Source organism: Halictus rubicundus, unplaced genomic scaffold (assembly GCF_050948215.1).
Source record: "Halictus rubicundus isolate RS-2024b unplaced genomic scaffold, iyHalRubi1_principal scaffold0045, whole genome shotgun sequence".
In the NCBI taxonomy this organism is placed as follows: Eukaryota; Metazoa; Arthropoda; class Insecta; order Hymenoptera; family Halictidae; genus Halictus; species Halictus rubicundus.
Window position 1 is genome coordinate 1,066,271 of NW_027488586.1, and position 72,089 is coordinate 1,138,359.

General features: G+C 49.2%; 2 protein-coding genes across 2 annotated transcripts; one reads left to right on the top strand and one right to left on the bottom strand.

Annotated features, from left to right (window-relative positions):
- Positions 1-9,471: 9,471 nt before the first annotated feature.
- Positions 9,472-16,486, bottom strand: LOC143363391 (uncharacterized). Its single transcript, XM_076803989.1, has 3 exons — positions 11,443-16,486; positions 9,658-9,717; positions 9,472-9,602 (listed from the first exon to the last, which is right to left on the bottom strand). The coding sequence occupies exons 1-3, from the start codon at positions 16,484-16,486 to the stop codon at positions 9,472-9,474; spliced, it is 5,235 nt and encodes a 1,744-aa protein (XP_076660104.1).
- Positions 16,487-22,072: 5,586 nt separating this feature from the next.
- On the top strand, positions 22,073-27,273 carry LOC143363392 (uncharacterized). Its single transcript, XM_076803990.1, has 2 exons — positions 22,073-24,854; positions 24,890-27,273. Exons 1-2 carry the CDS (start codon positions 22,073-22,075, stop codon positions 27,271-27,273), a joined length of 5,166 nt encoding a protein of 1,721 aa, XP_076660105.1.
- Positions 27,274-72,089: the final 44,816 nt, after the last annotated feature.

Here is a 72,089-nt window from a genome sequence, read left to right on the forward strand (position 1 = left end):
TGATAATTAAACATTTCTCGATCAATCTTTAAGCGAGTGAAATTTGTATAATTTCGTTTGACTACTACGCGGTCACGTCCGAGAGTCACGGAGCTTTATATAAAATGTTACGACTGTGCCACGGCGCGGTTTGTGCTCGTGACTCCTCGGTTTGAGGCGCGTACGCGTTGAGAGCAGGAAGGACGGTTTGCCTTACTCTGCCGAGTCGGTTTGACTCCTCGAACGGGTACCGTTTTTCGTCGAACAGACACTATTCTTAAACGCGTGTTTCTCGGACCGCTTCCAGACGTAGAGTGCTGGATCGCTGGCTCGCATCGACCTCCTTCGATCATTATCGAGTGGGGATCGATGCGTGCGCAACTCGACAAGGATCGCGATATCTCGCGATCCCTCACTATCTCCGGACTCGCGAACAACGTAGTATGGTACGGTGGTGGGGTCGTATCGCCGACCGATACGTGCGGTATATGTGTATGTAACCGACACGGTTACAGTCAATTAGGAATTTACGTGGCAAACTGGGGGGGGGGGTCTCGGAGGTCGTTAACAATTTTTGCAATTAACGTTGAAAATTCTGGAGCATCGTCCCAGCGGGTTTATTAAGAAAGATTTCCACAGTTATCGGAAACAGCAATTCGAACGGCTTCCCGATGGTTTGATTTTTTCGCCAGAACTAGTGGTAATCAGATGTGAATAGTCTCTGATCTTTAAATTGAATACGATATCAACAATCACTAGACTCTTGTTGCATGATAAATCAAAATCACTAATTTTTAGGTTTTCAACACAAGCAGTAAAAATATTTTTATTCCGATTTTGTATAATTTTCATGGCAGCAATGAACCAATTTATTTAATAATTACTACCAAAGCATCTTCGTAATTGTAATAATGACGATACAAGAAACAGTTCTCTTCGGTCTGATAATTCTAATGTTAGTCATTCGATATTCTACAACGTAAATCTATCTACTGACTTGAAATAGTCTTAATCAATTCATAGCTAAACAGTTTATATATTGTTTAAAGGATTAGATAACGCCATTGAAGCTATCATATGCTCTTGTTACATCAATGTGCGGGTTCTGTAAACGTATTATGCTTGTTCAATATGACTAAGATAAGCAGGACTACATTTTACTTCCAAATCACTCGATCGAATGCTTTTCACATTTGCGATAAATCTCTTACATACACATAATTCAGCTTAACATCACCGGCACAATTTTCTTTACTTTTCATTTGCGGTTTAAGTGTACATTCATTGGACAGGTCACCCTATAAGCGCATCATAAATTCCACAGCTAATTCCTCCAAAGGTTCCGGAGGAGGATTGAGATGTTGAAGAATCCGAGGATCCTAATCTTCCAATACCACGAGTCAATGATTCTCCAAGAACAGTCCAGATACCCGGGGCTCCGGGGCCGAAGAGCAAGTCAAAAGTGTCCAAGACAGTGCGGTAGACGAGGACGGGTGCGGAGTCTGGGGATCGGCGAGGTGAATGGCGTGGGTGGTAGTGGGAGGGGGGCACTAGGGGTCCAAACTTAAAATTCGGAGAAATAATATTTCTATGATATGCCGAACCGCGTCACAGCTGCGGCGCACGAGCAAAGGTCCATCGGCCCGCGTCATACAAGATTGTTAAAGCTGAGATCGGAGGGTGAGATTGTGGGTGGTGGTTGGCTGTGGAAGGGCGGATTCGACGGGAGGCTAGTAGTGAAACAGCTGGCACACACTGGCGACAGCCCGCCCGTCACTAACTCAACCTGGACACACGCGCCATATGCGCTAGATACAAACTTCATTGATGTTGGGTGAAAAGAACGACTGAGACTTCCGCCCCAACACAACCCCCCCCCCCCCCGCGTTATCCGTACCCAGGATTCACGTTCCTGTCAATCCGACGTACGCCGCGCCCGATGATCACGTGACTACCAAGGACTACCGTTAATCGCTCGCATTACCTCGTCCATTTAGATTCGTTCTACCAACCGACCGATTAACACGGTTTGTATCGCGCCCAATCCTTGTAACTTTCTTTTGTATAGCCATTCGGGATCGCTCTCATTCTCGACTCGATTGCGCGCCCGCTTTAGTTAACGCGATTCAAAATTAATAAATCACGGTTGTCCATCCACGTGCGACGTCTCTCTAACATTTCTTTCGGTTCCCTCCTCCCGCTCGCGCTTCCCGCAACCATTCCCAATCCGGACTCCCTTCTGTGTTTGCACCCGATTCTCTCGTTTTCCCATACAGTCCACTCCTCACATTTTCGTTCCGGGTTCCCAAACATATACCATCCGCAATACGTCGAAAGCCGCCCCGAGCCATTGTCTTGTATCGAATAAAAACTGTATAGACTAGTTCTTTATCTTATCATAGGTAGGGTAGTTGTTGATGTGCCCCCCTCGAAGACGGAGGCGATTATTATAAAAACCACAACGACTAAGACGTTCGCGGACCATTTCAAGCAATTGAAAACCTGCGCGGGCGTCAAAATGGACAAGATCCAAACGGTCAGGAAGTCAAGAGGGGAAGATCTGGTCATTGAGATGGAAAAGGGAACAACCGGAGGGGAATTAGAGAAGCTTGCAAACGAAACGCTAGGAGAAGAATTCAGAATAACGAGAAAGGCAAAATAGCTTACGAAATCAGGGATCTGGATCCTACTATGGACAAAGAAGAACTCCTGGAAGAATTATCGAATAAACTGCAGCTAGATAAATCGATAAGCGAAATCAAAACAGTAAGGTTAAGGTGTGGGGGAACAAAGACGGCAATAATAGCACTCCCAGCATAGGTATTAGAAAGATTAGGTCAGGAGACCTAAATAAAAATAGGCTTTACTAACTGCAGGGTCAGGAGAACGCAGAATCTCTTGAGGTGTTTTAAATGCCATGCATTTGGACACATTTCGTATAATTGCACCATGGACCTGAAGGGTCAGGAACTATGTAGAAGGTGCGGAGGATTAGGGCACCAGATAAACGGTTGTAAAGCCATAAGGTGCTGCGTTCTGTGCTTGAGAGCACGAGTTCAAGCTATTAATGCGGAGCATGTGGCGGGGCGGTTAACTGTCCCCAATACAGAAAATATCTGCAGCTTACGGGTGATGCCCAGTTGGACTCCGACCGATTGGACACGTCCCGATTGGACGGGTTCCTTTTGGACTCCGTGCCGATTCGACTCGTCCGTTTGGACGCCGTGCCGATTGAACTCGTACCTTTTGGACGCCGTGGCGGTTGGATTCGTGACTTTCCCTAACCCTAACCCTAACCTTAACCCTAACCCTATTTTTTTTATCGTGAGGAAATGTTTTACACATACCCCGACTCCCTGGGGGAAGCCGGGGTTATGTGGGATTCTCCCCGGAGGATGAACCCCCGGAGACTACCCACAAAAAACCTCACGCCCACCTAAGCTACACGGGAGGTGCCTGGATCACACGAGTACTCAACAGGACACCTCCCAGCTATCATCATGCCCCGGGGGAGGGGTTAACCTCCCCCACTGCCTACGCTATCAGACTCCGGGCGGAGGGACCCGCCCGGTGTCCCCATCCCTGGAGCCTTCGGATTTGGCTTCCCGAGCCCCAGCTCGGTCCACCCACAGCTCCCGGAGTCTTCGTGCCCCGCTCGGGGCCGATATCCCGAAGGAACCAGCCCCGGCCGAGGCAAGAAGACGCCGCCACCGGAAGGAAGGGCCGTCGGAGGCGTGATCCGGCATGCCCCGACCCTTCTTTTCCCCAAACCCCCCACGGATCCCCCTCCCCAACCGGGGAGGGACGGACCGACACCCCCCTACACCGGGAAAATAACCCGGGGGTGTCGGCCTATCACGGGGAGAGCTAAGCTCCCCCCCGGGGGCCCGGGTCAGCTCACACCCCGGGCCCCCAAGTTCACCGCCCCCAGTTGTGGGGGCATAACAGGGCGCGGGGAAACTACCCGCGCCAGCCCCACTCCGCCCCCCACCACCGGGGGCACACGTTGGCGCGGGGGAGACCCCGGCGCCCTCCCTACCCTCTCCGCCCCCCCCTGGGGGGCACACGTCGGCGCGGGGGTCGTCCCCGCGCCCACACCCTCCTCGCGGAGCCCGGGCCCCGCTCCCGGGCCCGCTCGGCGGCCTCCTTCCGGGACATCACGTCCTCACAGAAGGAGGCCACCGCATTCCACGACCCCACGCTGCCGACCATGTGGTCGACCACGGTCGACAGCGCGAGGTCCCACCCGCCCACTGCGGCTCTCAGGACACGGCGCGGCCCGGCCCAAGCAGGGCACTCCTCCAGAGTGTGCCGCGCCGTGTCGACATCTTCGCCGCAGTGGTGGCACTGCGTAGTCGGCTCCCGCCCCATTCTATGCAGGTACTCTCCGAAGCAACCGTGGCCGGAGAGCACCTGCGTGAGGCGGAAGGTCAACCTTCCCCGCCTCCTGCACCATATATGAAATATGGGCAGGAGGGCCCGGACAATCGGACGTGTGGAGGGCGTTAGCAGCGCCCTCCACTCCGATAAACTTTCCGTCCGGGCCTGGCGATTCTGGCCCTCGAGCTCCAACTCCTCCTCGCGCGTAAGTTCCACCCCCGGCGTGCGCCGGAAGGAGCGGGCGATCTGGTATAGCTTCGCCCGCTCCGCCGCCACCACAGTGAAGGGTGGAATCACGGCGAGGAGTCCCGCCGCCTCGGTGGAGATGGTGCGGTACCCCCGTATGACCCGCAAGGCCAGCTGCCGCCGCACTCTTTCAAAGAGCTTGCGGCTGGGCGTGCTGGCCTCGAGCGAGCGGTGCCATACGGGGGCCCCATACAGGGCTATAGACCGCACCACCTCCACATAGAGGTGGCGTACTTTCACATCCGGCCCCCCGACATTCGGCAGCAGCCGCGCCAATGCGGCTGCCGTCCTCTCTAGTCGGGGGGCGAGGAGCTCGAAGTGCCATCGAATCGCCAGCGGCCGTCTATGACCAGGCCCAGGTACCTCATCCTGGGCCCGATCGCGACGGAGGTCTCAGCGACGCGAATCCGGAGATCCTGACCACGGGGTAGCCGCCACACCCGAGGCGAATACAACCAAATCGCCTCGGTTTTTGTGGCGGCCACGGTCAACCCCATTCTCCGGATTCGCCCGATCACGCAGTCCAGGGCGGCCTTTCCGAGGTGCCTGATCCTCCTCCAATCCTCCCCCTCGGAATAAACCAGGGTGTCATCTGCATAGCAGATGACACCCGTATCCGGGGGGGGGGGGGACAACCCGCAGCACCGCGTCGTACGCCAAGTTCCACAGGAGCGGTCCGAGGACCGACCCCTGTGGAACGCCGCGGTGCGTCTCCCTCTTGTAAACGGTGTTATACCGGCCGGTGTAAACCACCTCTCTGTCGCGGAGGTAATCGCCGACCACCTCCCGGGGCACATTCCACCTCGTGCGGACCACGCACCAGTGTGGGTGGTCCGGGACTCTGTACGGCTCCGTGGCGACGGCCAGGCCAACCCCCCACTCCTCCAGGCACTGGACCATTAGGTCCTGCGCCTGGCGGCAGTGGTTGAGGTTGGCCTGGAGTACCGGGAGAGGGGACCAGCGCGGTATATGGGCCATTAATTGGCCTTCACGCTGGTCCCCTCCTTAGCCGCCGGTGCGGGTGGCGGGGGGTCGTTACCCCCCGTCCCGCTGGGGGCCACCTCCACCTCCATACTCTCCCCCTTGGAGGTTGGGGGAGCAGCCGTTTATGCCACCGGGGTATCCGGGGGCGCAACTTGGGTGGGCGCCACACCGCCCACACCACTCCTTCCTTTCTTGGCCTTTGGGGGCGGGGAGCACGCTTTACTCCCCGCCTTATGGCCCGCCGGTCTCCCCAAGGCCGCGCACACAACGCAGTGGGGTGGCGCCTTACAATCCACCGCCCGGTGGGTGGCGTCACCGCAGCGGTAGCAGTGACCGCTGCGGTCGACCTCCGCAGTGCACCGCTGCCGAACATGCCCCAGGGCAAGGCAGCGGAAGCACTGCAGCGGCCGAGCCGCCAGCACAACCACCTGGGCGGTGGACCACCCCACTCGTATCTTACCGGCCTTCTCAATGGCCAGGGCCGCCACGGCCGGGCACTGCACCCATATGGTGCCGAGCCCGTTGGGCGGAGCCTTCAGCTCCCCCACCCGGACGGACCTTTCGACCACCTTCAGCGCAACCGACTCTCAATAATTCGTTTGTAATTAGTCTTTGAACTGCTCTTTTCTAACACGCATCGCTTCGCTTGAGCCTTGCCGTTTTCTCTTAACAAAAGGAAACTCATTGCGCTTCTTCGGGTTTCCGCGCTTCGCTTAGTTATAGTTTTCTTACGTTATTGTACTAATAGTCTTAAGTTGGTGTCGGGATTAGTTGTTAAGTGACTCACGCAAGTTTGAATAAAATAGACGCTAGATAGATTTAGAACACCACAGTGCTCGCATCGAAGATTCTTAACTCCCTCCGCGATTCCTACTGCATCCTTTAACATTAGGCTAGAAAATAAAAGAGTAAATTTAGTCAAGGGTGCATATCACCCTGACGCTTCGGGAAATTAACATAGGTACAAAAATAGAGTATAAGTTAGGATAGAATAGATATAAATAATTAAAGTTAAAAATATATAATAGGATAGTTTAATAAGCGGAATAAAAGTACGGTAAACAAGAACAGAGCACAAATAATTAGGGAAAAGCGAGTTGTAAAGCGAGTTCCAAAGGCTTAGTGGGTCCCCCACTAAGGCCCAGACAAAATTCCACTCTAATTTAACAACTTGTAACGGTACGGGTCTCGTACGGGATGCGTAGCGAGACGGGTAAGCCCTCCCCGGATTGGCTCAGCGGCCAGGGTTCTTTGGGGAGGGAGGAGAACCAGTGAATAAGTGGAATACCTGGTTGCGGTGAAAACAAAAGAATATTTATTCAACTTGAGTAACTAGGTTCCTCCCGGATTGCCGGTGGGTCCGGTCCGAGTCGGTCCGACACTCGGGTCCGCCTCTCGGTCGGCCTGGTACACGAAAGAAAAGAAAAGAAACTATAGGTGGACGCTCGGTGCGTAATGCAAAACAACTTACTGGTCTAAGCTTAATCACTAACGAATTCTTAATCTACTCATTACCCCTGATAACGAAGGAACCCTTAACCTATTCGTTAACCCCCAAGAACGGATGTTTCTTAAATCTAGGCGCTAGTATTAACGCGGGAGCGACGGAGCTCCGTATCGGTGTCCGGCGGCAGGAAACGGAGCGGTATTCGGTGCGGTGTGCGGTGTTCGGTGGCGCGCGGAGCGCGAGGCGAGCCGGGCTCGCCTGGTGTCGGCGCGAGAGAGAACCTCGGCGCGGCAGTCGGGTGTTTCCGTCGCGGGCCCGAATCTCCACGATTCCTTCTGGCGCGGTCGCCTCTGCGAGGTGATCGGGAATCGCCGCGGCCCAGCACGTGGTTGTGGATTGGCGACGTTCCTTACGTCGGCTGGGCTCGCGGGGCGCGGAGAGGATTCGCGGGATTCGCGGAACGCTCCGTTCGTCGTCCCCGGATGGCCGCGGCCCGAGTTCGTATGCACAGACGTATACCTAGAGCCAACGGGTCCGACTGTGACCGCGGCGAGTGCCGCTCCCGTCGAGCATAGCCCGCTCCCCGTCAACCCCTCCTTTTTCGGAGAGCGAGAACGGCGACCATGCTGCTCTGTCCGGTGCGCGGAGTGTTAACAGGAGCACCGGACACGATAGAGCCTCTAGGCACGAACACCTCAGTGTTGGCCGATGAGGCCCCGGGGTGTCGAGACGCCGTCTTCCTCCACTCCGATCCCCGGGCAAATGCCTTCCCGATCCACCGGCTCCTCCTCGCCGGAGCAACCGACCGACCGGGCGCGTCCGTCGTGCCACCGTGCGCACCGTAGCCAGTAAGCTGTAGTATAGCCGTAGCCGTAGTCTTTAAGCCGTAGCCAGTAAGTTGTACGTATTATAGCCGTAGCCGTAGTCTCTAAGACGTCGCCATTCCGCCGCACCCTACCCGTTAAGTCGTAGCTTTGTAAGCCGTACCGTGGCCGCCGAGACGCATCCGCTGTCACCGTGCCGACGCATTGTACCAAGTAGCAAGTAAGAAATAAACGAATACTTCGCCGAATCTCGTCCACTCATTCGCGGCTCAGGAACCCCGGACGGCCGACTGAGCCGGCACACTCTCCCACACCGCTGATCGTTACAAAACGGTTCATTTTCTACTAAAGGAAAAGGTAGTGGTTTTTAAAATCTATTTTGCCAAAGCAAGGGTATTTAAAAACGAACTCGAACATTTAAAAGGAATTTTTATCCGATAATTATAATTCCATGTCGAAGGAGCGACCAAGTTGTTGCGATGATGATTGCGAGAATGCTTCGGTCCTACCGCTCTCTTTCTTTCCCATACGCTGTCCTTCTTTGCGTCCGAAACTTTAATCGTTACACAAGTAATTATTATCGGTATCATATTATATTTGGTATCATTTTCATTTTGCAGAAAAATACCACGAATATTTTGGTGATAGTCCCATAAAAAATACAATGAAAAATAAAGAAATTTTCTTACTAGATTAGTAGTGGTCTCCTGGTCCAACACCGATACACCCAACCCGTGTCACGTTAACACTTCTCGGCGGCGGCGGCGGCGGTTCTCGAGCTTCGTGGCCTCTCACGGGTCATACCCCACGGTAGCAGGGATAATTCCGCGACGGCTAACTCGCGAATATTTTACCGCAATCCCTCTAGAAGCAGAATTTATTAGAAGCGATTTCCTTAGAGCCTCGTCACACGGAGGCAATAGAATCGCGTTTCACGTGTCGCAAACGTATCGTGATACGTTCGATATGTACAGTGGAGAATCAAATGTTCTTTCATTGATTATATTTTCGTGTATCTCATACGCGTGAACGTAACTCGCGATCCGTGTGTCTTCGTGTAAAAGACTACTTGCTTCGAGCAACTACTTACTACACGATTGCGTCGACATCCTTTTAATATGATGATACTGCTACCGTTACTGCTACACGATAATAATAAACTGCACAGCGTGCAGCGTACACCACTTCATACAATTTAAATGCGATCACAATTCGACTGAAATTCTGCAAGATTTACTTTAACTTGATTGATGATACCACGACGTGTCATTAACGGGCACTCAAAGAGGAATGGTCGAAAATCGCTCGAGCTGTTGCGAACCAGCCTATAAGAGACTGCAGACTGGGTATAGTGGCAGAACATCACTTAGCCACTGGGCACAAGATTATGTTGGAGGAAACGAAGTTGGTATCCCGATGAAAGGAATAGTTTCCACGCAAATATAGGGAATCCATTGAGATCCTTAAACACCCTGACAACATCAACAGGGACGCAGGATACCAACTCAACCCCATCTGGCACTCCCTCCTCCCATTTTTCAATTGTCCAGCTGAACAATTAAAAACTATTGGTGAGCACCGTTCCGGAACATTGACCAGCCCTACATAAACTCAGTTTTCCTTGACACTCGCCAGTATCAGAGTGTCTTCACCACTGATGAAGCCAGCTGCAATGATGGCGAAACTTGGGAACAAATTCCTTTTGGACACGGCTCTCTCCCGAAAGCCACTAATCATGTGTACTGTTAGGGATTCTCGAATGTTGATTATCGGGAGGTAAGCGTCGAGGATTCTCACTCCTCTTCCCTGACCTTGCCTTACTAATGCAACCCTTTCCCTTGTCTATAGCTTTCGATTCTGTGGGACCGATTATGCTGTCTTTACCCTATAGAATCTTGTGTGGTTAGTCCGTAAAATTGTTTCTTTAAGACAAAACAAAGGTTAGATTATAAAAAGAGATATACCGAGTCGGCGGAGCCGACGCGGCGCAAAGTCGCCGCGAAGCAGCCCTTCCTTTCCAATATCTTATGCCTACTTAGTAAACTATTTCTCTCTCTTTTTATGTCCACTTTGGTACTCTGGTACACACTATTTTAACGGATAAAATAAATAAAATATGAAGCTAAGAAATATTAAAATAAAAATAAAAAACTGTACACCACTCCTTGGCTATTCCACTATTATTAAGTTTTAACTAATTTTTCGGTTGTTCTTTCCACTATGACTTCACTTTATTTCATTCTCTACTACCTATCAACTTCTATTCACTCACTTAGAAAAACCTTCCTATACCGTCTTAACACAAGCTTGTTTCGAAACGATCTCACCCTAACCCTAACCTTTTTTTTTAGTTCGTTCATTTGTCCGCATCAATTGTCCGCATCAATTGTCCGCAGTAAATATTCCTATTTGTTATTAGTAATACTAATAATGTTGAAAATCTGTCAATAACGGGCGAACTTCATATCTAAATTCAAATCGGTCCGCTGTTTCCGAAATCGTCGCCACCGCTATTACGCGTCGTTTTTCAGGACAACCAAAGAGGTTGCTCGTTCACTTGTCGCCGATTTCTTTTGTACCTTGTTCATTATGTATAATTGAAGAGATCGCACACGTACTATGTAAAACTTTTTCCTTATATATTATTGTTATATTCATAAGCCGTTCTTAGAACAATAAAGTATTAAGTTAAGTGTGTTCAAATACATTCGTGAGTGGCTTCAATTAAATTACCAAAAAATAATAATAATTATAATAATATTATTAATTATAATAATCAATACAATCGCTCTTCTCTTAATAACCGCACGCTTGTTCCCTATGTACTACCCTCGCATTACTATAACCTATTTCACACTCTCTCTTTAATAATTCTCTAAAACCCTTGTTAAAGGATGCAGTAGGAATCGTGGAGGGAGTTAAGAAACTTCGTTGTGAGCACTGTGGTGTTCTAAATATATCGTCTATTTTCTTCCAAACTTGCGTGAGTCACTTATAAACTAATACCGTCACCAACTTAAGACTATGAATAAAACAAAGTAAGAAAACTATAACTAAGCTAAGCGCGGAAACCCGAAGAAGCGCAATGAGTTTCCTTTTGCGAAGAGAAAAACAGCAAGGCTCAAGCGAAGCGATGCGTATTAGACAGAGCAGTTCAAAAGACTAATTATAACGACTTATCGGGAGTCGGTTGCGCTGAAGATGGTGGGGAGAGGTGACGAGAGGCTCGGTGGTCTAGCGCCTTGTTGTGTTTGGGCATTCCCGTCACCTCTCTTGCCCCTGGCCCGGACTTGGGTCTCGTGCCGCCGCGGAGCTCGCGTGATCCGAAACATCCCGCCCGCCTTTGTTGATCGAGGCGACGCATCAACAAAATTATGTGCCGAGCTGATGGCTCAGCTGTCATCGGTCGAGATACGGGGGGAAAGGGACAAATTTTAGCGACCGGCCGTGTGAGTGTTGCCGTCGCTGTGCGCACCGTTACAACTCGGACAAGTCCGTCCGATCCGGCGTGTACTTGTTCGACCCTCCCTAACGGCCATCGTGTGGGTGGAGTAGCCTCGTTGAGGATAAGGCACAAGTCACCAGGCTTGAGATTGGGTTTCTCCTTCGTCCACTTGGTCCTGTGCTGTAAGGTCTGCAGGTACTCGAAAGACCAGCGATTCCAAAAATGGTCCCGCTGCTGTTGGAGAAGTTGCCAGCGAGTAAGCCGGGACGATCGGACATCCGACAGCGATGGTTCCGGGATGGCCGTTAAGGGGGAACCTATGAGGAAGTGGGCTGGGGTCAAGGCGGAGAGATCGGTAGGCTCGTCGCTGAGGGGGGTGAGGGATCGAGAATTTAGGCAAGCCTCGATTTGAGCGAGCAGCGTTGACATCTCCTCAAAAGTGAGGAGAGTCTCCCCGATTACGCGGCGTAGGTGGTACTTCACCGCCTTGACCGCAGCCTCCCAGATGCCTCCGAAGTGAGGTGCAGAAGGAGGGTTAAACACCCAGCGAGTGCCTGCTTCCGCTAGAGCTCGCAGAGTTTTTCGCGTCTCTGCGTTGGCAGCGTGGAACATTCGCCTTAATTCCTTGTCGGCCCCAACGAAGGTCGTGCCGCAATCGCTACGTAGGGAAGAACAGAGTCCGCGGCGCGAAACAAAGCGACGATAAGCGGCGAGGAAGGCTTCTGACGAGTAGTCGGAAACTAGCTCTAGATGTACCGCACGCGTTGCAAGGCAGACAAACACGGCGATATAGGACTTGCGTGTCCTAGTCCCACGTCCAGGGGAAATTTTCGTGTGAAAGGGCCCCGCATAGTCGACGCCAGAATTGTAGAAGGGACGCGCGGGTGTGACGCGCGAAGCGGGGAGATCGCTCATTTTTTGTTCAGCCGCTTTCGTGCGCCATCTCCAGCATTTTAGGCATCCGTGGATGTGTTTCCGCACTGCTTGGCGACCGCGCGGGATCCAGTACCTGCGACGCAAATTGTGCAGCGTAAGCTGTGTTCCGCCATGCAACAATTTCTCATGGAAGTAGACGATGAGTAGCGCGGTCACCTTGCTTTTTTCGGGCAGGATAATCGGGTGCTTCTCATCGTAATCCAGGAGAGAGTGTTTTAAACGCCCGCCGACACGCAAAATTCCGCGCTCATCCAGGAACAGGTTGAGGCGGACGAGGGGTCCCCGGAGAGGGGAGCGCGACTTCTCTAAACCCGAAATCTCTGCTGCGAAGAAACGCCGCTGCTCGCATTGAACGATAACAAGTCGAGCGTTGTCCAATTCAGCGGTCCGTAGAAAGCTGTCCTTGACGGTAGAAGTTCCTCGCGCGCAGTTGAGGAAACGCAAGCACCACGCAACCGACCGCAGGAGGCGCGTGAAGGACGAGTACCGAAAGAGTAAGTCGGTAGTTGGCGCGGAGGACTGCGACGCGACGGTAGTATTAAGGACGGTTTTTTCAGCGCGTCTTTCTTCCTCCGTGTCCAGAACGGTCGCATCGTGTCCTTTAAATTCAGTGATCGAGGTGGAGAGGAAGGACGGCCCCTGCCACCAGAGCGAATTGTTAGCCAGAGTGTCCCCGTTTAAGCCCCGAGAAGCGGGATCGGCAGGGTTTTCCTTTGAGCGGATGTGATACCATACGTCACCGGGGAAGAGGTTTTGAATCTCCGCGACCCTGTTAGCAACAAATGTCTTCCATTTGGAGGGTCGACCCTGAAGCCAGCCGAGAACTATTTTCGAGTCTGACCAGAGGTATATTTTAGCGTCATGCAACGATAAGGCGTTTAGTGTACGTTTGACTAGCCGCGGAAGAAGCACGGCGGCGCACAATTCAAGCCGAGGAAGAGATACCTGTTGGAGGGGGGCGACTTTTGTTTTGGCGATGACTAGCCTCACGAGTGGCTTCGCGGTGTTCGGAAATGAGCGAAGGTAAACAACGCCGGCATACGCCTTTTCCGAAGCGTCGGCAAACCCATGTATTTCTATCGCGTGATTACTACCCATCCCCACCCAGCGAGGCATCTTGACAGCCGAAATCCCCGCGAGACTGTGCGAATAGGTCGCCCAATATTTAGCATGCGCGGGGGGCAGGGGGTCGTCCCAATCGAGTCTCAAGAGCCAGAGCGTCTGGAGAAATATTTTTGCTGTAACCGTGACCGGCGCCAAAAAACCGAGAGGATCGTAGACCGAAGCCATCTCCTTCAAAACCTGTCGCTTAGTGATCATTGCCTGAGTGTCACGCGGTTTCAGATTGAAGAGAAAGAAGTCTCCCGCGGGCTGCCACTTTAGTCCCAGTAAAGAAAGGATGCTCTCGAATGGGCGTTCCCCCGAGGAAGCGACGTGTTCCGCTGAGAGGTGGTCAAGCAACCTTGAGTCATTGGAGGTCCATTTCCTCAGGGTGAAGCCGCCCGCCTTGAGTGTTGCAATTAATTGTCCCTGGATTGCCAGAGCCTCATCGATAGTCGAGGCTCCGGAGAGCACATCGTCCATGTAAACGTCGGACTGTAAACAGGCGGCAGCCAGCGGAAAACGACCCCCCTCGTCGAGACTGAGTTGTCGTAGTGTACGCATAGCCAGGTAGGGAGCGCAAGCTAGACCGTACGTGACCGTCCGGAGTCGATACTCGCCCACCTGGTCGCCTGAATCGCGGCGCCACAGGATGCGTTGGGCGTCGCGATCCTCCTCAGCAAGCCAGATTTGCCGATACATCTTCTCCATATCGGCGGCGAAAACTATAGCGTGGCAACGCCAACGGAGCAGAAGGTCAGGAATCTCCGGCAACAAGTTGGGGCCAGAATGTAGAATGTCATTCAGCGAGACACCGGTTGTCGTCTTACTAGAGCCATTGAACACGACGCGTAGCTTGGTCGTGGTGCTTGACTCTCGCCAGACGCCGTGATGCGGAAGATAGAAAATTTTGGAGTTTTCTCTAATCCCGGTAGCGATTTCCATATGATTTAGCTGGAGATACTCATCTAGAAAGGAGCGGTATTTCTCGGCAAGGTCCTCGGCATTTAAGAAACGTCTCTCAAGTTTGGAAAGCATCGCGGCGGCTGTACGTCGAGAGTCACCTAGCACCGAGAGAGCACGCTTAAACGGAAGCCGGACGATGTATCGACCCGTACGGTCACGCGTGTGAGTACGGGCGAAGTGATTTTCGCACTCGTCTTCGTCAGCGGTCAACTCACTAGAGGAGGGGGGAGCGACTACTTCCTCCAAGGACCAGAATTTTTGCAGCAGGGTGCTGATATCATCGTCGACTGCACAATGCAGGACGATCCGACGAGGGTTTGAAGGAGAAGATTCCGACTCTCCCGGCGGTCCGGTCACAATCCAGCCCAGGGTGGTAGCTTGGGCGATAGGAGCGCCCGCCGCGCCCGTCCGCAGACCTTCGCGAAGAATTAACGCGTAGACATCGGCTCCAAGCAAAAGCTCGATGGGTTGTCGCGAAGTGATTTCCGGGTCCGCCATTTCCAGGTTCGCGAGGTGAGGCCATGCATTAGGACAGGCAGTGGTAGGTGGCTCGTAAGACGATAGCCGCGGGAGAATGACAGCGTCTACCGAGTATGAGACCGTGTGGTCTAATCGCGATGACACGGTCAAATTCACTCTCCCTCGAGGTCGACTTCGCATCGAATCGACTCCCTCCAGCGGTATATTAAAAGGTTTGCGAGATAATTTGTATCGTTGCACGATGCTTTCCCCGATCAAGCAGACTTCGGAACAAGGGTCGATTAAAGCGCGGACAAAGATTCTTTCGCCCGGATAGACCTCTATCCCCACGATCGCGGTAGCTAGAATGAGGGTTTGGTTCATCCGCGTACAATTTACTATTTTAGCGATAGGATTGGACACGGAGGATGACGCTTCGGCATTGTACTCAGAGGGAGTACTCCCGTGAGGAATATGAAGGGCAGTATGATGTTTGCCCACGCAGGTTTGGCAACGCTTATTCGATTTACAATCGCGTACGTGGTGATTAGATAGACAGTTGAAGCAGAGATCGTGTTCTGTTACCAATTTCCTCCTCTCCGGGGGTGTGCAGCTTTTAAACGAGGGACAGAAAAGGACAAAGTGATCCTTGCGGCAGAGACGGCATCGCGAGTTTCCGGGTGTTCCCGTCACGGCGTGCACCTTCGGCCGGCGAGATGTCCCGCGAGGAGCTGCAGGTGGAGTGGGGGCCCGTCTTCCAGCAGTTGGAGTGGGGGGCCTTCCGTCGTCAGATGGAACAGTAAGGTGCGATGAAGCGGCGGTGGTGAGCAAGTTGCAAGAGGGTAGCGAGGATACGGTCAAAGACCGCAAGCGTGCCCTCAGGAAGTCCAGTAATCGGGAAAAGGTCGGCATCTCATCTTCTCCCTCCAGCGTTGTCTCCCAGCTAAGCCTTGTCTCACTGTCCAGGCGTTGGACGGTAATGTAATTGAGCCAATCGCTCCAGTGTTCGACGGGGCGTTTTAACGCAGCTAGAGCTTCCACGGCGTTCTGAGTTCCATGCAACAGGGTTTTGAGCTCAGAAGCCGATGCAGTCCTCATGCCTGGAAGGGACAACAGTACGCCAAGTTGAGCGTTGACTAGCATGGCGACGTTGTCATATTCCCTTTCGAGCAGCTTCCATGCGCGAGGAAAGTCGTCGTCGGTGATGGGAATGTGACGCAGGCTATCGGCAGGTTCCCCGATAATGCTCGTCTTTAGGTAGTGAAGGCGCTCGACGTCGGTCAGTTGTTGGTTGTTAATAACCAACGACCGAAAGAGGTCCCGGAAGCTGGTCCACCTTGTGTAGTCGCCGTCGAAAGGTTCGATGACGATTTTCGGCATCGATGCTCGTTTCGGTTGTGGAGGGGCGGCAGCAGCTCCCGGTTGAACCGTGGTTCTTCCCAGCATCTTCTTTAGTCCGGCCTTTTGCGATATATAGGCCTCTTCAGCTACGTCGAATTGGTTATCGACGAGATAGCGGGATTTCAGAAGCTCGTCGTCCGCTTTGGCGCGGATCTTGTCGTCGTTGTTGGTGAACTCCAGCCAGTAGGACTCCAGCAATTCGAGTCTTGCCTCGACTGTATCCCGATTAATATTGTCGGCTCCCTTCTTTTTTAGGTTCTCGATCATGCGAGAGATCCTTGCCGCCAACGTCTCCTGCTTTTTAAGAACGGCATCCATGGTGGGTTTAAAATGGCAGTTGGCTGAAGCACAGCGCGTTCCGGACAAAGTCAAACCGTCAAAGTCAAAGTCTTACGGGGTCGAACAACACACACAGCACTAGCGACCGTTAAATTCAAACGGCGCACCTCCACGACACGTTTTCCACGTTTCACACGAGGATCCGGCTCGAAGGACCACTAATTTATGTTAAAGGATGCAGTAGGAATCGTGGAGGGAGTTAAGAAACTTCGTTGTGAGCACTGTGGTGTTCTAAATATATCGTCTATTTTCTTCCAAACTTGCGTGAGTCACTTATAAACTAATACCGTCACCAACTTAAGACTATGAATAAAACAAAGTAAGAAAACTATAACTAAGCTAAGCGCGGAAACCCGAAGAAGCGCAATGAGTTTCCTTTTGCGAAGAGAAAAACAGCAAGGCTCAAGCGAAGCGATGCGTATTAGACAGAGCAGTTCAAAAGACTAATTATAACGACTTATCGGGAGTCGGTTGCGCTGAAGATGGTGGGGAGAGGTGACGAGAGGCTCGGTGGTCTAGCGCCTTGTTGTGTTTGGGCATTCCCGTCACCTCTCTTGCCCCTGGCCCGGACTTGGGTCTCGTGCCGCCGCGGAGCTCGCGTGATCCGAAACAACCCTGTTTAATCTTTTACGAAACCTTAGTTATTATATTACCCTATATTAAATTTACTTTGACTTACTATTTCTTATTACTAATTGTTTGAGATTGGCGCGCGGACGCCATAATGCCTCACCGTGCTCAACCGCGCGACTGCCAATCACAGAATGTTCCGCAACACACGCGAGAACACCGACAAACAGCGTCTGTTATCGAGGCTCGCGCGGGCAAAAACCCTCAAGCGTGATTCGCGGAAAACAGGCTCGATCCTTCTGGAATGTTCTCGAAGAAAAACCGGAAACATCTGCGCGTGACGAACTTCCCGAAGGATCGAGGTAATAAAACCGAGAGAGAACCGTTACTCGCTCTCTTTCTGAAAAGCCGAGTCAGCTGTGCGTTACGCAATAAGAAACAAAATTCGAAATCAGTGCTTATCAGTCGTTTATTATATTTCTTCAACCGTTGAGACAAACTGAAACTTTACAGTGAGAAAATACAGTTAATTTATTGCAAATCTGCCTTCCATTCAATTCATTCATACAGTCCGCTTTCTCCACTTTCACTCACCATACTTTCATATCATTCCAAATACACACTCCTTCACAATCCTTTAATTTTCCTCGCGAGTTTAGTTGCATTCTTCTTAGTTTCCCGCAAACCTTTCCAAGCAGGGAAAGATACGAAACACTAATCCTTAATTTCTTTATATTAAATTTAAATCTAACTGAAAATTATCTAGGATATCGATGTAACTCTATAAATGTTCCTATCTCTTATGCTCTCGAAGACTTTTAATATTTTCGTCTTTGTCCGGTACTTTGTTAGCTATTCCTTGTGTATTACCGGCCCACTTACTTTGAGCGGCCATGTTTACTACTTTCTAGGCGCCCGAATTCCTTTCTATCGACGCGTGTTGTATACCCGTCCTTGTCGCTCCCGTTGGAACGGCGCACAGTGCGGACAAATCGCCTGTTTTCGGCAGTTCTCATAGTTCGGTTATTAATGCATATATAGAGGAAATTTTTTAACAAAAAAAAATTTTAGAAAAAAAATTTATTTTTAAAAACTAACAAGGTTAGAACAAAATTAATAATAAACGAACCATATGTAAAATTAACAATAATAAACTTAAACAAATTATAATACTAGTTGTGACGGGTGTCCGTCGTGGTGGAGGGAGTGCCGACTCAGCCGGCTGCCAGGGGTCGGTAGCGCCTCGAGGAGGAATAAATGGTAGTCGTTTTCTGGTAGAATACTCGTGTTTATTGTCCGTATTCTCTCTATGTACACCTCGCGGCCGCGACGGGAGGCTGTGCTCGGCCGTGGTCTCGGCGCGCTCGCTGGGAGTGGGGCGGTGGAAGGCGCGGTGTTAGGCGGGGAAGTCGCGGGCCTTAGCTATACCCGTTACATAGTGAATAAAATGAATAAACTCAACAAAATGCTATCCGAGCATGCTGCAGCTGCTTCGCTATCCGAGTACTCAGTACTTTTATTGCGACTCAAAGTCATTGACTCTCGTGATCGTGCACATTTCGATCTATCCTTACATTCTTATTACTTTTTCAATAGTTACAAAACATGTAGTAAAAACAAATTAAAAATACGTAAAAATGATTGATATATAATTATTGCAAAATTGTATTATGCATAAAAATGGTTATTATATGATTATTATTAACAATTTCCATCCTAATACGCATGTTTTGCAAAAGAAATTTATTTCATATCGTGATATACACGAATATTGGACTTTCCCAGTAAATTCCCCACTGTAACTGTGGCGAACAAATGGCAAAATTTTTTACAACCAAATTTGTTTACAAATGTATACTTATTGTTAATTATTCACAGAAAATGAAATTTAACAATATAAGTAATACATTTAAAAAGAAAATAACAAATTTTCCACGATAGATCCTAAAGGAAAGGTATGGACACTTCTTAAAAAGTTTATAAAATTGAGAGTCGCAAAAAGTCGCAGACAAAACTATGAAATTCTTAAACTATAATAAGTAATGTATCCGAATATGCATGAATCTCAGGATATATTTTGCCGTTTTTGTTTTATGTTAATTTGAAGTTTTATATGCAATTAAAAAATTAAACCACCGTTGAAAATTTGTACAAAAAATAAAGCTAGTTTATTAAATGTATAAAGAATGCATATTCCTTGGTAAGAACTTTCCATTACACAGAATTATTATTGCACACTCATTTACAGTTAATATAACATTTTTCGATTTTTGGCACTTTAGAGAGTGCCTCCATGGCCAAATTTTTTTACAAAAATCTAAATTTGGTTACTAATGCATATGCAATGGTAATTAGTCACAAAAAATTAAATTTAACAATAAAATTAATAAGTTGAAAAAAAAATTATTTTTATGCATAAAAAAAATTGTCGCTGGATAGCGACAGCCCGGGCCAGGATTCTACGCGGAGGGAATGCGGGACGTTTCCCGCGGCGGAAAGGTTTCTCACGAGAAAGCGTACACGGGTATGGGCTTCGAATTAACATTTATTTCACCCGGCTGTTACAGAAGGCTGCCGGGCACGCCCGGCAGCAATGGAAACGAAGCCCGCGCGGTTTTACAAAAATATGCGACAGGTAGACGGTCGCTCGCGCTTAGTACAGCCGGATCTACTTTTCTACGCGTCGAACTCGGTCGCGGGCGCGATGTACGGCACCTATTATCGACAATTAACCGGTCGAGAAGCGACTGGGTTCCGATGGGATACGCGGCAGCAAATTCTAAACGACTGTGGCCGTCGGAAGCAGTCGGAAACGGCGATACGGCATCCGTCGCGTCGCCCCACCGTAGGACATCTCTAGGTTGGCCACATTCACGAAAAAATCGGCAACGAGACGAGTCCCCCGTGAATCCGCGACTCCGCGTTACAATCCCGGCGACGTACAACCGTCTCGCGACGGTCACGCGGCCCCCAGCTGTCCGGCCGGATTCACGTTCAATCAACACGCCCGTTAACCGACCGACGGCCTCTACCCTACGCGATCCTATTCTATTCGCGATTGACGGCGAACGAGGTATCGTCTTTACGCGACTCGAAGTCCGACCGATTCACGAAAACGCTAACCGAGCCAACGCAAACATAATATTATTACGAAAGCCTGATCGGCACTTACCACTCGGCAACGCGGTATTTCAGCTGCTTCGTTCTCTCGCTGATCGACAGCTTCCCTTAGGCGCGTGTCCCGGCAGCAGCAGATACTCAAAAATACTAGATCTCTTAAGCAATCGTAAACGGACTATCCCGGACTAGATTCGGCGACACAGTGCCCTAGTTTACGAAGGCTCGCTAACGCGGAAGCGAGACGTCCCCCACTTTCCTAATTTTTCCTGCTCCCGTGCGATGCTCGGACCTATCGCTAGCTTTCGCGCGGCAGGGCCGCGCCCGGCTAATTCGCTTGAGATGGCCCGCGATGATTGGCCAATTCCCGCGGAGGAAGACATGGAGCCGTTCCGTCGACGGACCCTTGCAGCTTTCCGGGGCGAGGCGGCGACGAGGCTGAGATGATGTTTTTCTCAGGTCCGTACTTCCTCGGCGGCGCCTCCAGGTTGACAAACCAGAACTCGGTGTTTTCCTCGTTATTTTCCTGCGGGGTGTCCCTCGTAGCCGTCCCCTGAGCGCACCTCCTGGAATTTTTCGCGCTCCTGGGAGAAGGAAAAAGGTCCGGGTCCCCCTGGGACCCGGCTTCGGACCTACAACTTCTCGTCGCGCCAAGTGGCGCGGCGTTTAAAAACGCGTTACTCTCCAATCTGGGTTTTCGGACGGTCCCAGGGAGAGCGATCGCGACAGCCGTTATCGCGGCGGTGCTGCCAAAGGGCGTCCCGGTCTCTTGGTTTTTATTCGGAGGGACGTAGGCAAATCTGCCACGTCACAATGTTTAAACATTCGGCCTCAGTTTTACCCTATACGTTTATGTACCGCTTCGCCCGCGGTTGGAAATAACCCGGATATACCTATAAACACAATGTACTCCTAATACCGCGTGAGTGTTGTAGAATAATGATATCTTTAACTAATAATACTACTACTGCTAATTATGATAATATAAAGTACAAACCTAAGAAATTTGTAAACCACTATGAAATATAAAATATATGTAGTATGACACATACAAATATAAGATAAATACCAAAATGAATACAACACAATATAATATACTTGTAAAATAAACCAGAAGTGCCACAGTGCTATATACATGGTGTCCCACGTAACGGTTTTCACGATTTTTTAAGTACTTGCGATAATCTGACAAAAAATATTTTCAACAAAAGTTGATAAGTTTTTGTTTGGGATTGGCTGCGCGTGGCGTCAGATCTCGAACGCGAGATCCACCGCGCCGCCCCGCTATTGGCAGGTGCTATTGTCGCCGCGAGATCGACGGTCGATCGACGAGGAGTCGTGCCATAGGCTGTCACCGCCGGATCGATTATCGACGTCGCTATTAGAATTCTAATTGGCCCGGGTTCAAATTCCGCCAAATCATCATTCCGGCGGTGATAGAAAACCGCTCGCGACTCGTCGACGATCAGATCGTTAGTTCATCTCTCAACGTCAACATCGCTAAATAGTTCTCTCAAATCGTTAAATAGTAGCTCAGACGTCGCGCGTCGTGGGACCGGTCTAGCTACCTCAATTCGGTTTCGGGATTCTCCTCAGCACAGCTGAGAATAATCATAATTCTCTCGGTTTCATACATTTATTGTAACCTGAAGTCCAACCGGTGGGCTTCACATTGTACATATTCATTGTAAATTTGCTCAGTGTAAGTGACGGCCGTTCGACGGTAGAATAAAGTGCTCGTCCCGTACAGCATAATTAATTTTCCGTCCCAATCCGTAACATTGGTCCTTCGAGCCGGATTCAGTGCTGCAGTCCACTGAAAAGTTAACAGTTAATACTTCGTGACCTTAGTGTACGTTTGAATTAGTGAACCAAACAATGGCTGACCTTGTGGGAAATCAACGGATCCTCGGCCAACGGATCTCCCGAATCGTTGTAAACCTGAAGAAGCGAGGAAAAGCCAACATCTCCATGGGAATGCTGCAAGCTGGCCTTAGCACGCTGCAAGAGCTGTGGGCTGATTTTCGGAAGGGAGATTCTCTCGTTAGAGCCGCAGCTGAGACGGACACGAAGGTTCGGGAAAGCTCATACCTCAAGGCCGATGAGTACGAGGACGTCCAGCAGGATTTTATCGAACAGTCTGGATTGTTGCGAGACATGATATCAGAGCTGAAGGCCGCGGCGACCGTTAAGGAAGCTACAAATTCAAACGCAACGGCAGGCGAGACGACCTCCGCAAGGTCACGCGCAGTGTTGCCCAAGATGTCTCTTCCAACGTTCGACGGACAGTACAAGGACTGGCCTCCGTTTCGCGATCTATTTACGTCGCTTATCATTGCGGACGCTTCTCTCTCTCCGGTCGAGAGTCTCCATTATTTAAAGGGATGCATGAAGGGCAGCGCAGCGTCCCTACTGAAGAACGTCAAGGCGACCGCTGAGAATTTCCAAGTCGCCTGGGAGAAGCTGGAGGATCGCTTCGAGAATCGACGGTTGCTGGTACAGGCTCAAATCCGACTGCTGACGAAGCTCCCTCCGGTCCATAAGGAGTCCTCCGCCGAGATGCAGCGGCTTTTCGACGAGACCTTCGACGCCGTCGATGCTCTGGCCAATCTGGATCGTCCGGTCACCAACGCCACAGACTGGATCGTCGCACTAACCGTCGAGCGGCTTGACCGGCAGTCGCGGCGTGAGTGGGAGGAGTCGGTGAAGTTCTGTAAAGAATTTCCCACGCTGGAGCAACTGAAGACCTTCATGATCGGTCGCATACAAACCTGCGAAGCATTAGAGGCTCCCCAGTCGGAAGGTACAGCACCCCAGAAAACCTCGCAGGCCCGGGGCTTCAAGGTGCACCAGGTGTCCAAGGTTGGCGTTGCTGGGAGGTCCTGCTGTCTTTGCCAGGACCAGCATTACATCCAGAACTGCCGACAATTCCGCGATCAGACTCCCGCCGAGCGCAAGGACACGGTCCGAAGACTGAGCCTCTGCTTCAACTGTCTCGGCAACCATCAAGCGCACGATTGCAAGTCTGCTAAACGCTGCCAGCGGTGCGAGGGGAAACACCACACGATGATTCACGATGCAGCTCCACCCGCTCAGGAGAATAGCTCAGCTGGAATTCACGTGCAGCAGGTGTCCACGCCCGTAAGTAGTTCCGCGGTTATTCTCGGTACCGCTCGGGTGTCAGTTCTAGGTCCGCTTGGTCACCGCAGTCTTGTCCGAGTACTCATAGACCCCGGAAGCGAAGTCTCACTAGTCTCCGAAGCACTGGCGCAGCGGCTTGGCCTCCGGAGAAATCAGGCCCGTATTCCTCTTCGCGGAGTCGGCCGCTCAAGGGCTCAGTTTACCCGGGGGAAGACGGAGCTGACCATCTCGACTCATCACGGGCAGGAGACACCGTTAAGGATTCAGGCCTACGTGATCTCCGAACTTTCGACGTATCAGCCTAGGCATCTACCATCGCCCGGCGGCTGGCCTCACATTCAGGGGCTGAAATTGGCTGACCCGGGCTTCCATCATTCCGATCCGGTCGACATTCTCCTGGGAGCCGAGTCCTACGACCTCATACTCCTCGAAGGTGTCAAGAAAGGGCCCCCACACACGCCAGTTGCTCAGGAAACCCTCTTCGGCTGGATCTTGACAGGAGGATCCCGGTCGGCGAGCTGCAGGGGTTCTGCGGATCGGGTCGAGGCCCCCGTTCACCACTGCCGAGTAGATCGAGAGCTGATGGCCTCCTTGTCTAGGTTCTGGGAGCAAGAAGAGATCGAGGTGTCGATTCCTGTCACGGAGGAGGACCGCAGAGCCGAGGACCACTTCGCCGCGTCCTACAATCGGAAGCCAGATGGACGGTTCATGGTGCGTTTGCCGTTCAAGACCCGACCGGAGTTGGGAGAATCCAGGCGCACCGCCGTGCGGACACTCGACGGCCTGAGCTCCAAGTTTCGCCGTTCCACGGAGTTCAGGGTAGCCTATCAGGACTTCCTAGCCACCTACGAGGCGCTTGGGCACATGTCCTCGACATCTCCCTCTCATGTGAACACCTACTACCTTCCTCACCACGGGGTGCTGCGGGAGAGCAGCACTACGACCAAACTGAGGGTAGTTTTTAACGGCTCCATGCCCTCGTCGAACGGGAAGTCTATCAACGACTTCCTCCTCCGGGGCCTGAACCTGCTACCGAATCTGGCGGACGTGCTGCTGAAGTGGCGTCGGCACCGATTCGTCTTCTCTGCTGACATAGAGAAGATGTACCGGCAGATTCTCGTTCATCCCGAGGACCGACGGTGGCAGAGGATCGTGTGGAGACCTGCACAACGAGAAGGCATCGTAGATTACGAGCTGAGTACCGTAACCTACGGGCTCGCCTGTGCTCCTTACCTGGCTATTCGCTGCCTGCACCAACTCGCCCAACTGGAAGAGCATCAGTACCCTCGAGGTTCGCAGGCCGTCCAGAGGGACATCTACATGGACGACGTCCTCACCGGAGCTGACTCCCTTCCCGAGGCTCGGAGCAAGCAGCAGGAAATTCGAGAGCTCCTCATGGCGGGCGGATTTCCTCTTCGGAAGTGGGCAGCCAACTCAAGGGAACTCCTGGAAGGACTCTCCCCCGAGGAACGGAAGGGGATAGTCGAATGGGACTCTCCTACGTCTCACAGCGTCCTAGGTATCCGCTGGCTCCCTTCATTGGATTGCTTTCAGGTCTCCGCTGCGGCGCGATCCGGAACTCAGGATACACAAAGCGATCTGTGCTCAGCGGTACTGCTCAGCTATTCGACCCGCTCGGCTGGTTAGCCCCGGTCACGATCGTCGCCAAGGTCCTGATGCAGTCCTTATGGCTCCTGAAGGTTGACTGGGACGCACCACTGCGCGACAAGGAGGAACTTCTCTGGCAGAAGTTCCAACAGCAGCTGCCGACACTCCAAACCGTCAGCGTCCCTCGATGGCTCGGAATCTGCGGGCCCAACCAGGCGCTCGAGATCCACGGGTTCGCCGACGCATCGGAGCGTGCCTACGCTGCCGTCGTATACTCCCGCAACGTCAACGAGGAGGGAGCAGCTACCGTCTCGTTGATCGTCGCCAAATCGAGGGTCGCGCCGCTCAAACGAGTCTCGCTGACCCGACTAGAGCTCTGCGTCGCCTTCCTGCTAGCTCGACTCGTCCAGCACGTTAGCAAGGTGCTCGACCTGCAGGATGCCGACCTACACCTCTGGAGCGACTCTTCGGTGGCCCTCAGCTGGATTCAGGGTCATCCTTCTCGCTGGCCTACATACGTTGCGAACCGAGTCGCAGAAATTCAGCGGATGACGCCCTTCGCCAAGTGGCATCACGTCTGCAGCGCGGAGAACCCGGCTGACTGCGCTTCCCGAGGCCTGTATCCTTCGGAGCTCCCGAGCTTCGATCTGTGGTGGCGAGGACCCGGATGGCTCACATCACCCGGCCACCCTCGGGCCTCATCGGACCCGGAGGCTAGCGACGAGGGAGCTGAACTCGCAGTGCACCACGTGGTTCGCAGGTTGGAGAGCCCATCCGGTTCCATGATCAAGCGGTTCTCTAACCTGACTCGCCTGCTCCGAGTCCTGGCCTGGTGTCGTCGTTGGATTCTTGGAAGGAGAAACGGAGAGTCAACCCTCTCATACTCGGAAGTACACGCGTGCCAACTCACCCTTTTGCGGCAGGAGCAGGCTTCACATTTCGAGGAGGAGATTCGGGCGCTCAGGAAGGGCCAACCAGTCCCAGCCAAGAGCCGGTTAGCTAAACTCAGCCCGTTTATGGATGCAGACGGAGTGCTGCGTGTTGGAGGCCGCCTTCAGGTCGCCAACCTCGCCTATGACAGGACGCATCCCGCCATACTCCCCGATGACTCACCCTTGGCCAGGTTGTGGGTCGACGCTGCTCACAGGCGATGCCGCCATGGGGGGACTCAACTGACGCTCGCCACTCTGCGGCAGGAGTGCTGGATACTCAAGGGTCGGCCAATGGTCAAGTCCTGTATCAGGCGATGTATCACCTGCATACGCTGGAGAGGACAAACGGCGTTAACAAAAATGGGAAACTTGCCGGTAACTCGAGTGACTCCATGTCGTCCCTTTTTCAGGTCTGGGATTGATTACGCGGGACCAATCCAGCTCCGAGCCGGTCGTGGACGTGGTCATCGTACCTCGAAGGGATACATCGCTGTCTTCATCTGCCTCTCCACGAAGACTGTGCATCTGGAAGCTGCGTCCGACGGGTCCACCGATGCATTCCTGGGCGCTCTACGGCGGTTCACGGCACGGCGAGGACGCTGCGCCGAATTGTACAGCGACTGCGGACGGAATTTCGTCGGTGCCAACCACGAGCTCCGGGCACTTCTTCGAGAAGCAGAGAACCAGGGGGAAGGCCATTTCGCCGCAGCCTCTCGTGAGGGCATCCGCTGGAAATTCAATCCCCCATCGGCTCCACACTTCGGCGGAATCTGGGAGGCTGCCGTGAAGTCCGTGAAGCACCACCTCCGCAGGATCATCGGCGAACAGCGACTGACCTTCGAGGAGCTGACCACGCTCCTGACCGGTATCGAGGCTTGTCTCAATTCCAGGCCCTTAATGCCCTTGTCCGACGACCCGGAGGACCCAGTGGCGCTTACACCTGGGCACTTCCTGATCGGAGAACCGCTTACGGCGATCCCGGAGCCCAGCCTCGCGGACCTTCCCGCATCTCGCTTAAACCGGTGGCAACTCGTGCAGCAGATGCAGCAGCATTTCTGGAAGCGCTGGTCTCGGGAATATCTAAACTCGCTGCAACCTCGAGTCAAATGGCTCCAGGATAAGGCCCGGATCAAGGCCGGAGCTCTTGTTTTAATTAAAAGCGAAACTCTTCCGCCTACGCAGTGGCCGCTTGCTCGCGTCGTAACCGTGCACCCGGGACCAGACGCTTCCATTCGAGTCGCGACAGTTCGCACCGGCACGTCGCAATTCCTCCGGCCGGTGCACAAACTCATTCCCTTGCTGCCACCGGACGATGGGGAAGGGGGTACGAGCGAGGCCTCCGAGACTGACCGGATGAGCGGTTCTCCCGATCCTCGCCTACAACCAAATTCACAGTAGGCACATTGTAGGTTAAGTTCACTCTAGGCTAATGGTTCACCTCATCCGCCCATTGTAATTAGAATTCACTCACCTCATTAATGCACTTCATCCTCACTGTACATTCACCTCATCTTCACTTGGTTCACTGTAAATTTCCATTTATTCACGCACGACACATTGTTCACTCTACTACGCCACTCGTTGCCGATCCATTCATGCTGCGCAGTTTCGTCAATGAATGACGAGGCGGGCGGAATGTTTGGGATTGGCTGCGCGTGGCGTCAGATCTCGAACGCGAGATCCACCGCGCCGCCCCGCTACTGGCAGGTGCTATTGTCGCCGCGAGATCGACGGTCGATCGACGACGAGTCGTGCCATAGGCTGTCACCGCCGGATCGATTATCGACGCCGCTATTAGAATTCTAATTGGCCCGGGTTCAAATTCCGCCAAATCATCATTCCGGCGGTGATAGAAAACCGCTCGCGACTCGTCGACGATCAGATCGTTAGTTCATCTCTCAACGTCAACATCGCTAAATAGTTCTCTCAAATCGTTAAATAGTAGCTCAGACGTCGCGCGTCGTGGGACCGGTCTAGCTACCTCAATTCGGTTTCGGGATTCTCCTCAGCTCAGCTGAGAATAATCATAATTCTCTCGGTTTCATACATTTATTGTAACCTGAAGTCCAACCGGTGGGCTTCACATTGTACATATTCATTGTAAATTTGCTCAGTGTAAGTGACGGCCGTTCGACGGTAGAATAAAGTGCTCGTCCCGTACAGCATAATTAATTTTCCGTCCCAATCCGTAACAGGATACTTTAATGAAATGTACATTATTGTTAGGTACGGACTTTTTGAATAAAAAGAACATAGTAATGGGTCACGGGAACATTTCTATTCGGCCGGTTTGCTCGGTACGCGACGACGTTTCCGAAATATGTATTGTAGACGTAGACACCGACGATAAAAAAGTAAAAAGGGCCATTATTAAAGACGAGGAACCCATGTACAAAAAACCGCGAAGATTATCGGTTATTGAGCGAGGAGTCGTAAATGAGCATATTCAGGGTACAATAAAACACGGGCCAGGTAGTAGCAGACCCCATGTCGATGCGCTAAGTAGGCGACCCTTACCGCAGGTCATGCTAGTTGACAAGTGCCGTGGCGGTTTTACCGAAAGAATAGGAAGAGCCCAACAGTCGGACCCAGATATGCAGAGACTGTTAGACTCAGTCCCGAGCGGTAATGCGAACGGGTTCGTAAGAAGAGAAGGACATTTGTGTAAAGAACGGACGATGGTTTGCGTCTGATGGTTCCGAAGGCCATGGCGACGCAAATCATCCGTAGAGCGCATGAAACCGATCATTTTTCCGTACCAAAAACTAAGACTGTGCTGAATCGCGACTATGGGATCCCAGGCGTGAAATTGAAAATAAAAACAGTCATAAAGAATTGTATTCCCTGTATACTTGGCGAGAGAAGGCACGGGAAGTCGGAAGGATATCGTCAGAGTACTGATGGAGACGGAAACGGTCACTGTGTTTCCAGAGAATCGCGACGAAATGAGGGAACACGCGTTAGAAAGTCTCGACAAGTTTCAGAGAAACAAAATAAAAGAAATTACGACAGACGCCGAGTGAATCCAATTGTCTATTCAACGGATGATTTGTTTGCGATAAAGCGTGTACAACAGGCGCCGGGTATGAAATTTGCGAACGAATTCTTGGGGCCCTTCCAACGAAATAGATTTTTAAGCTATAAGAGATAAGTGGTGTGAAAGTAGACGAATGCGAGGGCCCGCAAGAAACATCGACGGCGGCGAATTATGCAAAGTCATGGGTGTGTGTGTGTGTGAAGAAGTGTGATTGAAGACATTGGAGGGCGAATGCCCGGGTAGGATGGCCGAGTGTAGGGTTATGAATGCGACTATGTGTAATACGAGATGCACGTGTGCGTGAGCGGCTTGGCTTCTCTACGCGAGACGCTGAGCCGCGTCGATGTCGCTCGATTGGCGATAGCGATTTGCTTTTCGGCGGAACGTTTTTGTTCTTCGTAACGGAGCAGCGTCAGTAGAGCGAGAGTCACGAGCGAGTGAGTTGATATATTGAAGATTGTCGTTTGAGAGTCGAGTTGTCGAAGTAAAATAAAGTATTTTAGTGAGATCGGTGTCCAAACATTTCACCCGATACCTCACACCCGAGACGTAGGAGTTTAACATATTCCTAAATTATTAGAAAACATGAACTATCAGATTTCACTAAAAATTACATTGATGATATCTTAATATTCTCCAAAACATTTGAAGAGCACATGACTCATCTAGAAAAATTACTAAAGGCAATAAAAGCAGAAGGCTTCAGATTAAAACTTACAAAATGTCAATTTGCTATGAATTCAGTCACATATTTAGAGCACGTAATTAGTTACAACTCAGTCACTCCAATGAAAGATAATTTGATTGCTATAAAAAATTTTCCAACACCAAAAAACCAAAAAAACATTCGACAACTTCTAGGTAAAATAAACTTCTATAACGAGTATATACCGAAAAGGGCTATTATCCTAGAACCATTACACAAACTGCTGAGAAAAAACCAAAAGTTTGAATGGACAGAAGAATGGCAAAAAAAGTTTGATTATTTGAAAATTTTCTTATGCACAGAACCAGTGTTATCAATATACGACCCAGAACTACCAGTACACATCTATACAGAAGGAAGTCTGCTAGGACTGGGAGCTGTAATAAAACAACCACAACCAGGTGAAAATGGAAAAGAAAAGCGAATTGCTTACTTTTCGAGAAAGCTAAATGAGGCACAAAAGAAAAAAAAGCTATTTACCTAGAAACACTAGCAATCAAAGAAGCAGTGGTCTACTGGCAACGCTGGCTAATGGGAAGACCATTTATGGTACTCACAGACCATAAGCCATTAGAAAATCTCAACATAAAAACAAGACCAGATGAAGAGTTAGGTGATCTAACAACCTTTTACTTGTCACAATTTGACATGGAAATAAAATATAATCCTGGAAAATTCAATCTGGAAGCAGACTATCTTAGCAGGAACGCAGTTTTGGAACCAGAAAACGATCAAGAGGATATGTTGGAAACGGTGAAGAACCTTATAAGTCTCCAGGAAATTATAACAGATCAAAACAAAAATAATAATATCAGAAACACAGATAAAAACCTCATACAAAAAAGGTATATTTGTATGTACGTGCGTAGATGGAAAAGATCGGTTAAGTCGACTTTCCTCACATCTATCACTCCTGCGTGGTTAATTAAAACCGTGCTAGGTAGTTCTTTTTTGATGGTGAGGTGTTTTGAGTGGTATAGAAATTGTACAAATTGTTGGTAACGATAACTCTTACTTTAATTATATCGGCTGTACAAAAAGATATAGCTTAAATGAGGACTATCTGAAGACTGATTGAATACAAACTGAAGACTGAAGACTCGCACGCCGAGATGGGTATTTAAGAGATGTGAAATTGGTGGTGGAGGTGGTAAATGGTAGAGGGAGAAAATTGGGGGTGAGTGGTTAGATGTTATCCAGACGCTGTCTTAAATTGTTACGTGCCGGAAACTCGCGGAGAAAATGGGAGGAGTCCCGTCGTTTGGGTCTTAAGAGTCTTCGACTCTTAGGTTAATTTATTGCCTCTAGCAAGGGTGATCGAAGTGATCGGGACTCGGAGACAAATGAGAGACACTTGCGTGGGTCTTGCATCGCGTTGCGTTTTTACATGTGGCGCTGGAAAGTCGCAGAAAATCTGGGATAAGTCCCGTCGCTTTGGGGCTCAAGAGCTTTCGACTCTTAGGCTAATTTATTGCCTCTAGTCGGGTGGTCGAGGTGGTTGGGACTCGGCGTCAGGTTCGAGAGACCCTTTCGTGGGTCCCGCATTGCGTTGCGTCTCAACAATATTCTTTAAGAAGATAAAACAGAAGGAAAAAATAATGCTGACAGAAGAATTTAGTAAAAACCTGATAAAAGAAATACATATAAGAATGGGTCATATCGGCATAAATCAAATGACGTCCATGCTATCACCACATTACACATCAGAAAATTTCCTGGAAAATATTAGAAACTTACTTAACACCTGCGAAATATGTATAAAAAATAAGACAAGAATAAGATGTAAATACGGTCTACTTTCACAACTGGGCCCAGCACAAAAGCCATTCGAAATAGTGTCAATAGATACAATAGGTGGATTTGGTGGAACAAGATCGACGAAAAGATACTTACACTTATTAGTGGATCATTTCTCAAGATATGCATTCATATTATCCTCAAAAACACAGATGGCCACAGACTTCACGAAACTAACAAACATAGAAAAAATTTTAACAGATCAGTATCCAGGTATAAATTCAAAAGAATACAAAAGTTTTTTGGCCGAAAAAAATATCCCACTTATATTCACCGCTATAAATGCACCGTTCTCAAACGGATTAAACGAACGGTTAAACCAAACCCTAATAAATAAAATAAGATGTAAACTGAACGAACAGAAGAAAAAGGTAGCATGGACAACAATTGCACACAAATGTATAGATGAATATAATAAAACAACACACACTGTAACCAAATTCAGCCCAGAATACCTGTTGAAAGGCACAAATAATTCACTAATACCTGAAGAATTAAAATCAGAGAAAAAGCATAATAACTTAGAAAGAGACAGAAAAACCGCACTACAAAACAGCATAAAATACCACAATTACAACAAAAAATTGTTTGATGAACATAGAAAAGAGTACAACTTTGAAGTAGGTGACCTAGTATACATCGAAAATGGAAACCGTCTAAATAGGAAAATGCTGGATGAAATAAGAATTGGTCCATTAAAGATTGAGGAGAAGATGTCAAACTCAATATACAGGGTGAGTCACCTAACGTTTGCACCTCAAATATCTTTGTTGTTTCTAAAGATACGTAAAATATGGTAAGGACAAAGTTGAATGGTACTGTAACAGACCTGCCTGCGCCAGGCCTGTTACTAGCCGTGATCGCCGCCAAACCCGAACCTACCCGAACACGACCGACGGATACCGAGATCCGCCGGTGCCCGCGAACGCCCTCCGCGATCCCCGCGTCACCGAACCGATCTTGGCGGGAATCGGAAACCGCCATGATGCGAAACCGTCCCGCCGGATGCGTGACGCCGCCGGAAGATCCTCCGCGAACCACCCCGCACCGCACCCCCTCGCCTAGCGAGGAGAGAGAAACGAGCAGGAAGTCGGTCTCTTCGGTCTTCCGACTTCACCGTGCGCGGATCGTTTTTCCCGCATCTAGCCGCCGATACCGACCACGCCGATTCCGTAGCCGGAAAGTATTACGCGAGTATCGCCTGCCGAACGCACCGCGACCGAGACGCGTGAGTGTTTCACGGGTAACTGCCGAGCAGTTTTTCCGCGTCTTCGCGATCCGCGAAAACCCGCGCACGCCGCCGCGTGCAAGACTTCTTGGAGGTGCCGACCCGAACGCCGAGCGATCTTCTCTAGCCGACTAGCCGAGCTAGTTCTCGATCTTCCACTAAGTTCTTTTGTATGTTCTTTGGGTTTATTTCCTTTGGTAACAGTGTAATGCTTTTTCCTTCTAGTAAGTATGCAGGTGCAAATTTAGTTACTGTATGGATAGTTTGATTATATTTCTTTATGCATTCTTGTGCTATAGTTGTCCAGGCTACTTTTGTTTCTTTTTCATTTATTTTGCACCTTATTTTATTGACCAAAGTTTGGGTCAGTCTTTCGTTTAGACCATTTGACCATGGTGTGTTTATCGCTGTAAAAATAATGCATATGTTCTCCTCGTTTAAGAATTTCTTGAACTCCTTGGAGTTGATTCCCGGATACTGGTCTGCTAGGATCATTCCGATTTGATTGTTCTCAGTTACGTTTTTCAGAAGTTTGATGAAATCTTTCGAATTTTGTGTACTTGAAGTTAGGATGTATGCGTACCTTGTAAAGTGGTCCACCAAAAGGTGTAGGTATGTTTTCGTAGATCTGGATCCTCCGAATCCCCCAATTGTATCAAGAGACATTATTTCAAAAGGATTTTTGGCTGGTCCTAAGTGGGACATTAATCTGTATATCTTCTGTCCTCTTGATTTGTTTTTTATACAGATTTCACAGTCTCTACAGACTTTCTTTATGTTTCGTGTTAGATTTTTGGCCGTATAAAATGGTCCGATTATGTTTTGCATTTGTTGTATTCCTATATGACAATAGTTTCCGTGTACTCTCTTTATGAATGTGATACTAAAATCTTCTGATAACACAATTTTCTCCATCCTGTTTGTTCTTTTATAGTATATATTATTTCTTGATATCAATTTATCCTTTTTTTGTTGTAGATCATCATTTTTTCCTTGGTCCAGTAAAATTTCTTCTATGTTTATTAAATTTACAATTTTCAATTGTTCGTCATTATTTTCGTGCGATTCTAAGACCGGATTCCTGCTTAAACAATCAGCTTCTAGATTGTATTTCCCTGGGGAATATTTTATCTGAAAGTTGTATTGTGATAAATACTACATTAAATCGCCGAATTCTTCATCTGTTCTTGCTTTGATATTCATGTTTTCTAGTGGCTTATGGTCGGAGAAAACTGTAAATGGTTTTCCTATAAGCCAGTATTGCCAGTATTGTACGGCTTCTTTGATTGCTAAGCACTCTAAGTATATAGCTTTTCTTCTTTTCTGCGCTTCATTTAACTTCTTTGAAAAATATGCTACCGGTTTTTCTTCAGTGCTGAGTTGCTTTTGTTTTAGTACGGCTCCTATGCCGCGTAGACTTGCATCTGTGTAAATGTGTATTTGTAGTTTCGGATCAAATATTTCCAAGACAGGTTGGGAGCAGAGTAATTCTTTCATCTTCTCAAATGCTTCATTGCATTCTTTTGTCCAATCAAATCTCTGCCCTTTTCTTAACAGATTGTGCAATGGATCTAGCGTTATAGTTATGTTAGGAACATATTTATTGTAATAATTTATTTTTCCTAAAAATTGTCTAACATGTTTTTGTGTTTTGGGGACTGGGAAATTCCTTATTGATATAAGGTTGTCTTTCAATGGCCGTATTGAATTATTCTCTATCACGTGTCCTAAATATTTTACTCTATTCGAAGCAAATGTGCATTTTGAAAATTTTAATCTAAAACCTTCCTTTATTATTGCATCTAATAATTGTGTTAAATGATCTATGTGTTCTGAGAAAGATTTGGAAAAGATTAGAATGTCATCTATGTAGTTTACTGCAAAATCTGTTAGTTTATACTCTCTTATTATATTACTGAGTATTCTCTGAAATATAGCAGGTGAAGTCTTCAGTCCAAATGGCAGACAGGTCCACTGAAAATGTCCTTCTTGTGTTACAAATGCTGTTTTTGTTCTGTCTTCGACTCGTAGGGGGATCGACCAGAATGCTGAATTTATGTCCAATGTTGTGAAAAATAGGCAATTTCTTGTTTTAACCATTAGGTCCTCGATTAGCGGGAAAGGCTGTGGTTGAGGAACTACGATTTTATTTAATTCTCTGAAGTCTATACATAGTCTTGATTTCTTGTTCTCGTCTCTCTTATACGCTAGGGTCACTGGTGTCGCAAATGGGCTGTATGACTTTTCAATGAGCTTTTTTTTCAGCAGATTTGAGACTTGTTTTTCTATTTCTTGTTTATCTTCTATACTGCATCTATAAGGTCTTTTGCAACAGTATTTGTCTATCAATAGGTCTATTCTGGCTTCATAATCTCTTACCGTACCTATATCATATTTGTCCTTTGCGAAAACTGCCTTGTATTTTTCTATTAATTTATCTATCATCTCTTTCTGTGCACCGTCTAAATGATTTATCGTTATATTAAAGTTTTTTTCATTTATGTTTTCATTGAAGTTTACTTCATATTTTCCTACTGTGTTATTTGCATCAGGGGAATCTGGCATCCTTTGTGTTATTTTTAAGTCCTCGTTTTGGATTAGTTTAAAGTCTTTTATCATATCTAATCCAATTAGGAAATCATACTTGAAATTCTATTTATCTACTACCAATATATTGGCTTCCTTTTCTATGTTAAATATTTTGGCTTTTAATGTTACCATTCCATTTGTTTCACTCACACCATTAATCGTTCTTAGATTTGCACTCTTTTCATCTTTTATTTTCCCATTTTTTAATTTCAGTAGTTTTGAGTTAATCAGGGAAACATTTGAGCCTGAATCATATATACCGAGAGTTTCTAAAGTGTCATTTAGTAATAATTTTATTCTGATTAATGGTGGCACTGCAAGTTTTTTTGACACTCTTCGTTTAGTTCGGCCTCTAGCTCGTTATTATTTGTACACCTAATGTCTCCTTTTTCTTTGTCCTTCGTCCTGAACCAGCAAGAGGATTCAGGGTGATAGCGTGCACCTTTATTTAATTTCTCGCATGTTCTGCATGGTTTTTTCTTTTCAATCTTTTCCTTAGCTTCAAAGCTTGTGGAATTTTTATTTTCAAACATTCTTTTGGTAATTAAATGTTCCATTTTGTTAATCTCCTTATAGAGGTCTTCTGTCTCATTAAGTCCTTCTTTGTCAATTCTGTTTAACACGAATTTGGGTAGGCCGGTTGCAATAAGATTAATCAATGTTTGTTTGCTCATAGACCTATCTATCTCTAGTAAAAGTTTTTCTTTTCTTACAGCGTATTCCAGTAGTGTTCCACCTCTATATTTGAACGACAATGCATATATAACTGGATCCCATCCCTTATTCGCGTATGTTTCACAAAATTTTTGTTTCCATACTTTCCATTCCGAATCCAATGTTAGTTTCATCATCATCGAGCTGTACCAGTCTAAGCACGGCTTATCCAGATTTAATTTAAAAATTTCAATTTTACTTTGATCCTCTGTTATCTCGAAACGTTCACATTCTTTTTCAAATTCTTCAACCCACTGTTTTGGGTTAGGATTTTTTATGGTGAACTTTTCTAGGGCAAATTTTTCTGCTATTTTACTTATATTTGGTTCTCCAGAGGATTTTTTATTTTCTAGTAGTTTTTCCATCATTATTGTTAACTGCTCTGTGTTTGAAGCAGGCTGTTCTCTTTCCTCTAAGAAGATATCTCTAAATTGGATATTTTCTTCTTCGTCTACGTAGACGTCTTTCATCTCTTTAGTTAGAACAATCCAAACTCTTCTTGTTTGGTGTCTTTTTTGTAATGTCTTTCTTACCTTTTTGAAGGTCTCTGTATTTGCGATTTCAGTATGTAATCTTGCCGGTTGGTATTCCTCCGGTATCTCGAAGGTTTGGTTAGTTTTCGTGGTAATTGAGGTTATGCACGTGATATTTGATTTTCCATCTGCTGATGGTTTTACTTTGAATTCAAATAATAGTTTCTCCATTTTTCCTGAAATGTCGTTTTATAATGTCTATCGTTTTGCCGTCGGGACTGACAGGGTCAAATAAACAATATTGAGTTTCTGTAACAAAGAGGTTAGTTTATTCGTAACTTATTTACAATGCTTCTTTACTATTTACATTACTAATCCTACCTGTAACAAAGAGAAACGACATTAAAGTTTATTCTCTACCCTTGATATCAATTCCCTTCTCTAATTTTATCTAAATACTAACTAATTAATTAATCAAATAATTCTGATAGAATATCTGGCTTCCCCGTTTTATCGTATCTTCTAGATGTCGTTGTGTCCTTGTCATCTGCCGCGTTCGTAAGTGCGTGGCAGATTTGAATTAAGGAAATGCACTTATGTACTTTCCTTACATATATATAAGTATGAACAGGCATAAAGTATGCGCGAAAACCGCAGGCAGGTGAATACGTATATAGATAGATATTTTATGTATATGTAGTTGAATATATATATGTGTGTATATGCATACGGATATATGAGATATATGTATATATATATAAAGTAGTACGGATACTACTTTACAAACCCTCTTGAAGTTTGTCGCGGGACGGGTAGGTAGGTTAGATTACAGAGGAGACGAGAAACACGTGCACGAGGATAAGAGAGAGATTGAGACTGAAAAGTATTAAATACTATTAGTAAGAAATATAGGGAAGAATAGGCCGTAAATGCCGTTTCTCTATTTATAGTGTTAGAAAAATCGAAGTAAGCAAACGGTCGAGGCAGGCCATGTGGTTTTTGTCAGCGCGTTGCCCTTCCACAAGGGAAAGTCCTTTAGCTTGGGGGTGTCATAAACAAGGGGGCATACTGTCGAAGGCGTTCTCACGGCTGAGGATTTTTGGGACAGCAGGACATTCTGATTCTGACTGTCGTCGTGTACAGTTGTCGTGAATAAAGATTCATAGTATTTTGTAATACGCCCACATTTATTTAAGTTAACGATATCGCGTTATCTATCTTTCTAGTACTTTCTTACATATCAGAAGCGGGATTAACCGTGTGTGAAGTGCGCATTTTTGGAGTACACTTACGTGCAATTTGTGTACAAACTGTTAAGTGCTCCAGACTATAAAGTGTGCAATTAGTGTAAGGGTTAGTGAGTAACTAGTATTAAGTGTAGACGTTTTAAACTTTGAACTCTGAACTTTTGTGAACTTTGTTGTACGTGACAAGACAATTCGAATATGGAGCGTGCATCGTGTAGCCGTGACGGTGACGAAAGGGCACCCGTCGCCTTGGAGTCGCGTCTTAATAAATTAGAAAATCTGATGGAGGAGTTTTTAAAACGCTCTCGTTCGCGTACACGGTCGCGTGTGTCCCGACGGCGGGATTCGAGCTCGCGTTCGCGTAGCCCCGAAGTACGGTCTTCACGAATACGGTCGCGAAGCCCGCGAAGACAATGCTCTGAGTCGCGTAATGTTCGGCTTGATCGTGCGGAAGAAGACAGCCTGAACACGCGTAGCTCCGCGTCGCGCGCAAAGTCACCGCAGTATGTGCGTCCCGGGGATGAACAATTAATCCCGATATACGATCCATCGAAAGAGGATCTTTCGATTGAGAATTGGGTTCGCCACGTGAATGAGTTGGCGTCGCGTTTCGGTTGGGACGATCTCAGCGTGATGCGGTTAATCGCGACACGTTTACGGGGGCACGCACGCCAGTGGTACGATACGCGTGTGCGAGTCGCGACTACCTGGTCGGAAACGAAAGTGCTACTTGTTGCGCAATTTCGGCGGACAATGCCATTTTCGAAATTGCTCCGGGAAGCAGATTTATACGAAGCAAGGCCAGGACAATCCTTGGGAGATTATTGCTTCCAAAAATTGAACCTTATAAGGCGCCTGGACATCAATTTGCCGGACGACAAGATTGTGGACACGGTGATTTTCGGCGTACCGGATGAAACGATCGCCAGGACATTGAGATCGGCGAAACACACCGACCCCAACGACTTATATGCGTCGACGTGTGCGATGGGGAATATGCCTGGTAAGGACGAGAAGAAGACGAAGCAGGAACGCCAGGTAGCGGTTCGCCCAGCAGCACCAAAGTCCGGCGTAAACGAAAAGCCACGGACTGTGGCATGTTACAATTGCGGCAAAACTGGTCACATGGCAAGGGATTGCAGAAAGCCAAGAGTGGAATGCGGCCTGTGTAAGAAGTTAGGTCACAGACGGGAGGATTGCCGGCAACAAGAGGTAAATGTGGTACAGATCATTAAAAACAGTACTAATATTTATCAAATATTCGTTCGCGTTAACGGTCACAAGGTAGAAAGCTTAGTAGATACCGGAAGCGCATGTACGATTATGCATTCGTCAATAGCGGAAAAGTTCTGTATTGATACGAAGATCGTGACCGATACAGTATTCAGGGGATTTGCTAATCGATCAGTAATAATAAATAGAGTCGCGCCGATTACAATAAGAGTCCAGAATGTAACGGCGGACGTAGACTCATTTATTATACCGGATGAGTATACGGCCCATGATGTAATTCTGGGAAGGGATTTCTTACAGCAAGAACACGTGATAATGTTGAAACGGGGGAACCAACTCACGTTTAACGATATCAGAAATTCAAGAAAGCCTCAAATTATTTCTGCAATGGATATTTACGTCGTCGAAATAGATCCCAAATTAAATTTAGGGAACATTGGGAAAACGGAGCGAAAACTTTGCGTCACATTGATCGAAGAATTTCGCGATTGCATATCGTCGTCAATGCGAGATTTAGGGAAAACGAATACGGCTGCAATGGAAATTAAATGTCTTACGGACGAACTGGTAGTATATCACCCGTATCGTCTCGCGGAACCGGAGAAGAAGATCGTTCGCGAAATAATTAAGGATTTATTAGACAATGGAATTATTAGAGAATCTGATTCGCCGTATGCGAGCCCGATCACGCTGGTGAAGAAGAAGAGAGGGGATACAAGGATGTGCGTGGATTATCGCAAATTGAATGCGATAACCATAAAGGACAAATATCCCTTACCCCTCATTGACGACCAGATCGACAAGCTAGGAGGCAATAAGTATTTCACAGGTCTTGATTTAGCATCAGGGTATTACCAGGTACCAGTTGCAGAAGATTCCATTGCGAAGACGGCGTTTGTCACACCGGAAGGACACTACGAGTTTTTACGAATGCCTTTTGGCTTAACAAACGCGCCAGCCGTTTTTCAAAGGCTAATGAATAAGGTTCTGGGAAATTTGAAGGACACAGCGGCATTCCCTTACCTGGACGATGTCATCATACCCTCGAAAACGGTAGAAGAAGGCATCGAAAAATTACGGAAAGTTTTGGAGGCCTTTCGAACACATGGCCTGACCCTTAAGTTGGAGAAATGTTCTTTCTTCAAAGAGACGATTGAGTACCTGGGTCGTGAAATAAGCGAACAGGGGGTGAGGCCGGGTCAACGAAAAATAGACGCCGTAAAAAATATGCCACCGCCTGAAACGGTAAAACAGGTACGTCAATTCCTGGGATTAGCAAGTTATTTCAGGAAATTTATCAAGAACTTTGCAACGCTTGTGGAACCTTTAACGCGTCTCACACGCAAGAGTGTACCATGGCAATGGAAGGAGCCGCAGGAAAACGCCTTTCGACGGGTGCAAAAGAAATTAACAGCACGACCGGTGTTATGTATCTTCGATCCAGCTCGACCTACCGAACTTCATACTGATGCGAGTTCTCTGGGTGTCGGAGCAATATTGTTGCAAAAACAAGAAGACGGAAAGTTGGCAGCGGTTGCTTATTTCAGTAAGCAAACAACAGCGGACCAAAGGTGCTATCATTCCTATGAATTGGAAACAATGGCAGTAGTTTTTGCTCTGCGGTATTTCCGGGTATATTTACTGGGAATAGAATTTAAAGTCGTAACGGACTGCAACGCGTTAAGGACAACCTTTTCGAAGAAGGACTTATTGCCACGCATAGGACGATGGTGGTTGGAAGCGCAAGAATACACTTTTGATATCCTGTACAGACCGGGGACGAAGATGGCACATGTGGATGCACTCAGCCGAAATCCTCAACCAATCGCTCTTGAGGTCGCCTACGTGGACATTACGGAGGCGGAATGGATAACGTCGGCACAGATGCAGGACGAGCAATTGTCACGGATCCGAACAATTCTCGCCAACAACGAAAAGTCACCCGAAACAAAACATTATTTTCAAGAGTATGCGTTAAGAAAGGATAAGCTATACCGACGGTTAACAGGTAATAAAACCGTGTGGGTTGTTCCGAAAAACGCTAGGCTCCAAATATGCAGATTATGCCATGACGACGCTGGACATTTAAGCACAGAGAAGACATTGGAACGGATACAGCGGAACTATTGGTTTACGAATATGCGACGTTTCGTAATGAAGTACGTAAACGCATGTCTAAGCTGCGCATACTACAAGCATACGTCAGGGAAGAAACAGTGTAAATTAAACACTATAGAAAAGATCCCAATTCCGTTTCACACGTTGCATGTAGATCATGTAGGACCATTCGAGACGAGTAAGAAGGGTAATAAGTATTTACTCGTAATGGTGGATGCGTTCACGAAATTCATGATCGCGGAGCCGGTAAAAAGCCAAAAGACTCGTCACACTGAAAAGGTGTTGTTAAATTTTATGTATTTATTCGGTGTTCCGACGAGGATGATAAGTGATCGTGGAACGAGTTTCACGTCACAAAGGTTTGCTACTCTGTGCAAAACCTATGGCATTAAACACGTACTTAATGCGGTAGCCACACCAAGGGCAAACGGACAGTGTGAACGGTATAATAAAACTATCGTTGACGCTTTAGCGACAAGCTCAGCAGGTCAAGATCCACGAGACTGGGACATCCAGGTAAAGAAGGTGCAGAGTGCAATGAACACCACGCACAACAAAAGTATTAATACGACGCCGATGAAAGCATTGATCGGGTGCGATACGAGAACAGTAGCTGAAGGAACACTACTGAGTCTCGTACAAGAAGGAATAGATCGATTCGATTTGGCCGCGTTACGAGGAAATATGAGCAAACATATTTCCGAAGATCAACGTAAGCAGAAGGAGCGGTATGACCGTACGCGAAAGGAAGCGCGCAGGTATACTGTCGACGAACTGGTATTGGTACGAATAACCAGTGAACCGGCAACGGGGAGCAGCCGAAAGTTGCTACCGAAATATAAAGGACCGTTCAAGGTTCGAGCGGTGCTGCCAAATGACCGCTACGACGTAGAAGATTTACGAGAAGGGGTGAAACGATTACGAACAGTCGTTGCAGCCGATAAGATGAAGCCGTGGATTACCATCCAAGGGGATGACCACGATGCTGAATGAAAGCGATTTTTATATATCCTTTTATCAATGTATACAGGGACTAAAGATAGTCGCCAAGTAAGTAGTTAAACATTATCTCACATTTTGACTATGTTCACAGAAAGGAAAAGACAAGCCGAAGGTGTAAGCTAGACACGGACGGTAGAGAGGGGGGAGAAGGGACCTTTGCCCGACGACCAGGCAAGATCCAAGGAGCGAGGGCAACGGCCTAAGCACCTGACCGAGGAGGACGACCAAAGGGTGTTACCCACCACGATTCCGACGGGACCTACACAAGGAAAAGAAGGATGCAACGGCATTAAGGCACGAGGTGTGTCCCAATGCCAAGGATAGATACAACGGTATCTTAGACAAACGAGGAAAAATCACGCGGGGCTACAACGGTACCCCAGTAAGACTCGACACCGAACCAGACGGACACAAGGTGTGTCTCAGGCAGGGTGGTGATGAGCAAAGGATGCAACGTGCATCATAAAGCAAGACTCTACACCGAACCGGACGGACACAAAGAGTGTCTCAGGCAGGGTGGTGATGAGCAAAGGATGCAACGTGCATCAAAAACGAAAGAAGGGATACGACGGTATCCATAGTTGATCGTAAGGGATACGACGGTATCGTGTTACGACAACAACCTTTATTTTCAGCCAAGTCTACACAACGAAAAGTTTTGTAAACAAAAAAAAAAAAGAGAGAATTGTATTGTAAGTCTGAGGACAGATCTATCGTCAGTATGGCCGAATGTTAGAAAAATCGAAGTAAGCAAACGGTCGAGGCAGGCCATGTGGTTTTTGTCAGCGCGTTGCCCTTCCACAAGGGAAAGTCCTTTAGCTTGGGGGTGTCATAAACAAGGGGGCATACTGTCGAAGGCGTTCTCACGGCTGAGGATTTTTGGGACAGCAGGACATTCTGATTCTGACTGTCGTCGTGTACAGTTGTCGTGAATAAAGATTCATAGTATTTTGTAATACGCCCACATTTATTTAAGTTAACGATATCGCGTTATCTATCTTTCTAGTACTTTCTTACAATAGGTAATGGATCTGTAAATATTATAAATATTGTTTAATTATTGTTTAATAAATATCATCTCTATTTATAGTGAAACCCAATTTGGTTTATTCACCCACAAAACGCCACATAAAAGAAAGAGACATTATAAAACGGCATTTTGCTTACTAGAACAATGGATAAACTACGTTTTGAAATTGAGATAAAAGCAGGTCAAGATCCAAAATCAAACATCTATGCCATAACCTCAATTGAAACGCCACGTGGAGAGGTTTATGGCATCCCAGAGGAGCACCAATATGCGGCATATCATAGAGAACTGATAAAAACAGAAGCGTTTCAGAGAGCAAGAGCCACTATCAAATTGAGACACCAATCGAGGAAAATTTGGATAAAATTAAATAAAGAATTAAAGGAATTCTACACGGATGAAGAGGAAAACATAATATTAGGAGATTATTATTTAGAAGAAATTACAAATAAGTCACAACCTATAAGTAATTTAACGGAGGATACATTAGCGAGGATCTTGAAAGCTGTCTCCATAAAAAACGACGAACATAAATCACAAAGTGGGCAAAGTAACTTAAAGAAGGTAACAGAAAAATTTACCATTGAAAAGTTTACAGGCAAAAATGCTAATGGGATTCAATGGCTAGATACATTTGAAAAAGAATGCAATCGTTTAGGCATACAAAAAGATGAAGAAAAGATTGAAATTTTTAGGCTAGTTTTAGAAGGCTCTTGTCTAGATTGGTATAGTTCTATGCTTATAAAACATTCACTAGCATCGGAATGGGAAACCTGGAAAAATAATTTCTGCGAAACCTATGCAGACAAAGGTTGGTCTCCAGTTAAGTATGCAATTCTATATAAATATATAAACGGCTCATTATTAGATTATGCTCTAAAGAAAGAAAAGATTCTATTAGAGATGAATAAATCAATTGATAAAAGTACCCTGATCGACCTTATAGCAGTAGGATTACCAGACTTTATAATAGACAAAATTGACAGAAAGAAATTAAAAGAGACTGAAGATCTTTTTTCAATGCATTGCGAAGCCTAGAACATATGACAAAAAAGAAAAATACAGAATATAAAACTGCCAATAAATACGCCAAAGAAGATCCAGAGAAAAGACAACAAAAAAGAGCATGTAGAATTTGTGAAAAAAAAGGGAAAATGAATCGCTTTCACCCGGAATCCTCATGTTGGTTCAAAGGAAATGAAAATAACGGTAAAGAGAAAAACCAAATTAAGTTTGTAAATAACACAGAAATAGAAGCTGAACTATCTGACACGGAACAAAAAAACTTGTAGTTCCGCCATTAATCAAGGTCAAAGTGCGATTACAAGATAACGTAGAAATTCTGGGAATATATGACTCAGGTTCAAACGTTTCTTTAATAAGTTCAAAATTATTAAAACTGAAAAAAGGAAAAATAGATAGCGTGCAAGGAGCGAATCTAATGACGATTAATGGTGTGAAAAGAACTAATGGGATGGTGTCAATAAAAATAAAAATCTTTGATATAGAAAAAAATGTAGATATATTTGTAATTGATGAAGATAAATTTCAATATGACTTTTTAGTTGGACTAGATATAATAAAGAAATTCCAATTAATACAGGATGAAAATTTGGAAATCAAACAAAAAATATATAAGGATATCACAAAAGAGAACTTAGGAAGAAATAAAGATAACAAAACTACAGATAAGTATTTCATAAATTTTAACGAACATATAAATACATCAAATTTTAGAATTGCTATAGATCATCTAGACTATAAAAGAAAAACAGAAATAAACAAATTAATAGAAAAGTATAGTGCAATATTTGCCAAAGATAAATACGATGTAGGGAGGGTGAAAAATTATGAGGCTAGAATTGATCTATTAATGGACAAATTCTGTAGCAAAAGACCATACAAATGCAGCATTGAAGACAAAAAGGAGATAGAAGCACAGGTTGCAAAATTATTAGAAAATAATCTGATAGAAGAATCATACAGCCCCTTCGCGGCTCCAGTAACTCTAGCGTACAAGAGAGAAGAAAATAGAAAAACAAGATTGTGTTGCGATTTTAGAGACTTAAATAAGATAGTTGTACCACAATCACAACCCTTTCCGCTAATAGAAGATTTAATGGTAAAAGCTAGAAATTGCAAATTTTTCTCAACATTTGATATTAATTCAGCGTTCTGGTCGATTCCTTTACGAATAAAAGATAGAAAAAAAACAGCGTTTGTCACGCAGGAAGGACACTTTCAATGGACGTGTCTACCATTTGGGCTAAAAACATCGCCAGCAATATTCCAAAGAATATTAAGCAACATAATCAGGAAACACAAACTTACAAATTTCACAGTAAATTACATAGATGACATACTAGTATTTTCTAAGAATTTTACAGACCACATACACCACTTAACAAAATTACTAGAAGCAATAAGAGAAGAAGGATTTAGACTAAAATTCACTAAATGCAAATTTGCAGAGAATTCAGTAAAATATCTGGGACATATAATTGGTAATAATTCAATAAGACCAATGAACGATAACTTGATTGCAATAAAAGACTTTCCGACTCCAAGAACACAAAAAAACGTCAGACAATTCTTAGGAAAAGTGAATTTCTATAATAAATATATACCAAACATAGCCAGAATATTGGATCCACTACACAACCTATTGAGAAAAGGACAGAAATTTATTTGGACCGAAGAATGTGAAAAAGCATTTGAAAATATGAAAAAATTATTATGCTCTCAACCTGTATTAGAAATATACGACCCAGATCTACCGATTTACATTTACACGGATGCGAGTTTACTAGGCATAGGAGCAGTAATGAAACAAAGACAACCAAATAATGAAGAGAAACCAGTAGCATACTTTTCAAGAAAATTGAATAATAGTCAAAAAAAGAAGAAAGCAATATACCTAGAATGTCTTGCAATAAAAGAGGCGATACATTATTGGCAATACTTGCTAATGGGAAAATCGTTCATAGTTTATTCAGATCATAAACCCCTAGAAAACCTAAATATAAAGTCGAGAACAGATGAAGAGTTAGGAGATCTAACATATTATTTATCGCAATATGATTTCATAGTTAAATATGCCCCAGGAAAATGCAATTTAGAAGCCGATTGTCTTAGTAGAAACCCAGTATTAGAAGCTAAAGAAAACAAAACATTAAAAACTATAAACTTAATCAAGCTAAAAGATATAATTATAGACCAGGAAAAAAACAAAGAACTGCAAAATAAAACAAATAAGATGATAAAAAAAAATAACGTATACTATAAAAAAGTAAACAGAAAAGAAAAAATAGTCTTATCAGAAAATTTTAGTAAAGAATTTATTAAAAAAGTACACGAAGAATACTGCCACATAGGAATAAAACAAATGGAAAATAAAATTACACCATATTATACAGCAAAAAAATTAACAGAAAATATAAAACACATTTGTAAAAATTGTGTAATATGTATAAAAAACAAATCGAGAGGACAAAGGAAAAATGGATTAATGTCACATTTAGGACCTGCAAAAGAGCCATTCGAGATTATGTCAATTGACACAATCGGAGGATTCGGCGGATCCAGATCAACCAAAAAATATCTACACCTTTTGGTGGACCATTTTACGAGATATGGATATATTCTAACATCCAAGACACAGAACGCAAACGATTTTATAAAACTAATCAAGATGGTCACAGATAATAACGAAATTGGTATAATCTTGTCGGATCAATATCCAGGAATAAATTCAAAAGAATTTAAAACATTCTTAAAAGAGAAAAATATTCCAATAATATTCACGGCAGTTAACTCACCATTTTCTAATGGCCTCAATGAAAGACTAAACCAAACTTTAGTCAACAAAATAAGATGCAAAATTAACGAACAAACAAGAAACCGGGCATGGACAACAATAGCACAAGAATGCACAAGGAAATACAATGAAACGGAACATACAATAACAGGTTTTGCACCGATATATTTAATGCAAGGAAAAAACACAACAATTGTACCCGAAGAACTCCATCAAGAAATAAAAAACAACTTATACCAAGACAGAAAGCTTGCTTTAGACAGAACCATTAAATCGCATAATTACAACAAAACATTATTCGATAAAAATAGAAAAAAATGGAATTCAACGTTGGAGATCGAGTATACGTAGAAAATGGACATAGATTAAACAGAAAGAAATTAGATGAACTAAAAATCGGACCTTTTGAAATAAAAGAAAAATTATCCAACTCCATTTACAGAATTAATACAGGGCACAAGAAAGAAGAATCAAACATTTTTCACATTACGAAGCTCATTCCAATACCAGAAAGCATCAACGACGATGATGAAGAAAATCATGAGGAATACTAGCAGACTTGTTGAAGGATTTTGTAGCCAAAGAAAAACTCTTTCCGCTGTGGGGAGATATAAAGTAGTACGGATACTACTTTACAAACCCTCTTGAAGTTTGTCGCGGGACGGGTAGGTAGGTTAGATTACAGAGGAGACGAGAAACACGTGCACGAGGATAAGAGAGAGATTGAGACTGAAAAGTATTAAATACTATTAGTAAGAAATATAGGGAAGAATAGGCCGTAAATGCCGTTTCTCTATTTATAGGTAATGGATCTGTAAATATTATAAATATTGTTTAATTATTGTTTAATAAATATCATCTCTATTTATAGTGAAACCCAATTTGGTTTATTCACCCACAAAACGCCACATAAAAGAAAGAGACATTATATATATATATAATGTCTATATGTATATATATAATGTATATATATATATATATATATATATATATATATATATATATATATATATATATATATATATATATATATGCATATGCATACTATTCGAGATTGGCGCGCAAACGCCATCGGCCAATATGTGACTCGCGGAAATTGCGTGCGTGTCGAGGTACGAGCGCAATTGGCCGAATTCCTTCTCGATCCTTCTGGAACGGTCGCGAATGCAAAACCGGACATGTTTACGCGCATAGAACGTTCCAGAGGGATCGAGTCAATAAAAGAAAGAGACAACGGCGGTTCGCTTTTTTATCGCCTCAGTCAGCGCATAAATCAATTCAGTATTCAAATCGTTTTCTCTTTATTTTATTTTCATTACATTGTTCATTTTAGACAATCTTGTTACTCAGTTTCAAGTGCAATAAATCTATTTATGGCAGATTCAATATTCTATATCCATTCATTCCATTACATTCTCTTTAAATTTGTCCGTTATCCATTCCCTCACTCCTCTCTCTCTCTCTCTTTCTCTCACGCATCCATCCATAACTCCAATCAAACTCTACCTTTCATTCCTCATCTTCACATTCAAATTTTCCGGTCGACCAAGACCGCTCCTATTACAGTATACGATAGAACAAGGGGCTATAATAAAAAATTCTATTAAATGTCATGCTGCACAAGCGGACAGGCAGCTAGATTCAGCTATTACGAAGATTGTGAGCATTGTCCTCATGTTCGAAAATCAAAGGCTGAGACATTCTTTTATGATGAAAGACACGGGAACTCAGTGCTCATCCTGTCTACTGAGATTAGGAAAGGAGGAAGATAGGGAAAAAAGGGAAAAAGGGGAAAAAGAGCTGTCCAAGAAAGGAACGGGTAGACCATCAAATAGGGAATGGGAATTGGAGCACCTTAAATGAAAATGTCGGAGGGTTTAGAGGTAGAAAAAAAAATAACAAAGAAGGTGACAAGCAAAGATGGGAGGTCGTGGGTAAGAAAAATAAAAAGAATGAGGACAGAAAGAATACGATCAAAGAAAGGAAAGAGAAGGAAGAAGAAGTGGAAAGGGGTATGGAAAGGGAGATAAAGGAAAGAAGAAACAAGATTCCGTTACCGCCTAAAAATGAGGCAATTCTAGTAAAGTCTTCGGAGAACAGAACATTTGCGGATTTCTTTAGGCAAATTAAATATAATGCAGGAGATAAAATTGGCGGTATCCAAACAGTAAGGAAGTCAAGGGGGGGGGGGGGGGAGATCTTATAATAGATATTGAAATGGGAACTGAAGGTGAAGAACTTGAAAAGGTAGTGAGGAATACACTAGGGGAAGAGCATACAATTAAAAGAATGGCACCAAAAGGGTTTTATGAAATCAAAGAAGTGGATCCGATCTTGGAAAGGGAGGAAATAAGAGCGGAATTAGTAAAAAGTCTCCAATTAGAAATGTTTGAGGTAGAAGTTAAATCAGCTAGGTTTGAATATGGGAAGACGAAAACAGTCATTGTTGCGCTCCCGGCTAAGATTATAGAGACTCTGGGAGAGGAAACAAAGGTCAAAATAGGATTCACGTTGTGCAAAATAAAAAGAACTCAAAATTTGGTAAGATGCTGTAGCGACCGATGGAAGGACACGCGTCGCGATCCGCGAGCACGTGACGTAATCGGCCGCGAAATAAACATGTCGTGATACCTCGCGCGCAGGCGCGAATCGGCGGTTCCCGAACATTCGAGAAGGCGAGGTAGATATACCTCGCCGCGATTACGGAAATCTCGCTCTGTTTTCCGCGAATCTCGACGGACGCACGTACCGGGCATATACACACGCACACACCGCGCCGCGCTAGAGCACGTGTCCAGCGCGAGTTTTCGCCGTTACGTTCGCAACGATTTCTCTCCGCAACGCGTTGTAAGGCGAGAGTACATACATTGTAAATAGTAGTTAATAAGGTAGTGTTGTTGTAAATAGTAGTTAATAAAGTAGTGTGCACGAGCAGTGGACCTTTCCCTACAATGCTACAGGTGTCATGACTTCGGGCACTTGTCGTATAATTGCAAGTTAGACCTGAAGGATAAAGAACTGTGCTCGCGATGCGTCATCATCGGACACCAAATAAATGGGTGTGAGGCCATAAGAAGTTGCATTTTATGCATCAGGGCAGGGGTCCCAGCGATTAAAGCGGAACACATCGCGGGGCGGTGAACTAACCGAAGTACAAAAAATATATACAGGAGCTAAATGGGAGAAGCACAAATAATTCAGTATGAATATTTTGGAGATCAACTTAAACCATTGTATATTGGCACATTATTTATTGACACAGGCGGCTGCAGAACTGGAAGCAAATACAGTTATGATTTCGGAGCCACTGTACAATCCGGGCAATTGGATTATATCGAAAAAAGGAACTGCGGCTATCTGGATCAGTGACCTCGAAGGGAAAAAGTGGCAAGAAGTCGGGGACGCTGAAGGAGACGACTACGTGCTAATAAGAATTGACAAAACCTCTTACGTGAGTATATGTATACTTAACATCAAATATGACTGTAGATCAGTATGCCCACAGGGTTAGTATCATGAAGGAAGTAATAAAGAAAGAGCAGAAAAGGGGAAGAAGCATTGGGATTAGCGGAGACTTTAATGCGAAATTCCCGGCTTGGGGCTCTAAGCAGCTAAACGAAAAAGGTGCGATTCTGCTGGAATGCTTAATGGAACTTGGACTTCATCCGCTACATCACATAGGAGGACACACCGTTGAAAAGGGGAAGGCAACTTCGAACTTTGACTTTTTAGCATTGACGAAGGACCTCATTGACACAAACAACACAATTACGAGGGTTTTAAATACCGAAACGGCTTCGGATCACAAATATTTACTTACTAAAATTCCGAATAAAGGCTATAGCCGGTTTTGGGGGCCAAATCTGCCCTGGAAGGGATTTTATTCCAATTTGCGCCATTCGATAGCCTACCAAAAAAGATGCCTTTCAACCAAGTTTTAGCCCTATAGCTCATCTGTAAGAGTAGTTATAGAGGAAAAACGAAAATCCAGTTTTTGGCCCATTTTCCCCATTTAATGATGTTTTGGATCGAAAGGAGATTAACTCGGAGCCGCACTTAACGAAAACAATAACTTTATTTCCCGCCAGGGATCGTCGACTGTCACAGTAACTTTGTACATACTGTATGTATTTAAGCGAGTATAATGAACACTCTAAACAACGTAAATTAGAATTAGATCCTAGAGATGTATCCCGTCGAATTTCAGGGATCCGGAGATAGCGCTTACTCGAGAGACCGGTCAAAAGACGCGAGGCGTTCAAGCGAGTAATATACAGAGATCGAGATCGATTTGCAAGCTGCTAAGACGAACGTTAGGAACGAACTGCCGATAGATCAGTGCCGGCGAGACGTCGATAATCGATAGTAATCTGTCTAGTCGGTGCGGGCCAATTACGACGCGAGCCGGCAATCGATCCTCGATCTCGCTGCTCTCCGCGATCCCACTAATCGCGAGGCGGCGATCCGCGTCGGCGCGAGCACGCTGCCGACACATTCCGCCAATTCCAAACAAATGACAAATTCAAATTCTGAATAAAATCTGGCACATTTCTGATTTAAGATTTTTCCGTTGCAAACTCTGTCTGTAAAAATCGAAAAACACGAAAAAAATCGAAAAAATGCAGATTTCATATGAAAATCGAAGAGACACTAGAACAGAATTAATTTAGCAATGAGATATTGTCCTAAGTATTATGTTCAATTTTTTTCAAATTCCTGCGATTGGTGCGTCATAGTAGGAAAAAATAAAAACATCTTTTTTCGGCGTTTTTTCCGTGAAAAACTAAGTTATAATTATCGTAAAAATATATTACGTAACATTAAACATCCCTAAGTTCAGAGAAACACCGTGCAGACTGTGGGAGTCGGGTGAAATGACTGAGGCCGTGTTCGCGGGTATACGTCTTTATTCGTCGGTGGACCTTCAACCGTCCTATACCGACGTTCGCGAGCGAGTGTCGATCGCATGCCTTTGACCGACCGATTCTCCCTCGCGTCAGTCGATTGTTTAGCAGATGGCGACCGTCCCCGAAGCCGATCTTCACGTGTTTCGCTGCGGCTTTCCGAGGACGGTCGGTGGTCGGCGTGCTCTTTGCGCGGGCCGCCACATCACCCCCCTTGGTGAAATTAGGGGTTCGCTCGCTTTTATTTATCGCTACAAGTTTACTATTTACAATACTATATACATTGTTGCTTACAAACTACTTATACTAATGACTAAATCTAAGGAGTCGCCACATAGCGGTCGGGAAAATGAACGCGCCTTCCCGATCTTGTCGAACGTTCGATTCGCTCGCCCGTACTGGGGACCGGAGCATCGCTGTTGACCCCCCGCGGCGAGGGCCTGTCCGGTGTACCCTGCTCGTCGTCGTTCAGCAGGTACGCGGGTTTGAGGCGATCTAACGACACCGGAACCACTCGATCTTTAACACGAATGTTAAAGTGTTTCGGGTGCCGCTCAATCACCTCGTAAGGACCGTCGTACGCAGGCTGCAAAGCACTTTTCAGTGCGCCGTGCCTCACGAACACCTGCGTCGTCGTATTGAGGTCCTTGAATACAAATGTTTTCTTTTTTCCGTGGCGCGTTACAGGCGTCGGACGCAACCCACGGAAATGTTCGCGTAATCTCGCGATAAACGCCTCGTCGTTAACGTTCGCGTCTCGCCGGTCTAAAAGAAGCTCGCCCGGTAGGCGAATCGGTTCGCCGTAAACCATTTCGGCGGAGGTCGCTTGAATGTCCTCCTTCCAGGCGGCTCGAATGCCCAGAAGGACGATCGGCAACGCGTCGGCCCAGCTGTCCGCGTGGCAAACGATTGCCGCTTTCAGCTGGCGGTGGAATCGCTCCACCATGCCGTTTGCCGCCGGGTGGTACGCGGTCGTACGGAGGTGTTTCGTACCGATAAGGTGCGACAACTGCTTGAACAACGCAGATTCAAATTGTCGCCCTTGATCGGTAGTGATTCGGTGGGGTGTACCGTATCGGGCGATCCACCCCGAAAATAACGCGTACGCCACCGTCTCGGCGGTGATGTTTTCGACGGGGAACGCCTCCGGCCAGCGCGTGTAACGATCGACGCACGTCACGCAGTATCGATATCCCCTCGACATCGGCAACGGGCCTACTATGTCCACGTGGACGTGTTCGAAACGCGCCGAAGGAATTCGAAAAGTACCGACCGGAGCAGACACGTGTCTACCCGTTTTCGCCCGTTGGCATAGTACGCACGCTCGTGCCCAGGCTTTGCAATCTTTTTGCATACCTGGCCAAACGAATCTTCGTGCGACCAATTTCGCGGTCGCCTTGGCACCGGGGTGCGCAAGATTGTGTAGCGACGTGAACACGTGTTCTCGGAACTCCCTCGTTACGAATGGTCGTAACGCGGAAGTCGAAACGTCGCAGTACAACTCGGTGTTGTCGCTCGGTAATTCTATTTTCTTGATATTAAGAGAGGAGTCGGGTGATCGCAGGAGCGTTCGGAGCTCCTCGTCCTCTCGCTGCGATTTCGCGAGTTTCGCGTAATCTATCGCGGTAGAGATCTCCGCTATCCGGGACAGAGCATCGGCGACCACGTTGTCTCGACCGGCCACATGCCGAATGTCGGTTGTGAATTGGCCGATGAGGTCCAGACAGCGGAACTGTCGCGGCGTATGTTTTTCGGGGCGCTGCGCGAACGCGAAAGTTATGGGCTTATGGTCGGTAAAAACCGTGAATTCGCGACCCTCGACCATATGCCGAAAATACCGTACAGCCTTGTATATCGCGAGCAGTTCCCGATCATACGGACTATATTTGCGCTCGGCCGCCGTTAACTTCTTTGTAAAGAAAGCCAACGGCTGCCATCCGTCGCGTGACCGCTGCTGCAACGCAGCGCCTACCGTGAAATCCGATGCGTCGCTGAAGATCGCAAGGGGCAGCGTGGTGTCGGGATGGGCCAGAAGAGCTGCGTGCGCCAGGCTTTCCTTGCACCTCTCGAAGGCCTCGATTCGCTCCGGAGTCCATGTCACCGGTGCTCGTCCCTTCACGTTACCCTGGAGGGCCGCGTTGAGTGGCGCCTGCATCTCGGCGGCCGTTCGCACGAATCGTCGATAAAAGTTTATTACGCCCAGAAACTGTCGCAGCTCTTTCACCGTTTCCGGGCGCGGGAAAGTTCGAATCGCTTCGACTTTCTCTGGAAGCGGTCGGGTACCGTGCGCGGACACTGCGTAGCCGAGAAACGTCACCTCCGGCGCACCGAACACACACTTCGCACAATTGACGAGCACCCCGTACTCGTTTAGGCGGGAAAAAAGTTCGCGTAGGTGCTCTTCGTGTTCCTCGACTGAGCTCGATGCGACCAGAATATCGTCTATGTAAACGTAGCACCAGTCGAGGCCGCGTAACACTTCGTCCATAAACCGCTGGAATGTCTGCGCCGCGTTTCGAAGTCCGAAAGACATCCAGGGGAATTCAAACAGACCAAACGGGGTCGTGATCGCGGTTTTCGCGATGTCCTGCGGGTTCACCGGTATCTGGTTGTATGCGCGCACCAAGTCTATCGTAGAAAACACGCTTTTCCCCCCAAGGGCTGCGCGAAATCTTCGATGTGCGGCACCGGATATTTGTCCGCGATTGTTCTCGCGTTTAATGCGCGGTAATCCCCGCACGGTCGCCACTCGCCGCTTTTCTTCGGTGTCAGGTGTAGGGCCGATGACCAACAGCTTTCGGATCGGCGCGCTGTTCCGTCCCTCACCATCGCCTCGAATTCCGCCTTAGCGATGCGGAGTTTATCCGGGGCCAGCCGACGGGGCTTGCACGATACCGGCGGGCCTGGCGTCGTCCGGATGTGGTGCTTCGTCGCGTGTTTGGCCGTGCGGTGTCCTCCTGACGGCCGCGTGAGGTCCGGGAATCCCGCGAGGATCCTGTGGTAGGTGGACTCACCGGAAATCGCCTTCACGCTATCGGCACAATACGTCACTATACGACCAGCCGCCGACAGCGTCGTGACACCGTCTATTAGTTTTTTCGCGCGCATATCGACTAGGAGTCCGTAATGGCTCAAAAAATCGGCGCCGATTATCGGGGTTGTAACGTCCGCGATCACAAACCGCCACGAAAAGTCCCGACGCAGGCCGAAGTTCAACGCGAACCTCACGGAGCCGTACGTCGTGATCGTTGAACCGTTCGCGGCGTAAAGTTCATATGCCGTCCTTTCGCGTGCACCACTCACACGCGAACGCGGGAAAACGCACAGGTCGGATCCTGTGTCCACCATGAAGGTGATTTTTGTTGTCCGATCCGTCACGAACAGGCGGCTTGTAGCCGGCGCAGAGTCGTTCGCCGCCATCAACGACCGTCCCGCCGGTTTTCCGTCGCCTGGGAACACGGGTCGCGGCACTTCCTCGCGGCGGGACCGTGCTTCCAGTGGTACCAGCATCTGCCGTCACCAGGTGGTACCTCGTCGCTTCGGCTTCGCGACTTCGACGCCCTTCTTTCGCGAGGACCGCGCGACTTGGACCGCGCGCGGCGGGTGTCCATACCGACGCGAAGGGCCGCGATTTCGCGGCGGAGTTCCGCTATCAACGCCTGGGTCTCGTCCATTCGACTCGTCGATGCGGCGTTGACCTGCGGACGAGACGACACCTCGATGACGGCATCGGCGAGGGCTGCGAGGTAGGACAGCGGGTCCCTCCGTCTCGTCACTAGCACAGTTTGTACGTTCGTTGGCAGCCGCGCCATCCACAGCGTCTTCAGGAACTCGTCTGTCACGGCACCGGCGGCGAGGCCCTGCAGGCGTCGCAGGAAGACAGAAGGCTTCCGGTCCCCGATCTCCTCGTGTTCCAGCAGGTTTCGGATGTCCTGTTCCTTGGAATCCGCGATTCGCCGTATGAGCTCCGTCTTGAGCGTTTCGTACATATTGCTTTCCGGCGGGCTTCCGATAATGTCGACCACTACGTCAGCGTACTTGTTCTCCAAGTTCGCTGTGACGTAGTGGTACTTTGTGACGTCCTGCGTGATCCCAGACAGGACAAACTGGGATTCCAATTGCTGGAACCATATTCGTGGGTTCTTTTCCCAGAACGGTGGGATTTTTATGGCCACTCGTGCTACGCCCGCCAAGGGTACGACGTTGGCGTTACCGGGCGCTAGCGGGTCAGTCATCGCTGCGTTCCGTAATTAATTTTTTTTATGCACCCGAACTGCACACTACCGCGGTTCGCTCTGCCTTTGCGCGACAGATCACGTCGGGGTCACCAATTATGTGGGAGTCGGGTGAAATGACTGAGGCCGTGTTCGCGGGTATACGTCTTTATTCGTCGGTGGACCTTCAACCGTCCTATACCGACGTTCGCGAGCGAGTGTCGATCGCATGCCTTTGACCGACCGATTCTCCCTCGCGTCAGTCGATTGTTTAGCAGATGGCGACCGTCCCCGAAGCCGATCTTCACGTGTTTCGCTGCGGCTTTCCGAGGACGGTCGCCGCCGCGTATACATTGTATGTTGTCGGTGGTCGGCGTGCTCTTTGCGCGGGCCGCCACACAGACTTTAAAAATTGTGTAGTACAAAAAACGACAATTATACTATACACGGTATATCCCAATATTTCGAAGGTACTTTCAACGGCGTCGATTGGTGCAGTAGCTATGGTCTCCGACTGCGGAACCGCTGAAGACTTTTTGGACCAGGTTCGAATCCTGCTCCGAGCCAATTTTTTTCTCTCTTTAATCAGATGTTTTTCCTTCCACCATCCTTCTGAAGAAGGAAGGGAAGGACCCTTCCACTCCGGCGGCCTATAGACCGATTTGTGTCATTGATGCAATATCTAAGATGCTGGAATATGTAATTAGAGATTGTTTCGGCGTCGACCGACGGTCGGAGCAGCCTGCTGCCGGGACCACTCAGATTTGAGCGCGCAAACGAATCCACAGGATGGGTCAATGAGAGGTTGAGACAGAGAGAGAGAGAGCGAGGATTAAAGTTCTTCTGCCGTCGGATCGCGAAGCGGAGATCTTGAACGACACGAAACACGTGCCGTCGCGAGGCGGAAATCTTCGACGCGGACGACGGAGATCTTGGCGCGAAGCAGAAGGCTCGTAACGCGGCACGAAAGAGCGCGAGAAAAATACAAACGAGTATCTTGAGAGCGCGAGAGATCAGCGAACGGGCGCGAGAACTATTACAGTACTATTAGAATATACCTTGACGACTGACGAAAGTTACAAGAGCGATGCGAGAGGCGAACATGAAGAGAGCGAGAAGGCACGCGCAGGTGCCTTAAATAACAAGGACCATCGAATGTGGAGCGAAGGATTCAAGCGTTGAAATTCGGTCAATGAGAGCGACACGCGTTCTTGCCGCGTGTTGACATACGAGACAAAAACCGTATGAAACAGCGGTCGCCCGCCAAGACAATAGCCGCCGAATTCCAACGCTTGAATCCTGAACAGAGATAGATTAGAGAAAGAACTGAGGGAAATAACCTTCGATGAAAAACAGTATGGATTCGTAAAAGGTAAATCAACGATTCATGCCATGGCTAAGCTAGGCAGGGATGCGGAAATATCATCGGAAAAGCAAAGATACGGAGCCATGATAGCTCGAGACGTCAGAAATGCCTTTAACTGACTGAAGTGGGATTCTATAATTAAAGAAATGAACCATAGAGGAATTTCAAAGGGGTGATGCCCAGTTGGACTCCGACCGATTGGACACGTCCCGATTGGACTGTCCCGATTGGACGCGTTCCTTTTGGACGCCGTGCCGATTCGACTCGTCCCGTTTGGACGCCGTAGCGGTTGGATTCATGGCGTTTGGTCGCCGTAAATATTATAATCATTGCTTTTCGAAGTCTACATATGGTGAAATTATATTGTGAAATATATGGTTAAATATGATTTGGAATCTGTTAAATTTGGATCTGAATTTTTATTTTTGTGGTTAGGGTTAGGGTTAGGGTTAGGGTTAGGAGGGGGCCGAGGGGATATGGGCTTAGTAGTGGTGACTCGGATCCACTACTAGGTATGCCACAGTGGTGGCGGTCATATCCCTAAAATCCTCTACGCTCCACCTCCTCGTGGTGGTCCCTGGGAACACACATAGTTGTGTGTTGCTAACGGAGCGAGGGGTATTCCGCGGGAAGTAGTTCCAATGATGTGTGAGGCGATGCCGGCGGGATCTTCGGATCTTCGGATCCTGGCAGGGCCTCCCTTGCCGGTAAGGCTCACACGGAGGGATGAAAACCGCGGACCAATGGATCCTGCGATAACGACCGGGGAGGTCGCCGCAGGGCCCAATACCGTAAACCTCCAGTGGGAATATAGCCTTACCTGGGTAAGAGGTGGGGTGGAGTGGGGTGGACCTGGCTCTGCACCAGTGCCACCACAGGTTATGGGGCCACCGGCTCCGGTGGTTGGGGACCGGCCCAAGATAAAGCCGGTGAAGGGGGTGGCGGGACGCGGCGGGCCCGACAGGGAGGGGGACCGTGGGTCGGTCGGGTCGATCAGATCGATTATGTGGATCAGGTCGGCCAGTTCGACCCCTTCCACCAGCGGCGCGGGAGCGAAGCGCTCACTCCCCCCGACTCCGGCCGATAAACGGGATAGGCTGGACGGGGAAGTGAGGTTCTCCGAGCTTCCCCGTCCGGAGATGAGAGGTCTGCTCCCAGGGGAGCTGACCGCTCTCCTCGTAGAGTTGGCCCACGAGAACCGTGATATGGCCGAGAGGAGTAGAAACTTAAAAGGCACTTTTGTCAAAGGTTTCAAGGACTCCTCCGACCGTATCGAGGAAGTGGCCAACGAGATCGACCGCAGGGGCTTCCCGGGGGGAAACTCTGGGGTCGGACCTGGCGCTTTGCCTCTCGTGGGCCCCGGGGAGGAATTTTTGAGGGAGCGCTGCGCGGCCCTTGAGAGGGCCATCAGAGGGGAGCTGATGGCTGTCAAGCGGCTGCGCGACGCTCCCCCCGGCCGATAATCCCCGCCCCTGACAACAGCGGGGACACCGGTGCGGCCGGGATGATAATGTCCCGGATGGAGGCCCTCATCGAGGCAGGCTTGCCTCCATCCGCGAGGAGATGAGGCGGGAGCTGCCGCGCGTTGTCCGGGCGCCTCTAGCGCCTCGAACGCCGCAGCCGCATGCCCCGGCCCCGGTACCCGTGCCGCCGAGGCCCGGTCCGGCACCCGCGCCGCCGATACCGGCCCCCGGCCCGGTGGCGGGAGGGGCCGGGAAGAAGAAGAAAAAGAAGAAGGGCGCCACTGCCGCCGGGGGTAGCGCTTTGGCTGCCCCTCCGGCCCCGCCCACTCCGCCGACGACCCCCCGCCTGGCCCTGCCCCCGGCGCCTGCACCGGGCACCCCGGCTAAACGGGACACCTGGGCGGATGTGGTCGGTAGGCGGGCCCGCCAGGGCGTCGACCTCAACGCCCTGGGCATTGGGGCCCTCAATTGGAAACGGGCGGTCACCGGGGTACTCATTATTGAGGTCCCTGGTGCCGACGGATGCCCCAAGGCCGACGCCTTGACGGCCAAGATGGCCGCCGTCCTGGGGGGGATGGACGTAAGGGTGTCCAGGCCCGGGAAGAAGGCGGAAATTCGCCTCACGGGCCTGGAGGTAACGGAGGCGGTGGCTAGGGCCGGGGGCTGCACCGCCGAGTCCGTCCGGGTGGGGGAGCTGAAGGCTCCGCCCAACGGGCTCGGCACCGTATGGGTGCAGTGCCCGGCCGCGGCGGCCTTAGCCATCGAAAAGGCGGGCAAGGTACGCGTGGGGTGGTCCACCGCCCAGGTCGTGGTGTTGGCGCCACGACTGCTGCAGTGTTTCCGCTGCCTGGCCTTAGGCCACGTACGGCAGCGGTCCACTGCGGAGGTCGACCGCAGCGGTCACTGCTACCGCTGCGGTGACGCCACCCACCGGGCGGTGGAGTGCAAGGCGCCGCACAGTGGGCAATTTGGACGAAATCGGATTCAAAATTAAAGAACTTTCGATAGAAATGAGGTAGAGCGATGAAACTTTTTTTAAATTAAAGCTGAAACTTTGTAGAATATGGGAAAAATAGGGAGATTATGCTAGGAACGTTTTTTAACCTTGAGAAAATTCGTTAAACTTGCACAATTTCAAGAAAATTATGGTTTTTCCAATACCACGCACGGAAAAAATTTTTTTTTAACATGCTATACATCATTTCCCATACATTTTTTCACGCTGATTTCAAATCTGGTCTCAAAATTTGTCTACGACCTCAGGATTTTGCAAAAAAATAGATTTTTGTGACAAAAACTAATGAAGTCATTTTTTCGTTGAAATGATTGGATGGTAATAATCTCCCTATTTTTCCCATATTCTACAAAGTTGCAGCTTTCATTTAAAAAAAATTTCATCGCTCTACCTCATTTCTATCGAAAGTTCTTTGATTTTGAATCCGATTTTGTCCAAATTGCCCACTGTGCGCCGCCCCACTGCGTGGTGTGTGCGGCCGTGGGGAGACCAGCGGAACACAAGGCGGGGAGCAAGGCGTGCTCCCCGCCTCCCAAACAGAAGAAGGGCGCAAAGGGGGTGGGCGGTGTGGCGCCCCCCCAAAGCGCGAAGAAGGGGACTGCCGGGGAGGCAGTGGCCCCCCCCCCTGCCAGCACTGAGACAGTGGAGATGGAGGTAGCGGCAGTCCCCAGCCGGGAGGGGGTCCCATACCCCCCGACAGCCGCGTCGGAGGCGGAGAAGGGGAGACCGGCTGAAGCCAATTAATAGTCAATACGCCCAACCGGTCTCCCCAGCTGGTGGTCCAGGCCAACCTCAACCACTGCCGCCGGGCGCAGGACCTGATGGTCCAGTGCCTGGAGGAGTGGGGGTTGGCCTGGCCGTCGCCACGGAGCCGTACAGGGTCCCGGACCATCCACAACTGGTCCGGTGACGCTGACGGCTCCGTGGCGGTGTGGTGACGTCGCCACTCGGCGACTGTGCCCCCCTGCTCCGTGGTCGAACGGGGCAGGGGGATGGTTATGGTGAAGTGGGGAAGACTTCTGGTCGTGGGGTGCTACAACTCACCCAGCTGTGACTCCGCCGAACTCGTGATGTTCCTAGAACGGCTGGGGCTAATGTTAGCCCCATATATAGCCGGTCCGGTACTGGTCCTGGGGGACCTCAATGCGAGGTCCACCACCTGGGGTAACCCCGGGACCGGCGCCCGAGGCGGAGTCCTGGAAGACTGGGCGGAGGGGATGGAGCTCCGGTTATTAAACCGGGGCTCCGTGCCTACGTGCGTGAGGTGGAACGGTTGGTCGATTGTGGACGTGTCGTTCGCGACCGCCGCCGCCTCGCGCCGTGTGTCCAATTGGCGGGTATGGGATGGAGAGACTTTGTCGGACCACAGCTACGTCCTGATGGACGTGGCTGTGGTCTCGGACTCGCCATTGGACGCGTCCCTCCGACGTGGCACCCCGTCAGCGCCCAGATGGGCGCTGAAACGACTAGACGGGGACCTCCTGAGGGCCGTGATAATCGGCTCCGCCTGGCCTTCGGCCAGGGAGCGCGGGGTAAATGAGGGGGCGACTTGGATCCGGGGCACATTGCAGATGATCTGCGACGTGGCGATGCCCCGGGTCCGAGCTCAGCCCCCGAGAAAGTCTGTTTACTGGTGGTCGGGGGAGCTGGCCGAGCTTCGCAGTTCGGCCGGCCGAGCCCGCCGCCGGTACACCCGCGCCCGTCGCCGTCATTACCTGGGCGGCGACGCGGAGCCGAGGGTCGCCGAGCAGTACAGGGAGTACAGATCGGCGGCCGTGGCCCTCAAGCGTGCGATTGCCGCTGCTAAGGCCAAGGCCTGGGATGAGCTCCTGCCCACCCTCCGTGACGATCCGTGGGGACGGCCGTATAAGGTGTTACGTCCCAGGTAGGACGGATTATGATTTTTATGAGATAGGACGCAGTTTTGAACCTACCTGCATTCACCGGCTACGGTTCGGGAAATTGAGGATTCGCTATCTAATTTTCTAGAAATTTTAACGCCTATTCTAATCCTATTTATTTCCTTCTCCTTGCGTGACATTATTGGGTTTCAACAATAGTTCATAATAATTCTTTGTCTGAAGTTTTATTCGTTTGATTCTTAAGCGGTCGAATCACCGGACATGACACCGTCTTACTTCCTAGAATCTTAAGGCTTATCTTAATCTTATTTATTGATGGCTGTGTCGTTGGACATATCGAACGCCTTCCCTGGAAGGAGATAGTGGGGGCGATGGAATATTTTCAGGTGCCCCCCTATCTCCGGGAGGTGGTCGGCGACTACCTCCGCGGCAGAGAGGTGGTGTATACCGGGCGGTATAGCGTTGTGTACTCGAGGGAGACGCACCGCGGCGTTCCACAGGGGTCGGTCCTCGGACCGCTCCTGTGGAACTTGGCATATGACGCGGTGCTGCGGGTTGTCCTCCCCCCGGATACGGGTGTCATCTGCATAGCTGGTTTATGCCCCAAATCCGGGCGAGGTATAGATAGGAGGGGGACGATGGTCCCCTAGGGAAACATCATGGAGAAATTTTTTTCTCCAAAAAACTCGAACAATAACGATAATAAGGATAACAAGGATAATCCCGGGAAAAAAGATAATACTGGGGAGAAAGATATGGAAAAATTAGGTGAGAAGAGACCAAGGCCAAAAGGGGACGACAGTGACTCAGGATCAACTACAGACGCGTCGTTTAAATCGCTAACACGAAAGAAAAAGAATAAAAAACGAAAAAAGAAGATAACTTGAATAAACGGTGCTGGATATCTCATCGGACGATGAGGAAGGAAAGGATGTTGAAGGAAAGGATATTGAGGACATTTTAAAATCTATTAAGGAATTGGGAAAGCTTCTAAATAAGACGAAGACGTCTACTAGGGAAGTAAAAAATTTTACAGCAGATCTGATAAATAGAGTCAAGAGCATTATTAAGGTTCACGCGGGCCAAGCGGACAGAAACGTCAACTCTATTATTATAAATCTACAAAATATCGAACTAAGATTAGAAAACAAAAAACTAAAAGATAGTATCCATCTAAGAGACATAGGCACGCAAAGTTCACCAATACAGCGTGGAACTGGCTATTCAGAAACAAGCGTGACGAAAACCAACAAAGGTAAAGGGAAAAAGTCCCTGCGGAAGGGGATGACACAATATCCGGGATCTTTAAAAGAAATTCAGGACACAGAAACTGATGACGAGGGAACGGAAAAAAGAAGGAAAGGAAAAGAGAGTAATACCGAGAACCAGGACAACCTCCAAGAAGATAATGAAAAATTTACACCAGTAGAAAGAAAAAAGAAAGCGGAAGAAAAAAGACAGCTAAATAAGAAGAAGAAAGAAGAAGAAGAGACCCTCAGGAAGAAGAGAGAAGAAGAGAAAGAGAGGGGAAAGAAAAGAAGAATCCCTGCACCTCCAAAAACGGAGGCAATAATGGTCAAATCAAATGGGTACAAAACCTTCGCTGACTTATTCAAAGAACAGAAAACTAACGCAGGTAGCAAGATGGAAGGAATACAGACAGTTAGAAAATCGAGAGGAGGGGACTTGATCATAGAGATGGAGAAGACGGCCAATGGCGCAGGCTTCGAGAAAATAGTTAAGGAAATGCTTGGAGAAGAACACGTGGTGAGAAGACTTACTCCGAAGGTAACCTTTGAAATCAAGGACGTTGACGCCACGATGGAAAAGGAAGAGATCATCACTGAACTGGCAAGGGAAATAGAACTAGAACCATACGAAGTCGAAATGAAGACATCAAGGTTTGGCTTCGGCGGTACAAAGACGGTTGCAACGAGACGCATGTGTCTCGTTGCGAGTCGATTTGTACCTTAGCCCGCACCAATCACCGGTGTGTCCGCGAATCCAGCCCGGGCGCGGACCAATCGGCGTGTGCCGAAGATTCGCGAACGAGCACACGAGGTCCGCGTTCGGGCTATAAAGATCGCGACGGAACCAGCCGAAGCCGGAGTTGGTCTGGAGCAGCTCTCGGGCGAACACCCGAGCCCAGATCCTCTCGCAGCCGCGCTGAATCGTGCTAGCCGCGGTATACTATCGGGCGAACACGACGAAGCGTTGGGATCGGCCGAAGCGTAAGTGGGTTTACGTCCCCTACGTGAAACCGAGACCGCGACCGGATTCTGGGAGGCAGTCGATCGACGGCCTGCTCTTTTCAGAGCACCGTAGCTTCGACACTCCGGACCGTCATCCCCACCACTCGGACCTGTTCCCGCGTCCCGCACTCCCCTCCGGGATCCTGCGTCGCACTCCGGACGTATACTACCGGAGACGAGCGACCTCGCCGGTTTCGGGCCGTAGGCATTAGGTTTACGTCCGTGCCTACGTGCTCAAGCCGCGGTTGTGCGGGGGCGACGGGCGCTGCGTTCCGCGGATTCCGTACCCCTCCTCTCCGCGCCCCGCGTGCCCAGCCGACGGAGGAAACCACGTCAGTTCACTACAGCTCGCTGGGCCGCGGCCGTGATAACACCTCGAGAGTCGGGAGAGTTCGGGACCGCGCCGAGAGCGCCCGAACCGGATACCGCAGCAGCGAGCACGACTCGCCCGCGTTCCACGCGTACCGCGCTTTCACGCGAACCGCGCCGCGTACCGTACCGAGGAAAACTCCGGTTCCTCGCCGAGACACTCCGGACCACCGCGAACCGTACCGAGACCGGAAACCGTACCGACGCCCCGTGGATAAGTAGGTTAAGTTCGTTCGATACGCGTCCGGGGATACCGAGGCCCCGCGTATTAATTAGGCTAAGCTCGCGTCTCAATTAAGATATCCGTACCGGGCGTCCACGCTCACAGTTTTGTTTTTTGTTATAACCAGGCCGGTAGAGAGGCAGGTTGCCACCGCCAGCCCGTCGCCGGACCGTCCGGAAACCCGGGCGACCGGAACACCTGACGAGCATATCTTTCATTTCTTTATTAATATACGCTTAAAAATATTTTCTTGTTCTTTTCACTCGCATATAACTAGTACCGTTTCGTTTCTTAATAACCAATAAACTATCTTTCCGTTCGTTCACTACCAACTTAGTGTTTCTCATTTAAAGACCTTATCCTCCCTCCCCAAAGAACCCTGGTCGCTGAGTGAATCTAGGAGAGGGCACGCGCGCCTCGCTCGCGCCTCACGCAAGCGAGACGCAACCGTTACATGGCGCCCGAACAGGGACCAGAAAAGCAGTGATAGTGGACTCCTGATATAGCGATTAGTTCATAATTAGGTTTAAGATCATTGCACCGCGTATTGTCCCGCAAGGATAAGTTTTAGGGGAAACCGTACCCCAAATTACCGCGCGTAGTATCTTAAGGAGATAGTTTTGTTCAGGGGAAGCCGTACCCCGAATCCTCGCGTAAAAGTAATTATATTTTTTTTCTCCGCGCACGGGAACACGCGTCCCGACATACCGCGTATCCCACGTATCCGCGTCTCGATCTGACCAGGCCACCGGCACCCTCGACCGACGGTGCCCGAGACAACCGGCTCGCTATCGAGCCCGCGAACACCGCGTAACCCAGGGCAACCACCACCGTCAACGCGGAGCAACGATATCCTGCTCTAATTTTTTGGGGAGAATGGGGGTCTCCTGGATCTACCGCCTCTCGAAAGAGCAGCTGAAGCAGGAGCTTCGCGACCTCGGGAGCGGTACCAGCGGCACGGTGGTGCAACTCCGGCAGCGCTTAGTCGCGTATGTCCGCCGAAATCCAGAAGCGTACGCGGACAAGTCCGAGGATGAGCCGGGTTACAAGGAAGAGGTCGACCGCACCCGGGATCTGGAGGAGTTCCATAATGAACTCGTTAACGAGCTCGAGGGAAACAACGCCTCGACCCCACTGCGTCCCACGGCGGCTCGGACGAACGACAACCCGCCCGGAGCCCCGGTCCTTGACCAGATGCGTAAGTGGGGGTGCCATTTCGATGGTCGGGACCCCTACGCGTTCCTCGAACGCGTCCAGGAGTTAAAAACCGTATACCAGCTGTTGGAGCAATCAGCTGTTCGGTGCCGCTGTGCGTCCGCACGCACACACGGCAAATTAGCGACTGCCGAACTTTGTTTGTATTGAGGACTCGGCCGTCGTCGCGGTTCGTCTCTCTCTCTCCCCGCACACTTCGGGCGGACCGAGTAGTTCGGGGTGCGCGGCGAGGGGAGAGAGCCCCGTCAATATACACGGCAATCCGTCGAGCCCTCTTTCTCTTTCCGAGAAACGCAGTGACGGTGACAATAAATCAGTTAGCTCTCCCACAAATTCCGACTTTATTTCTTGAACATTTCGCGATCGTAAGTTAAAGGTTCCACGTTACGGAACCCAACGAAGATCCAAAACACCAGCTCTCCGACCAACAGCTGCTACAGGGCTTTCCAGAGCTCCTTCGCGGGGACGCGCTCCTGTGGTACCGGAACCTCGCACCATCCGTCACCACCTGGGACGACCTCGAAGACCAGCTCCGGAGGTACTACCTCCCAGCGGGGAGCTGCGACACCTTGACCACCAGATCGCCGGACGACAGCAGGGCCCCGCGGAGCCGGTACAGGCCTACGTAACGGCCCTCATGACTCTCATCCGCCGCCAAGGAGGGTTCTCCCGAGCACGACAACTCGACGCACTCTACTACAACATGCGTCCAGAACTACAGCTTCATGTGCGTCGTAGCGAGTTGGTCGATGCCACGCACCTCATCCAGCGAGTGGGAGAGGTCGAGGAAGTTTTGCACCGTGTGCGCCGAGAAACCGGGGGCAGGCCCTTCGACCGCGAGTCACCCAGGCGTCCCGCTCTCGCCGTGACCGGTACTTACCGACGGGAGACGCATTGCTGGCGTTGCCGCCAACCGGGGCACGACCGCCACCGATGTACCAACCCGGCGGTTCGATTCTGTTCGTTCTGCGGCAAGGAGGGTATCCTGACCCACGACTGCCCGTGTCATGACTCCAGGCCATATCCGGGAAACGAGACGCGGGCCGGACCACCGTAGCGCCGGGTCCGGCCCCCGAGTTTAACGACACCCGCATTTACATCAGCGTGATCGTCGGCCAACATCGAGCCCACGCCCTCGTCGACACCGGGTCAGTGTGCTCCTTCATCAACGGCCCCATGGCTCGATGGTGCCTCTTCCAACAGTGGGAACTCCGCGCCGAAGATACCACAGCCACCCTGGCAGACGGAACCGGCGCTAGCCTCGACCGCAGCATCATCGGGGTCGGGACCTTCAACGGTCAAGGAATCCGCCACCAGTACTACATCTTGGAGGGGCTCGACGCGGAGATGCTCCTGGGCATGGACTTGCTCCAGAAACTCGGGCTACAGATGCGCCTAGGTCGCCATTGCCTGTATCCGGACCGAACCGACCGAGGCCTCCCGGCCTGCGCTGCGACCGCACCGAGCGGGCTTAAGCACCTCACCGCCACCGAGGGTGAACGATTACAACGGCTCCTCGACCACCACAAGGAGGCCTTCAAAACCGTTCGCGGGGTAACGCCGTTGGCCCACCACGAAATCCGGCTACTAGACCCGACGCCCGTTAAGCAGCGATACCGCCCACGCAATCCGGCGATGCAGGCGATAATCGACGCCGAGGTCGAAGCGATGCTCAACGAGGGGGTCATACAATCGTCATGCAGCCCCTGGAGCTCGCCCGTGGTAATCGCCCGGAAGAAGGACGGGAAGTAGCGGTTCTGGGTGGACTTCCGGCGCTTGAACCAGGTCACCAAGAAGGACGCGTACCCGTTACCGCATATCAACGCGACCCTGGATAAACTGCGGGGGGCACGTTACCTCAGTACGATCGACCTCAAAAACGGTTACTGGCAGGTGCCACTCACGCCGGACAGCCGGCCGCTGACGGCTTTCACAGTCCCCGGGCGGGGCCTACTCGAATTTACGGTAATGCCGTTTGGGCTACAATCCGCCCCGTCGACATTCCTGGATAATGTCATCACACCAGATCTCGCTCCGTACGCTTTCGCGTACCTCAACGATATTGTCATCGCCAGTCCGACGTACGAAGAACATGAGAGGATGTTGGCCGAAGTCTTCCAACGGCTCCGAGCAGCGAACCTGCGGCCGAATTGGGAGAAATGCCATTTCGCGCGCGAACAACTCACGGACCTCGGGCATATCGTCGACCAGAACGGGTTACAGACTGACCCGGCCAAGGTGGCCGCCGTTACTGAGCTTCAGGGACCGACCAACGTCAAGGAGCTGCGCCGATTCCTGGGCCTCCTCTCCTGGTATCGCCGCTTTCTACCAGACGTCTCGAAGATCGCCGCGCCGCTCATCGGTCTGCTTCAGAAGACCAGGAAATGGGAATGGGGACCCGTGCAGCAAGCAGCCTTTGAGGAGCTCAAACACCGGCTCGCCACCGCACCTGTCCTCGCCGTTCCGGACTGGGAAAAACCCTTCACCTTCCAGACCGACGCAAACCGCGAGGGCCTCGGCGCCGTACTTACGCAACCCGGCGAGCAGGGCGACCGGGTGATCGCGTACGCCAGCCGCACGCTAAATAAAGCGGAGAAAAATTATTCGCCTACCGAGCTCGAATGCCTCGCCATCCGGTGGGGAATTTGGAAGATGCGGCATTATTTAGAAGGATATCGTTTCACCGTGTTGACCGACCACCAGTCATTGAAGTGGCTCAGCCACATCGACAATCCTCAGGACGGCTAGCGCGGTGGACCATGGAGCTGGCCCAGTGGGATTTCGAGATCCGGTACCGTCGGGGCTCCGAAAACACCGTCGCCGACGCACTCTCCCGCAGCCCGCTCCAAGCCTGCGCAGTACGAGCCGCCACCCGCTGCCCCTGGTACCAGCGCATAAAAAAGGACGTACGGGAACACCCCGGGGACCACCCCGAGTACTGCCTTCGAGAGGGACGACTCTTCCGACATATCCTGCACAACCTGGATTTCAACGACGGCGCCCCAGACGACGCCTGGAAGCTGTGCGTCGCCCGTCCGTACCGGGCTCGCGTTCTACGCGAGGTACACGACGATCCCACCGCCGGACACCTCGGCGTCGCTAAAACGCTCGCTCGTCTGTGCCAGCGTTGTTACTGGCCCGGTATGTTGCGCGAGGGCGCCCAGTATGTACGATCCTGCGACTCCTGCCAGAAATACAAGGCCGTACAACAAGCCCCCGCGGGCACAATGCACGCCACCGCCGTGCACCAGCCGTGGGAAATGGTTTCCGCCGATTTAGTCGGGCCTCTGCCCCGCTCCAGCGCCGGGCACACCTCCTTACTGGTGCTCCAGGACCGATGCACCAAGTGGGTCGAAATCCGTCCTCTACGCAAGGCCACAGCGGGCGCCGTACTACGAGCCATTCGCGAGCTCATCGTTCTCCGACACGGCTGCCCAACTACCTTGGTCACCGACAACGGCCGCCAATTCATCAGCAACGAAGTCGAACGAGCGCTGCGAGGCTGGGGCATCCTTCACCGCAAAACGCCTCCCTATGCACCGCAGTGCAATCCGGTGGAGCGGGTCAACCGCGTAATCAAAACGATGATAGGGCAGTACCACGGCCGGAAACAGCGGGGATGGGACCAGCTGTGTCACGGAATCGCCTTTGCGTACAATACGGCACAACACAGCTCCACAGGATATTCCCCGGCCTATCTCAACGTCGGGAGAGAGCTCGTACCCCCAGGCACGCTACGACACGCGCGGCGAAAACACGCGGCCCCCCCCCCCCCTACTCCTCCGCCTCCGCCGCCTGCAGGAAGCCCGTGCGTTCGCGCTGTGTAACATCACGCGGACCTTCCAGCAACAACAACACTACCATAAACACCGTCGTGTTTGGGTGCCCGCGGTCGGATCGCGTGTCCTGCGACGCGGCCACGAACTATCAAATAAAGCGGCTTTCCGCAACGCCAAACTGCTCGAGAAATACACCGGTCCGTTTACAATCCAGCGTCGAATTTCACCGGTGATATTCGATCTTCGGGACGCCGCCGGGAGATTAGCCCGGCACGTACACGTGCGAGACCTCCGCCCGTATCACTCCCGGGAACCGGACAAAGCGCCGATTATCTGTAAGCAATCAACCGGACAGCAGGCGATCGACGAGGGGCCAGAAGAGATCGAGACGCCGAATCTAGACGAGGAACCCAGCGAGGACCCCGAGCTCAGTCGTCCTCGAGCTCCAGTACGAGATGGATCTCGCCGACGAAGCATTCCTAGGCCAGCTCGAGGAGAATTACCGCCGGCACGGGCCCTTCAACCCGGAGGAGGCCCTCCCGGCCCCCGGCCCCCAACCAACTGGGGCACGACGGCCCACCAGGCCGCGGCCGATCACACCCGCCGCCAGGACGGCCCGCTGGGGCTACACCCCGGCCAGGGGCCCACGACCCGCAGCCGTCTCAAGGCCTACATCGGCCACGAGGCCCACATCGACAGGACCGCCGGCTCGGAGAATGGCCCTCCTGGTCAGCCCTCGACCACAGCCCCCGGCCGAGAACCAGCGGAGGCGCAGCATCGCCTCCGGAGCAGGGCTGCCTCGCGCACCAGCGGTGTGCGCCGCCAGCGTCCGGCCACCAGCCGGGACACAGCCCACCCACCGTCCAGCCGTGACCCGGCCGAAAAACAACACTCGGCAAACCGCCCGGGCGGCCCTCCCCCGCCGGCCCGACGACCAGGCCGACCGCGGAGAACGCCGCTTGCCGCGGCCAGCGGTGCCGTCCACACCACCACCGACCGCTCCACCTGGCCCACGGCGGGTACCAGCGACCACCACCACATGTAGTGTAGACCACTCCCCGTGAGGGGAGTTCCGTACCTCGGGGATTCGCCCCATACCGGAAAGGTCGGCCGTTCATGTTTGGCACTCTACCCCTAGCTCCATCAGTTGCAAAGGAAACAGCCCGTAGATGTTGTGGACTTGGGCATTGGAAAAACCCCTCGTTCACCAATTAAGGATCATCACAAAGGTAGACCGTCCCGTACGGGAAGTAACTCGCTTAGCCGCTACCGAATCGGCTTGCGCCGACCCAGGAGCGTTACCAGCGGGGGCCACGAGGAGGCGGAGTTACCAGCTTAGCGCTCGGTCTCTAGCAGGTTTCGTCAACGGTGTGGTAGCCGTTCTCATGACTATTTCACCCTACGATCCCGAATACCCAGTTGTTGAGGTATTACCTGCGAAGGATCGTCAGGGTTGTTTTTGCCTGTTTCCTATGTGCCGAAGTCTATTCTACTAAGGCATAGTTCCATAGCGTGTTTAAACGCCGGACAGCTCTTTTCTCTCAGCCCGTGATTGGCTGGTCTTCCTGCTCTCTTGCAGTTAATGCAAGTAGGCTTCTCTTGTTTGGACGGGCATTTGTCATAATTATGCCCGTCTTTGCCGCAGTGCCCGCACGTGTCGATCTTTGCTCTGCAATGTTTTGCAACGTGTCCAAATGACTGGCATTTGAAACACCTCGTTGCAGCTATATAATCTTTTAGCCCGTAGGCTTGGAACCCTATAAAGACCCGGTTCCTGTCCAGCAGGATTTTCCGGGTCTTCGTTGACACTTCCGCCACCCAATTGGTGGTTTCACAGTCCTTCTTGCCTGTTTTGAAGAGGAGTTTAAACTCCTCTTCTAATTTTGCCTTCGAGTCAAGTTCCAGGTTCTGATTCTGGATTGCTTTTTGGATTTCCTCCTCGGATGTCTCCGAGGGGATTCCAAATATTATGATTTTTGGTCTCCTCTTGGGGAGGGGACCAATGTCTACTACCTTTTGTAGTTTCTCGTTGCTGAGGACTTGCTCAAGGTCCTCAGCTGTTTCTGTCTCTATAAGAATGCCGGAGTTCCCGAGTTTCCTCAGGTTCCGGATTCTGATCTTCTGTTCTGTCGGATTGATACAATCCGACAGGACCTTCTTGGTTTCATCGCTGGTCTTAATTTTGCTACCCTTTACCGGGTAGATGGCTGCAGCTGGCTTGGACTTAGCTACGGGAGTCCGTTTGGCCACTTGCTTTGTTACTCTGTTTGCCTTTATGATGTCCGAGTACAGGAGCGGCTTAGAGGACGGGGCCTCTTGAGCACTGCTCCTCTCGGACGAAAGCGTGTCTATTTTTGCTGATAACTCGTTCAGCTTTTCCGTTATCTTTTCGATAACGGTGTCTTGCACGGAGCGCTGCTCCCTTAGTGCGTCTAATTTTTCTCTAAGGGACTTGTTGTCCCTGCCGAGTTCAATCCTGAACTCTCTTGCTTCTGTCTCTGCCTCCTCGTGTTCCCTAAGTAGGGTGTCGAGGAGTTCTTCGCCTGTGCTTCGTTGGGGCT

Coding starts and splice junctions, on each gene's coding strand:
- LOC143363392 (XM_076803990.1), top strand. CDS start 22,073: ATGGCTGACCTTGTGGGAAATCAACGGATCCTCGGCCAACGGATCTCC. Junction 24,855..24,889: donor TACGTCTCACAGCGTCCTAG/GTATCCGCTGGC, acceptor GATTGCTTTCAG/GTCTCCGCTGCGGCGCGATC.
- LOC143363391 (XM_076803989.1), bottom strand. CDS start 16,486: ATGGATGCCGTTCTTAAAAAGCAGGAGACGTTGGCGGCAAGGATCTCT. Junction 9,718..11,442: donor GAAACCCAATCTCAAGCCTG/GTGACTTGTGCC, acceptor TCGGTCCCACAG/AATCGAAAGCTATAGACAAG. Junction 9,603..9,657: donor GGCAAGGTCAGGGAAGAGGA/GTGAGAATCCTC, acceptor AATCCCTAACAG/TACACATGATTAGTGGCTTT.